The 70,718-nt window shown below is 49.0% G+C and overlaps 2 protein-coding genes across 2 annotated transcripts; one reads left to right on the top strand and one right to left on the bottom strand.

The window, feature by feature from the left end:
* The first annotated feature begins 7,481 nt into the window (after nt 1-7,481).
* Nucleotides 7,482-21,136, top strand: APBA3 (amyloid beta precursor protein binding family A member 3). Its single transcript, XM_056867642.1, has 11 exons — nt 7,482-7,771; nt 8,732-9,602; nt 10,614-10,653; nt 11,802-11,947; nt 12,525-12,611; nt 13,952-14,110; nt 15,204-15,392; nt 16,494-16,706; nt 18,389-18,508; nt 18,716-18,856; nt 21,053-21,136. Exons 1-11 carry the CDS (start codon nt 7,482-7,484, stop codon nt 21,122-21,124), a joined length of 2,328 nt encoding a protein of 775 aa, XP_056723620.1. The 3' UTR covers nt 21,125-21,136.
* Nucleotides 21,137-26,480: 5,344 nt separating this feature from the next.
* Nucleotides 26,481-58,668, bottom strand: TJP3 (tight junction protein 3). Its single transcript, XM_056867643.1, has 19 exons — nt 58,621-58,668; nt 56,532-56,656; nt 55,530-55,632; nt 53,085-53,571; nt 52,002-52,105; nt 48,866-49,028; nt 44,763-44,853; nt 42,781-42,848; nt 41,508-41,580; nt 41,246-41,402; nt 38,316-38,424; nt 37,665-37,884; nt 35,835-36,034; nt 35,053-35,148; nt 34,568-34,638; nt 33,663-33,974; nt 32,417-32,674; nt 28,566-28,618; nt 26,481-26,589 (listed from the first exon to the last, which is right to left on the bottom strand). Exons 1-19 carry the CDS (start codon nt 58,666-58,668, stop codon nt 26,481-26,483), a joined length of 2,847 nt encoding a protein of 948 aa, XP_056723621.1.
* Between the last annotated feature and the right edge of the window lie 12,050 nt (nt 58,669-70,718).

Consider the following 70,718-nt stretch of genomic DNA (forward strand, 5'->3'; position numbering starts at 1 on the left):
CCCAAACAAGACAACTGCAGCAGCACCATCCTGCCTGTGTTCCACAACACCTAGTATAGAATAGGCCTGCTCCTCTGATAACTCGAGAGAATAGAAGTCCCCCCTCCCCAAACACCCTCCTCTGCAGGCTCCACCCCAAAATCTCCAGGTATTTTCCAACCCGGAGCTGGCAACCCTAAGTACTACCCACCACACACACTGGATCTTCTATATATAGGTTATTCTATGTACATATTTTTCCTACGTTATGTGTATTTTAAAACATTTTGCCCGGGGAGCAGTTTTAACTTGAAAATCTGCAATCACTGCTTTATAGATGACATTTGGCTCTTCCCCCGCCCCCTTGCCCCTTGTATTTTTGCCCGAATGGGCTAGGTTCTGTTCTTAAAAATAGGCTCTGGGGCTCAAAGGTGTGAGAGAGGTAACAACCCCCGCTTTGTATGCCTGGATCTTGCTGAAGCAATGGAAATTATAAAACAATCATGGATTTTTAAAGGGAATGCAATACTTTCCTCCGAAGGCAACCTGATCGGTGCAGATGATCTCCCGAACCTTCCCGTATCTGACAAAGGCTCCGCTCTGGCAGGGTGTTGAGTTACTCTAGCGAGAGGAAGGCTTCAATTTGCCTAAAATGCAAGGCATCCTTTCGAGAGGCTGAGCTGAGCGAGCACAGGTAGGGATCTCTTTACGTTTGGTCCAATTTCTGCAGGGAAAGGCGCTGTCAAGTTTCTGGGTGACGCAGCATTCTTTCTCATGGAGACTCCCACTCTTTGGGGTAGATAGATGCTCCGTGCTTGCGTAGGGTTGCCAATTCTGGGTTGGGAAATTCCAGGAGATTTGGGGGAGGGAGCCTGGGGAGGGCAGGGGTTTGGGGAGGCAAGGGACTTCTGTGAGGAATAGTGCCATAGAGTCCATCCTCCAAAGCAGCCATTTTCTCCAGGGGAACTGATCTCTCCCATCTGGAGATCAGCCGGGAGTTCTCCAGGCCCTACCTGAAAGGGGAGGGGCTGTGGCTCAGTGGTAGAGCATCTGCTTGGCATGCAGAAGTTCGCAGGTTCAATTCCCGGTGTCTCCAGTTAAAGGGACTAGGCAAGTAGGTGATGTGAAAGACCTCCTCTTGAGACCCTGGAGAGGGGCTGTGGCTCAGTGGTAGAGCATCTGCTTGGTATGCAGAAGGTCGCAGGTTCAATTCCCGGCATCTCCAGTTAAAGGCACTAGGCAAGTGAAAGACCTCAGCCTGAGACCCTGGAGAGCCGCTGCCGGTCTGACTTGGATGGAACAAGGGTCTGATTCAGTATAAGGGCTGTAGCTGAGTGGTAGAGCATCTGCTTGGCACGCAGAAGGTCCTCCCAGGTTCAGTCTCCGGCATCTCCAGTTAAAGGGTCTAGGCAAGTAGGTGATGTGAAAGACCTCTGCCTGAGATCCTGGAGAGCCACTGCCGGTCAAAGTAGACAATACTGACTTTGATGTGCCAAGGGTCTGATTTGGTATAAGGAAGCTTCATGTGTTTGTGTGTACCTGTAGGTTGGCAATCCTAATTAAGGAAGGGCCTGCTGGATCAGACCCTCTACACTGTGCTGTTAGAGTGTCAGACTTCCTCCTCTCTCTCTCCCAGGTTCAATCCCCGGCACCTCCAGTTAAAGGGACCAGGCAAGTAGGTGATGTGAAAGACCCCTGCCTGAGACCCTGGAGAGCCGCTGCCGGTCTGAGTAGACAATACTGACTTTGATGGACCAAAGGTCTGATTCAGTATAAGGCAGCCTCATGTGTTCTCCTTGGAGGAAAGCCAGGATTTAAAAATTAGGGATTAATTTAGTCCAGCATCTGGTTTCCCTCAGTGGCCAACCAGATGGCACGGGAATGCTTTGTATATAACATTCTGGTCTAGGACCGTAATAAATATTTGCTTACTTACTTACTTACCGGAATGCTCACAAACAAGCCCTGAAGCCCAAAGCCTCCCAGGCAACTGGCATTCAAAGGTACACTGCCTATGACCATGGAGGTTCCATTTAGCCATCAATGACTGATAACTGTTGATGGACTTCTCTTCTCTTCCTCTGAATTTTGTCTTAACCCTCTTCTAAAGTCAAGGGAACTAGTTAGCCATCGCTATCTCCTGTGGCAGTGAGTTTCAGATGTTAATTATCCATGGGGGGGGAAGTCCTCATTTTGTGTGGCCTGAATCTGCTACTGTATCGGGCATCCCCAATTTTCAGTCTTTTGGAGATGGAGAAAAAGATCTCTCTATCCCCTTTCTCCACCCTGTGTATAATGTTGTATATCATAGGGTCACCAGGTTGGGAAATCCCTGGAGATTTGGGGGTGGAGCCTGGGGAGGGCGGGGTTTGGGGAGGGGAGGGACTTCAATGCCATAGAGTCCAATTGCCAAAGCGGCCATTTTCTCCAGGTGAACTCTATCGGCTGGCAATCAGTCATAATAGCAGGAGATCTCCAGCTAGTACCTGGGGGTTGGCCACCCTAGTTTAACGCCATAGAGTCCAATTGCCAAAGTGGCCATTTTCTCCAGGGGAACTGATCTCTATCAGCTGGCGATCAGTCATAATAGCAGGAGATCTCCAGCTAGTACCTGGAGGTTGGCCACCCTAGTTTAATGCCATAGAGTCCAATTGCCAAAGTGGCCATTTTCTCCAGGTGAACTGATCTCTAGCAGCTGGCGATCAGTCATAATAGCAGGAGATCTCCAGCTAGTACCTGGGGGTTGGCCACCCTACTTTAATGCCATAGAGTCCAATTGCCAAAGTGGCCATTTTCTCCAGGGGAACTGATCTCTAGCAGCTGGCGATCAATCATAATAGCAGGAGATCTCCAGCTAGTACCTGGGGGTTGGCCACCCTAGTTTAATGCCATAGAGTCCAATTCCCAAAGTGGCCATTTTCTCCAGGGGAACTGATCTCTAGCAGCTGGCGATCAGTCATAATAGCAGGAGATCTCCAGCTAGTACCTGGGGGTTGGCCCCCCTACTTTAATGCCATAGAGTCCAATTGCCAAAGTGGCCATTTTCTCCAAGTGAACTCTATCGGCTGGAGAACAGTTGTAATAGCAAGAGATCTCCAGCTAGCACCTGGAGGCTGGCAACCCTAGGAACTGATCTTTGCAGTTTGGAGATCAGTTCTAATTCTGCGAGATCTCCAGAGCCAACCTGAAGGTTGGCAACCTTAATTCTTGCCCCAGTTGTATTTTGTTTCTGAGCTAAAGAGCCCCAGATTCTTCAGCCTTCCTTTGTATGGAAGGCGGTCCGACCCCCAGATTAGTTGCCCTTTTCTGCCTCCTTCCGAGCTCTGGGATACATTTCTGGCACTGGGGGGAAACCAGCAAAAGGGGGCGGAAAGACTACATCTCCCACAATCCTTTGTGAGCACATGCTCAATTCCGTAGAACTGCAACAGGAAGGGCAAGGAGAGGGGGGGGAGAAGAAAAGTGTGGCAGGCAGGACTTTTTAGAAGTACACGAAAAGTGGCCCTGGTCCAGGATTAGCGAGCCCTCCCCCCCAAAAAAAGGCTTTGAAGAGACTGCAGCCCTCAAAGGGTTAAATCTCCTCTTGCACCTCCCCACCCCTCTTCCTTGAGAAACTTTTATTAAAAGTAAGTTTGTGCCTAAGTTGTTGATTTTTTTAAATGTTGCTTTAAAGGTCGTGGGGAAGGGGAGTAACTTTGGTGTTGAGACGCAGCTTCTTATTCTCAACTGCCTTTCTCCGAAAGTTTTATTATTTTTAAAGGTTTTTTTTACTTTTATTAAAAGTTAGTTTGTGCCTAAGTATTATTCTCAACTGCCTTTCTCAGAAAGTTTTATTATTTTTAAAGGTTTTTTTTACTTTTATTAAAAGTGAGTTTGTGCCTAAGTATTATTCTCAACTGCCTTTCTCAGAAAGTTTTATTATTTTTAAAGGTTTTTTTTACTTTTATTAAAAGTGAGTTTGTGCCTAAGTATTATTCTCAACTGTCTTTCTCAGAACGTTTTATTATTTTTTTTACTTTATTTTTACTTTTATTAACAGTAAGTTTGTGCCTAGGTTTTTAGAAAATGTGTCTTTCAATGTCGTGGGGCTGACTTCGGTGTTGAGATGCAGTCTATTATTCTCAGCTGCCTTTCTCAGAGCGCAGTTCTATCACGTTCATGGCATTTGCAGGGCGCTCCTGTGCGGGTCTGCTTGGAAGTAAGCCCCCGGGTGACTTACCGCTAAGTAAACTTGCATAGGATTGCAGATTGAATTCCAGATCAATATGTCTAGGATCCCATCTCGGGGCATTTCTGAGACAAGTGCTGAATTCCATGTGATTTTACTCCCCCGAGAGAAGAAAGCGTGCGGGTTGACAGCTTGGAATTGCACCTTGCACCTGGCATAACAATATCGTTTACTCTCCGGGTAGCTGAAGCGCTGTTCAGGCCCGGAATTGGAAAGCTTGGATTGTGTGTGTGTTCAGTGCCGCCAAGTTGCTTCCGACTCATGGCGACCCCATGAATCCATGTCCTCCAAAACGTCCCATCTTTGACAGCCTTGCTCAGGTCTTGCAAACTGAGGGCCGTGGCTTCCTGTATAGAGTCCATCCATCTCTTGTTGGGTCTTCCTCTTTTCCTGCTGCCCTCAACTTTTCCTAGCACGGTTGTCTTTTCCAGTGACTCTCGTCTTCTCATAATACGACAGCCTCAGTTGAGTCATTTTAGCTGCTAGGGTCAGTTCAGGCTTGATTTGCTCTAGAACCGACTGATTTGGTTTTTTGGCCGTCCAGGGTATCCGTAACACTCTCCTCCAACACCACATTTCAAAGGAATCTACTTTCTTCCTATCATTGTCCGGCTTTCACACCCATGCATAGTAACAGGGAATACGATGGCATGAATTAACTTGATCTTGGTTGCCGGTGACACATCCTTACACTCCAGAATCTTTTCTAGCTCCTTCGTGGCTGCCCTTCCCAGTCTCAACCTCCTTCTGGTTTCTTGGCTGCAGTCTCCCTTTTGGTTGAGGATGGAGCCAAGGAATAGAAAGTCTTCAACAACTTCAGTTTCCTCATTGTGAACCTTAAAGTTGAGTAATTTGCCTGTAGTCGTTACTTTTGTCTTCTGGATGTTCAGCTGTAGTCCGGCTTTGGCACTTTCTCCTTTAGCTTTCAGCAGTAGTCATTTCAAGTCTTCGCTGTTTTCTGCCAGTAAAGCTTGGTTTGGGCTGCTAAAATAGAGCTTGACACCAGTGAGAGTGAGTAGTGGTTAGAGCAGGGGGGGGTGTTGAACTCATTGTTACAAGGGCTGGATATCACATAAATGTCACTTGGTTGGGCCCCACTCAGATCGAGGGTGGTCAAGTTGGGAAATTCTGCAGATTTAGGGGGTGGAGCCTAAGGAGAATGAAGTTTGGGTGGGGAAGGACCTTGCTGGGGTATAATGCCATAGACTCCACCCTGCAAAGTGTCATTTTCTCCCGGGGAACTGATCTCTGGTCGCCTGGAGATCAGTTGTAATTCCAGATCTCCAGGCCCCACCTGGAGGAGTGGGGAGAGGGGGAGTTAAAGCCAGCGTGGTGTAGTGGTTAAGAGTGGTGGTTTGGAGCGGTGGACTCTGATCGGGAGAACCGGGTTTAATTCCCCACTCCTCCACATGAGCGGCGGACGCTAATCTGGTGAACCTGGTTGGTTTCCCTACTCCTGCACATGAAGCCTGCTGGGCCAGTCACAGCTCTCTCAGCCCCACCTACCTCACAGGGTGTCTGTTGTGGGGAGCGGAAGGGAAGGCGGTTGTAAGCCGGTTTGATTCTGCCTTAAGTGGTAGAGAAAGTCGGCATATAAAAAACCAACTCTTCTTCCTGCTGAATCTTTCTTGCTTGCCATCAGCATAAAATAGACTGAAGTTTTTGACCCTTGTCCATTGTGTGCCTTATTGACATTTGCTTTATTGCTTTCACGGGATGCTGAAGTCGAATCTGACAGATTACCTCCTGAAGGAGCCTTACCCGGAACGGGTTGGGGGTTACAAAAGTTATTCCATTCCATTTATTTACTAGCTCCTTTGACCAAAGGTCTTGAGCTTAACCATAACAATAATACATAATACAACAACACATAATCAATTTACAACACCCAATGTATACTTAAGGTTAAAACACAGTAGAAACAATTACTAAACATAGCATCACTAATACCATAGCAATATATTCCCCCTGAACCAGTCTCATTGAAATCACAAAATCTGTTTCAACATTCAACTCGTAGTTTACGTGCTTGTTTTGTTTTGACGTTTGAGCGACATCACCTCCGCCAAAAATCTTGCAACAGAACTAGTGATATCAGGATGAATATCTCCCATTATGTGGGATATCACCCAGGACTCCAAGGGAAGTTTGTATTTAGACAATATTGGGGTGATCCAACGCAACCGAGGAGCTGACCAGTGCTGACAAAACAATAAGAGATGGTGTAAAGTCCCAATATTAAAGGGTCATTTCCCTTGCACCCATTGTTTCTTTGCCTTCATTATTGAGAAACGGCCCCCTCGGCTCCCTTAAGGGGAATGCAAGAGGGTATGTGGCGAATCCCCCTCTCCCCTCCCCCCAGAGGTCATTTTAGCCTTTTGGCTTCTGATTTCACCAAGGCCTGCCCGTATCTTATGATTTCATACTCTTTTAACAAGTAAGTTTTATGAACATAAGAAAAGCCCTGCTGGATCAGACCGAGGCCCATCAAGTCCAGCAGTTCACACAGGGGCCAACCAGGTGCCTCTAGGAAGCCCCACAAACAACAAGAAGAGTTAGTTTTTATATGCCGACTTTTTATATGCCGACTTTCTCTTACCACTTTAGGAAGAATCAAGTCGGCTTACAATCACCTTCCCTTCCCCTCCCCACAACAGACACCCTGGGAGGTAGGTGGGGCTGTGAGAGCTCCAAGAGAGCTGTGACTAGCCCAAGGTCATCCAGCTGGCTTCATGTGTAGGAGTGGGGAAACCAACATGCTTCGCCAGATTAGAGTCTACCGCTCCAAACCACCGCTCTTAGCCACTACACCATGCTGCATCCTGCCTGTGTTCCACAGCACCAAATATAATATTCCTACTCCTATGATAACTGGAGAGAATAGGTGTACATCATGACCAGTATCCATTTTGACTAGTAGCCATGGATAGCCCTCTCCTCCATGAACATGTCCACTCCCCTCTTAAAGCCTTCTGAGTTGGCAGCCATCGCCATATCCTGGGCAGGGAGTTTCACAATTTCTGTGCCCAGTACCAAATTCTGTTCTCAGTTGTTCTTTATGTAGGTACCTGCTTTCTTCTGAGTAATCTGGAATGGCTGGCACTCCCATGAGACCAATCCATTTTATCCTCAGAACAACCCTGTGGGGTAGGCTGATTGCTTCTAAAGAGACCAGCGCCGACATTTTCTGCTCCAAGTCCGAAATAATCAAGTATTTTTATTTTCAAGTGTAGGGTTGTCCTTGTCTCCAACTGGCCGAAAGATCGGGACCGCCATGGACATCCAGACAGAGATGGTCTCAGGGCCTGAAGCGCCAACCAAGACCCTGGAGGCTCCTCCCATGGATTTAGAGGAGAACATGACTCCACCGCCCAACTCGGGAGAAGACGTTTACTCCGTCCCGCAACAGCTTGGAGGCCTGCCGGATGTTCCCGGGACCGGCAGTGGGGAATCCAGGCTCTGTGATCCCGAGACACAGAAAGATCCAGACAGCATGGAGGGGCCCAGCTGGTTCTCAGACCCCCAAAACGCCAGTCCCCAGAGAACTAAAGAAGAGGGCTCCAGGTAAATTCAAATAAATCACCTTTCCCTTAATGGTTTGTTCATTTTCTCTCTCTCTTCCCCCTCTCTCTAGGGTTGATGCCTGGAGATCTCCTGGAATTATAACTGATCTCCAAACGACAGGGATCAGTTCCCCTGGAGAAAATGGCAGCTTTGGAGGGTGGATTCTATGACATTATACCCCACTGTGTACTGCCTGGCTACCTCAATTGCTGCCATGCTACTGTGAGTAGCCAGGCAGACTGTAGTACAGACAAATAGGAATGGGTAGGACTATGAGGAGAAAGCAGGCCATTTCTGTCTCTGGCCCTGTAGAACGGTCTGAAACCCAAGCATCATCCCTCCCTGTCCAACCCCATGTTCCTCTGGGTAGAAAAGCTGAATTTATGATGTCTGTTAGCATTTTGATGCAGAACACGGGCCAGATAATTCCAACGAGAGGATTGTCCTGTTAAAAGAACAAGCGAACCGGGATGAATGGCTACCATATGGATCCGTGATTTGTGCTTGCAAAGACCAACTTGTGGGCCCTTAAACACAGATCTTGCGGCTTCTTGCGATTGGTTTTCCAAGTCTGTCTCTTTCAGTACTAACCCTATCTCTGTTGATTCCCCCCCCCACCCCCAATCTTTTGTGTTTGTGTAGAGGTTAAGAGCGGTGATGTGATTTGGAGCGGTGGACGCTAATCTGGAGAACCAGGTTTGATTCCCCACACCTCCACATGAGTGGCGGAGGCTAATCTGGTGAACTGGGTTAGTTTCCCCACTCCTCCACAAGAAGCCAGCTGGGTGACCTTGGGCCAGTCACAGTTCTCTCTGAACTCTCTCAGCCCCACCTACCTCACAGGGTGTCTGTTGTGGGGAGGGGAAGGGAAGGTGATTGTAAGCCAGTTTGATTGTTTCTTAAGTGCCAGAGAAAGTCGGCATATAAAAAACCAACTTTTCTTCTTCTTTGCTGCCACAGGAACATGGTGGGAGCGGTGGGAGAGCCTGCTGACGCTGTGGTCTTGGAGGACAGCACAAGCTGGGCCAGGAATACGGGCCAGGACTTGGAGGCGGGGGGTAGGCCTCAGGCCCCACCTGGTGCTGACCAGCTCATGGATTTAGAGGGCGGGGGGAGAGAAGACTGCCCAGAGGCTGACCAGAGCCAGCTCCAAGACCTGCTGGCCCAGCTCCAAAGACTCGGCCCCGGTTTCCATGACGGCTCGCCCAATTCAAAAGACGATCTGCCTACCTCGGACGGGGAGGAGGGCCAGGCTTTTGCAGACGAGAGGGGCCCGCTGCTCAGCCCTGCTGCCCGGACCGAGTGCAGGGGACTGCAGGGGGAATGCGCGCCCTGCCCGCTGCATCTTGCCATGAGGCGCAACTTGGGAGCAGCGTCCCACCGGTTCCTGCGACCCACCCGTGAGTGGCGGGGCCGGGGTAGCCATGGGCTGCTTTCGGTCGAGGCCAATCGGGAGGACCTCCTGAGCCTCTTGCGCTATGAAGAGGGACCCCCCGCCGAGCAGAATGACCACCAGACGCTGCTGGCATGCTCCAGCGTGGTGGCAGGGACGAGCTGCCAGGTGGCACGGGGCAAAGGAAAAACTGGTGCACAGGAGATGCCAGCGTGGCCTGACGGGCCTCCAGATCCAACCCTTCAGAGCTTGGACCAGCTGGGGACGAAAGGCTCCTGTCAGAGTTTTGCGAGTGGGGCTGCCGGTCCTGAAGACCCCAATATCTTGGGTTCGAGTCGGGGGGCCAACAGCCGCGAGGGCTCCCCGGAGCCAGGATGGAGAGTGGTGGCTGAAGGTTCCAGCCGCAGTGGAGAGCCGCCTCCCCCTGTAGACGAGGCTGTGAGTATCTTGCAACGTCTTCCAGCAGGCTGCCGTCTTTGTGTTGGCATCGGCCCTTAACAGGCACTGTGCTTTGCCGATCCCCTGCCCTGAGAGGCCTCCAGTCGCCAATAGGGTTGCCAGGTCCCTCTTTACCACCGGTGGGAGGCTTTTGGGGCGGAGCCTGAGGAGGGCGGGGTTTGGGACTTCAGTGCCCTAGAGTCCAATTGCCGAAGCGGGAACTGATCTTTGTCGGCTGGAGATCAGTTCTAATAGCAAGAGATCTCCAGCTAGTACCTGGAGGTTGGCAACCCTAGTCACCAAAGGGGAAGAAGTAGGGAAGGATCGATGTTCATACCAGCTAGGTTTCATTTGAGGAGGGGAGGGGGAAAGATTTGAAGGCAGGAAGGGTGTGGGGAGGCCCCATGCAGAGGTTCCATGAGGGGGGTTCTGATCCTAAGGAGCAGAACAGGTTACCTTAGCCGCAGCTAGGTTCTGTGCAATAGCTTTTAAAGTCCGCCTTTCAAAGGTTTCCTCAAGGATGGGTCTAATTTTTAATTAGGGGGATAACTAAAATCTAACTTGATGGATTTGTATTTTTGTGTTGCAAATTAATCACAATTGTGAACTGTGGACGATTTTATCAAGTATTCTTAGAATGGCAATGCTGTAATAAAAATCTGTTGACCCTAAGGAGCAGCAAGGGAGAACGAAAATCGCTTGAGGGAGCAGGGGCGCTAGGGGTGAAATACCTGGAGAGTTTGGGGGAGGAGCCTGAAGAGGGCGGGGTTTGGGGAGGGGTGGGACCTCGGCATGGTATAAAGCCATAGACTCCTCCCTCCCGTCCCACAGACTCCACTGTTCCCATCCCAATGGCATACTCTTGACTAATGATGTTGTTGAAACCCCCTTTGATTCACAATTTGGGGTGTCAGTCCCCTGCCCCACTCCTAAACTGAAGGCATGTCTCTCCCCAGTGTTGTTTGGCACCAACACTTTCTTTTTTCTTCTTCTTTCTTTCATTTTTATCAGAATAAAGCTGATCTGTCTTCCTTCCCGGCTTACAAGGAAGGTGAGTGAGGAATTTTGTTTCCCAGGGGCAGGAGCTGAGTGCAAGCAAGGGAACTCGGGGAGTGACGTCTAGCCAGTGTGAAGCCAGCAGCCAATTTGGAAAAAGGAGATTTTGCGTTCCTTCTCACCTACCCCCCCCCCACGGTTCTTTTAGAGCTCTCTAAGCCTCTCCTACCTCACAGGGTGTCTGTTGTGCGAAGAGGAAGGGAAGGTGTTTTTCTCCCTCTCCCATAATACTAGAACATGGGATCATCTGCTGAAGCTGGAGGGTGAGAGATTCAAGACAGATAAAAGGAAGTATTTCTTCACACAAACGCTTAGTTATGTTGTGGAACTCCCTGCCCCAAAATGTGGTGATGGCTGCCAACTTGGAAGGCTTTAAGAGGGGAGTGGACATGTGCATGGAGGAAAGGGGTATTCATTGCTATTAGTTAAACTGGTTACTAGTCATGATGCATACCTATTTTCTCCAGGATCAGAGGAGCATGCCTGTTATCTTAGGCGCTGTGGAACACAGGCAGGACAATGCTGCTGCAGTCGTCTTGTTTGTGGGGCTTCCTGGAGGCCCCTGGTTGGCCACTGCGTGAACAGACTGCTGGACTTGATGGGCCTTGGTCAGATCCAGCATGGACTTTCTTATGTTCTTCTGGAGGATGGGGCTACCAATGGCTACTAGTCAAAATGAATACTAGCCATGATGCATCCCTATGCTCTCCAGGATCAGAGGAGCAGGCCTATTATATTAGGTGCTGTGGAACGCAGGCAGGATAAATCTGCTGCAGTTGCCTTGTTTGGGGGCTTCCTAGAGGCACCTGGTTGGCCACTGTGGGAACAGACTGCTGGACTTGATGGGCCTGGGTCTGATCCAGCAGGGCTTTTCTTATGTTCTTATGTGTTTGTAAGCTGCTTTGAGACTCCTTATAAGGTAGAGAAAAGCGGGGTATAAAAACCAACTCTTCTTCTACTCAGAGAGAATGGCTTACCCAAAAATCTGTTTGCCTTTCTTCCCCCCCCCCCAATAAAATGTGTATTGTGCCTTTCTGCCCCCTTCCTTTTTAAAGTTGAGTGGGGTTGGGCCAAAATGGCGGATGCCCCGAGCACCTGCTTTTGTTACTGCGTTACTAAAACAGGCCTGCGCGGCTTTCTCAGTACCAGGTCCCTGTGAGCCTGAGGATCTACTCGATGGAGTCATCTTTGGGGCCAAGTACCTGGGCTCCACCCAGCTGATCTCAGAGAGGACCCCTCCCACCAATATCCGAATGGCCCAGGCCCAGGAAGCTGTGGACAGGATAAAGGTAAGGCCGGCAGCAGGGGGAATACTTTGCTCAAAGGGGCATCTCTCCCTTGGCTCCACTGCACAGCCAAGCACACCACTGATGTACTCTGGAACGCACTGTAGATTTTGTCTGCGAAAGATGGTTGCCAGCGTGGTGTAGTGGTTAAGAGCAGTGGTTTGGAGCGGTGGAGTCTGATCTGGAGAATTGGGTTTGATTCCCCACTCCTCCACATGAGCGGCGGCGGCTAATCTGGTGAACCAGGTTGGTTTCCCCACTCCTACACATGAAGCCAGCTGGGTGACCTTGGGCTAGTCACAGCTTTCTTAGAACTCTCTCGGCCCCACCTACCTCACAGGGTGTCTATTGTGGGGAGGGGGCAGTGATTGTAAACCAGTTTGATTCTCCCTTAAGTGGTAGAGAAAGTCGGCATATAAAAAACCAACTCTTCTTCTTCTAGAGTCACAGAAATCCAGGGAGTCAGATCTCACAGATTCATTCCGCTTTCCTCTATTGCAAGCAGCCTTCCTGGGGTCCGGCTCAAACCCTGTCACCTGTACCTGATCCATTTCTGAGTAATTTTCTGTTCTGCCAACAGGCTCCAGACGGAGAATCTCAGCCCATGACGGAAGTGGACCTCTTTGTCTCCACGCAGAGGATTAAAGTTCTCACGGCTGACTCTCAGGTGCGTCTCCGGCAGTTCCCTTGCCTTCCCGCAAAACAGAACGTTGCTTCCCGAAGACTTACTAGGGTTACCAGGTCCCTCTTTGCCACCGGTGGGAGGTTTTTAGAGTGGAGCCCGAGGAGGGTGGGGTTTGGGGAGGGACTTCAGTGCCATGGGGCCCGCCTTCCAAAGTGGCCATTTTTCTCCAGGGGAACTGATCACCTGTCGCCTGGAGATCAGTTGTAGTAGTGGGAGATCTGTTGTAATAGCAAGAGATCTCCAGCTAGTACCTGGTTGGCAACCCTAGTGCCACCTCTTGATTGGAGGGATCAGTTGGAATTTTGAAAATGTAATTTGTTATATACAGCGTTGTTTAAACTTTTTGAAAGGCACCGGCCATGTCTTTTAAAAATTAAACAGCCACATGTACAAAATTACATTTGCAAACTTCAGTACCAGACACTACAAAACCCAACCACATTCGGTGAAGGCGTACAACAAAGATCCATCCCAAAGAGACCATGTCCCTAGTATCTTTTGGGTTGCCAGCTGCAGGCTGGAAAATACCTGGAGATTTTGGGAGTGGAGCCTGAGGAAGGTGGGGCTTGGAGAGGAGAGGGACTTCAATGCCATAGAGTCTATTTGCCAAAGCGGCCATTTTCTCCAGGGGAACTGATCTCTGTCGCCTGGAGATCAGTTGTAATAGTGGGAGATCCCCAGCTAGTACCTGGAGGTTGGCAACCATAAGACTTAGGCCTCCTCCAAGCCTTCCACACTGACCTTCAACCTAACCAGGAAGCAGCATTTTTGTTCAAGTAGTTAATTTATTTGTATAAGGCTGGTAACATGCATGGCACAGTACAAGAAGGTGGGTTCCTGGCCCAAGGAACTTACGATCTAAAATTTGAGAAAAGGGAGGGAGGATAGTGTGTGCCTTCCAAATATTTAGGTTGAGTTTCAGTAAGGGAAAATAGAATAAAGGGTTGTGGCAAAGATGGGTTTTGAGGAGGGATTTGAAGGAAAGGACGGAGGTAGCTGGGAGGTGGTGATGGCTGCCAACTTGGAAGGCTTTAAGAGGGGAGTGGACATGTTCATGGAGGGCTATCCATGGCTACTAGTCCAAATGGATACTAGTCATGATGCATCCCTGTTATCTCCAGGATCAGAGGAGCAGGCCTATTATATTAGATGCCGGGGAACGTAGGCAGGATATTGCTGCTGCAGTGGTCTTGTTTGAGGGCTTCCTAGAGGCACCTGGTTAGCTGCCGTGTGAACAGACTGCTGGACTTGAGGGGCCGTGGTCTGATCCAGCAGGGCCTTTCTTAAGTTCTTTATGTTCTTTCTTTCCCCTTTCCCCACAGGAAGCCATGATGGACCACCCCCTCGCCACCATCTCATACATAGCCGACATTGGCAATATCGTGGTGCTCATGGCCCGGAGGAAGCTACCTCGCCAGGCAGACACTTCTGCGGAGAAGCAGCTCTACAAAATGATCTGCCATGTCTTCCACTCAACTGATGTGAGCTTTGGGGTGGGTGGGGGAACAGTGAGCTAAGTGGGTTATGTGTTCATGCACGCAGAGGCCCACACAGTGTTTGTAAAGACCATTCCATGGAGAATAGAGTTAGACAGGGGACTTTGCAAGGATGGTTTGGTTCCTCTGTTCCCAAACCTGGGATCTGGAAATAAATCTCCTGCCAATAGTTTGACCAAGACTGGGTTTGGACTCTTACACACACATTATAACATGCCAATAAAAGCAACAGGCTTCATTGAAAAGATTAAAGAATAGGTTCAGGATTAAGCATAAGGCAAGAATAAGCAGGTGCAATAAAAATAACAAAAATGGCTTCCTAACATACGCTTACAAGTGTGAAGGCAGGCAAGCGACAACATCTTCCGTTCAGCATAGGTAACACAGCAGCAGGTAGGAGATGCAGCTAGATGGTTCCTGGCCTGTCGCTGGGAACCCACAAGGACTTGTGGGAGGCCTCCCATTTCCCCCTCTCCCAATATTTTCTCCCTCCCTTTCCTGAACGTGCCCCATGGCCTCTCCCCTTTTTCCTGTTCCTTCTCTCCTTCCCACCCCAAAACGTACATTCATCTGCCCCTTCTTGTTCAGGGTGTGAGGGTCTCTTCTAGGGCCATAAACCCATTCTGAAACTGTCTCTAATTTTTGTGTCTTTCTGTCCCATCTCTTCCATCTTTCTGTCCTGTTCTCTCCGGTATCAGAGGAGCATGCCTATTATATTAGGTGCTGTGGAACGCATTCAGGACAATGCTGCTGCAGTCGTCTTGTCTGTGGGCTTCCTAGAGGCACCTGGTTGGGCGCTGTGTGAACAGACTGCTTGGCTTGATGGGCCTTGGTCTGATCCAGCATGGCCTTATCAATGGCTACTAGCCAAAATGGATACTAGTCATGATGCATACCTATTCTTTCCAGGATCAGCCTATTATATTAGGTGCTTTGGAATGCAGGCAGGACAATGCTGCTGCAGTGGTCTTGTTTGAGGGCTTCCTAGAGGCACCTGGTTGGCCACGGTGTGAACAGACTGCTGGACTTGATAAACCTCGGTCTAATCTAGCATTGCTTTTCTGATGTTCTTATGCAGGCCCAGTTGATAGCCCAGGCAATTGGCCAGGCCTTCAGCGTGGCATACCAGCAGTTCCTGCGTTCGAGCGGCATCGACCCCAGCCAGGTTGGCCCTCGCCGGTATGACGATGACGATGTACAGGCCACAGGGGAGGACCTGTTCAACGGGGATTTGGCTCACTTCTCCAAGCAAGAGAACTGTAAGGAAGTAAGAACGGGCGAGATATGTTCTCCTGGGGCTGGAGGGCGAGATAGGGGCACTGAGACTGACCACGCTGCTGGATGGATCTTTGACACTCTTGTCGGACCCGGTCTGGGGAGTGTGTGTGTGTGTGTTAAGTGCCGTCAAGTCGCTTCCGACTCATGGCGACCCTATGAATGAAAGTCCTCCAAAATGTCCTATCTTTGACTGGGTTCTCCTGGGTCTGGGGAGATCCAGGGTTAAATCTCCACTCAACCTCTGAATCTTTTCCTGACCTGCCTGGTGTAGTGGTCAGGAGCAGCGGACTCTAACCTGGAGAACTGGGTTCGATTCCCCACTCCTCCACTGGATTCCCCACTCCCCCACTTCCCCACTCCTCCTCTGGGTGACCTTGGGCTAGTCACAGTTCTCTCTGAACTCTCTCAGCCCCCACCTACCTTGCAAGGGCACCGCTGAACATTCGATCAAATGACATGTATTGTTTACCCCCTTCATTTAGTCACAATAGAAAGAGGTCCCCCGCCTACTAAGGATGCATCTATTAAAATCACAGCATGGTGGAGCGCAGCAGTCTGTTAAATAACCACTCGGTTGGTCAAAACATGAACATTTTTGAAAAATGAGAAAGTCCTATTTTTTAACATTGTTAACATTGAGAACACTGAGTTATATTTTTTGACCGGTGACCAAGAAGAGGAAGAGGAGGAGTTGGTTTTTATATGCCGACTTTCTCTACCACTTAAGGAAGAATCAAGCCAGCTTACAATCACCTTCCCTTCCCCTCCCCACAACAGACACCCTGTGAGGGAGGTGGGGCTGAGAGAGCTGTGACTAGCCCAAGGTCACCCAGCTGGCTTCATGTGGAGGAGTGGGGACACAAATCCAGTTCACCAGATTAGCATCCACCACTCTCGTGGAGGAGTGGGGAATCAAACCTGGTTCTCCAGATTAGAGTCCACCACTCCTAACCACTGCACCACACTGGCTTCCATATAGCTAGACCCCCCCTCCCAGCACCCCGTCTTAGAAGAGGTCATTTCCTTAAACTCATGTTTTGGTCTTTCTCTCTGCGGCCTACCTTTCACGCTTGCACTGTTGCCCTCGCAGGTCTTCATCCGTAAACAGAAGGGGGAGATCTTGGGGATCGTGATTGTCGAGTCGGGTTGGGGTTCCATCCTGCCCACGGTGGTCATCGCCAACCTGATGCACCGGGGAGCAGCGGAGATGTCCGGGAGCCTGAGCATCGGGGATCGCATCATGTCCGTCAACGGGACCAGCCTGGTGGGGTTGCCGCTTGCTACGTGCCAGAACATCATACGGGTGAGGGGCTTGTGCCCAGAAAGGGTCTCACAGCTTTAGAGCAGAGTCCAAATCTTACTATTTATTGCCTGTGTGAATCAGCATGTGTGACGCAGAATTCAGCATCCGAACAGCCTTGCCCTGCTTCTCTTTCTTTCTGGGATCTGAGGGCACAACTGTAAACTTGGAAGGCCTGGTGAAATCTCAGAAGAGGGAGTTGTGGCTCAGTGGGAGGGGCTGTGGCTCAGTGCCAGAGCATCTGCATGGCATGCAGAAGGTCCCAGATTCAATCCCCGGCATCTCCAGTTAAAGGGACCAGGCAAGCAGGTGATGTGGAAGTCCTCAGCCTGAGACCCTGGAGATTCATGGAGAGGGGCTGTGGCTCCATGGTAGAGCATCTGCTTGGCACACAGAAGGTCCCAGGTTCAATCCCTGGCATCTCCAGCTAAAGGGACCAGGCAAGTAGGTGATGTGAAAGACCTCTAGCCTGAGACCCTGGAGAGCTGCTGCCAGTCTGTGTAGACAATACTGACTTTGATGGACCGGGTCTGATTCAGGATAAGGCAGCTTCATGTGTTCATGTGAGCTGAACAGGATTTTTGTTTGTGGGGCAGGACTTCAGGACCAGGCCAAGTTATCCTTTCCAATTAGTAGAGACAGAAGCCATGAAACAAAAAGTGCATCATTAAAAGCAAAGTTTAGCATTTCTTATACTCTTCCAATAAACATTACACACCATCCTATAGAATTGTTTTTAGGTCTTTAACAGATTTAATTTGATTTATTTGATTTTTAGGCTGTCCTCCCCGACCAGGTGAGGCTCAGGGTGGCTTACAGACCTTTAAAGCAATTTCAACAACATGGTGTAGTGGTCAAGAGCGGTGGTTTGGAGCGGTGGACTCTTATCTAGAGAACCAGGTTCGATTCTCCACCCCTCCCCATGAGCTGCAGAGGCTAATTTGGTGAACCGGGCTGGTTTCTCCACTCCTACTCATGAAGCCAGTTGGGTGACTGGGCTAGTCACACTCTCTCAGCCCCACCTACCTCACAGGGTGTCTGTTGTGGGGAGGGGAAGGGAAGGCGATTGTAAACCTGTTTGATTCTTCCTTAAGTGGTAGAGAAAGTTGGCATATAAAAACCAACTTCTCTTCTCCTTCTCCTCCTTCTCCTTTTCCTCCTCTTTCTTCTTTTCCTCCCCCTCCTCCTCCTCTTCCTTCTTTTCCTCCCCCTCCTCCTCCTCTTCCTTCTTTTTCTTCTCCTTCTAATTAAGAAGAAGAGTTGGTTTTTATATACCGACTTTCTCTACCACTTAAGGGAGACTCAAATTGGCTTACAATCTCCTTCCCTTCCCCTCCACACAACAGACACCCTGTGAGGTAGGTGGGGCTGAGAGAGCTGTGACTAGCCCAAGGTCACCCAGCTGGCTTCGGGTGTAGGAGTGGGGAAACAAATCCGGTTCACCAGATTAGCCTCTACTGCTAATGTGGAGGAGTGGGGAATCGAACCCGGTTCTCCAGATCACCGGTCTTGACCACTACACCACGCTGGCACAATTTCTGTACACTTAATAAGATGTTGGTTATGCTTGCAGATGAGGTGGTAGGTAAACTGGAGGAGATATTTTGGCCCCCGGCGTCATCTTTCCTGGTGAAGTGCACAAGTGTAGCCTTTCTAAGCCGTCTCTAATCATGTCTCCCTCCCAGGATTTGAAAAACCAGACCGAAGTGACCGTGAAAGTTGTGCACTGTCCCCCAGTAACCATGGCCATTGTCCGGCGGCCTGACACAAAATACCCTCTGGGATTCTGCGTGGAAAACGGCATTGTGAGTATTGGGGGGCTCAAGTGAGTAAGCCAAGGTGTCTTCTGATTACGGAAGGTTAGGGGGGGAAAGCAAACTCTGTGACACCCATTAAGGCTGTATATTACACCACACTGGCTGTCTATTGGGAGTAAGTCTATGGGGAGGTCTCCCAACACATTCCTGCCACCAGGTGCTATATTGTGGTTCTCTCCCCCACCCACCGTCCAGATCTGCAGCCTCATGCGTGGCGGGATCGCAGAGCGGGGCGGCATCCGGGTCGGGCACCGCATCATCGAGATCAACGGGCAGAGCGTGGTGGCTATGCCACACGAGAAGATCATCCAGATCCTCACGCAGGCCGTCAGCGAGGTGAGCGTGTTTTCACGGCTTCCGGACACAAGTGAAGGCAGAAGTTGCCTCTTATTTAGCCAGACCACTGGCCACCCAAACCAGTTTTGTCCAGAGTCGTCCCATCAGCTTGCTACAAAAGATCCTTTTAGGCGGAAATGCCCGGGATTGAACCGGGGACCTTTTGCAACCAAAGCAGGTGTTCTGCCTTTGAGCCACTGCCACAACATAATTTTATAGACCTCTATTACGTCTCCTCTTAACCGCCTTCCTTCCAAGCTAAACAGCCCTAAGCGTTATAACCGCTCCTCACAGGGCATGGCTTCAACGTGGCTTCTCTCTCGACACCACCCCTGTAGACAAGGGTGGGCTCTCTGCATCCTTTGACAATACGACCTTGTAAATTTCATTAATAGACCACTGAGCACCCAGCATGCTCCGGGAGGCATGGAAAGGAAGGGGGCTAAGCCTGCTCAAGCGCCTGAGACAGCATTAAATCCGGGGGGGGGGGATTTCCCTACAATTCATTTTGCCCACCACTCTTTGCAGCCTCTCCCTCCCTCCCCAGCTTGCTATAATCCAGGGGTGTCAAACATAAGGCCCGTGGGCCGGATCCGGCCCCTTGAGAGCTCCTGTATAGAGTCCATCCATCTCTTGTTGGGTCTTCCTCTTTTCCTGCTGCCTTCGACTTTTCCTAGCACAATTGTCTTTTCCAGTGACTCTCGTCTTCTCATAAAGACTGCATTAACAGAAGTATAGTGTCCAGATCACGCGAAGTGATGGTATCGCTTTACTCTGGTCTGGTTAGACCTCAACTAGAGTACTGTGTTCAGTTTTGGGCACCACAATTTAAGAAAGATGTAGACAAGCTGGAACGTGTCCAGAGAAGGGCAACAAAGATGGTGGGTCTGGAGACCAAGTCCTATGAGGAAAGATTGAAGGAGCTGGGTATGTTTAGCCTGAAGAGGAGAAGACTGAGAGGGGATATGATAACCATGTTCAAGTACTTGAAGGGCTGTCATATAGAGGAGGGTGCCGAGTTGTTTTCTGTTGCTCAAGAAGGTCGGACCAGAACCAACAGGTTGTAATTAAATCCAAAGAGTTTCCGTCTAGACATTGGGAAGAATTTTCTAACAGAGCGGTTCCTCAGTGGAACAAGCTTCCTCGGGAGGTGGTAAGCTCTCCTTCTCTAGAGGTTTTTAAGAAGAGGTTAGATGGCCATCTGTCAGCAATGCTGATTCTGTGACCTTCGGCAGATGATGAGAGGGAGGGCATCTTGGCCATCTTCTGGTCACTAGGGGTGTGGAGAGGGGAGGTAGTTGTGAATTTCCTGCATTGTGCCGGGGGTTGGACTTGATGGCCCTGGTGGTCCCTTCCAACTCTATGATTCTATGATTCTATAATGTGACCAAAATACGACAGCCTCAGTTTAGTCATTTTAGCTACTAGGGTCAGTTCAGGCTTGATTTGATCTATAACCCACTGATTTGTTTTTTGGCAGTCCACGGTATCCGTAACACTCTGCTCCAACACCACATTTCAAAGGAATCTACTTTCTTCCTATCAGCTTTCTTCATTGTCCAGCTTTCACACCCATGCATAGTAATAGGGAACACGATGGCCTGAATTAAATTGATCTTGGTTGCCGGTGACACATCCTTACACTTCAGAATCTTTTCTATCTCTTTCATGGCTGCCCTTCCCAGTCTCAATCTCCTTCTGATTTCTTGGCTGCAGTCTCCCTTTTGGCTGAGGATGGAGCCAAGGAATAGAAAGTCTTCAATAATTTCAATTTCCTCATTGTCAACCTTAAAGTTGAATAATTCTCCTGTAGTCATTACTTCTTGATGTTCAGCTGTAGTCCTGCTTTGGCACTTTCTCTTTTAACTTTCAGCAGTAGTCGTCTCAAGTCTTCGCAAGGTTTTTCTGTCATGCCCCGTCACAAAATAGTGATTTGATCTAGAACCCACTGATTTGGTTTTTTGGCAGTCCAGCGTATCCGTAACCCTCTCCTCCAACACCACATTTCAAAGACATCTGCTTTCTTCCTATCAGCTTCCTTCACTGTCCAGCTTTCACACCCATACATAGTTATAGGGAACACGATGGCCTGTATTAACTTAATCTTGGTGGACAGCGTCACATCCTTACACTTCAGAATCTTTTCTAGCTCCTTCATAGCTGACCTAATCATTGTACCGGTTCCATTTTTTCCAGGTGCACATCAAGACCATGCCAGCATCAACCTACCGGCTCCTGACCGGCCAGGAGCAGCCGGTATTCCTCTGAAAGGAGACGTCTCGGGTGTTTCTCGTGTTCACTTCACACAGTGTCCCCTCCCCCCGTGTTCCCGCACACAAATCCAGCCTCTGCAATGGAGTCCCCTCCCCCAATCCTACCTGCCTTTTTGAGTTCTCCGAGGGGCAGACGGCGTTTGTCTTTCACCCATTAAAAAAGAAGAGTTGGTTTTTATATGCCGACTTCCTCTACCACTTAAGGGAGACTCTAACCGGCTTACAATCACCTTCCCTTCCACTCCCCACAACAGACACCCTGTGAGGGAGGTGGGGCTGAGAGAGCTGTGACTAGCCCAAGGTCACCCAGCTGGCTTCATGTGCAGGAGTGGGGAAGCAGCTGGCCCCAAAAGCACATGGGGGTAGATGGGATTGTATCCACTTCAGGCTGCAGTTGAGCGGGGACGGGTGGATCACACTTGGTTAACGTTACCCCCTAGTATTTTGTTTAATTTGGGTGAAAAGTTCTCTCCCTTTGTACAGTCATGGAGTGTGTTTTTTTTTTTTTAACATGCACTCCACATGGCACTCCACTTGCTGCTGGCGGAAGTGGTACAGTCTACCACCGCACGCTGAGAAATGAGAGGGCGGAGCGTCAAGACGGTAGGGCAGACCGTACTGCTTCAAGCTTCAGCCAAATATCCCAGCTTCAGGATGGTTTTTTTTTTTAGGCAAAAGGACATTCAAAGCCACCTTGAAAGTTTGCCGGATACACAAGATTTGGAGTAGGAGTGTGGGGTGGGGGGAGATACTGCTTTGGGAAAGTCCCTTCTCTTCCTGCCCCCCCATCTTCTTTTTTCTCGTGGCATCCCACAGGGTGGGCAGATGGTCAGGCCTTCCCTCCCTTCGCTGAAGCCAGAACGCACACACTGCCTTGGTAGGAGATCCTCAACACTCAGCTCTCGCTCTGGAAAGTTAAGGCACAACTCACGGCCTATGGTTGCCAACCTCCAGGTACTAGCAGGAGATCTCCTGCAATTACAACGGGTCTCCAGCCAATAGAGATCAGTTCCCCTGGAGAAAATGGCCGCTTTGACCATTGGACTCTATGGCACTGAAGTCCCTCCCCAAACCCCGCCCTCCTCAGGCTCCCCCCAAAAAACCTCCTGTCGGTGGCGAAGAGGAACCTGGCAACCCTACCTAGGATGATCCTGTTTCGGTTGTGTTTTTAAAGCAGGTCATGAAAGACTAGGGTTGCCAGGTCCCTCTTCGCCCCCATGGGGGAGAGACGTTTTTGGGGTGGAGCCTGAGGAGGGTGGGGTTTGGGGAGGGACTCCAATGCCATAGAGTCCAATTGCCAAAGCGGCCACTTTCTCCAGGGGAATGGATCTCTTATCGGGCTGGAGATCAGTTGCCATAGCGGGAGATCTCCAGCTACTACCTGGAGGTTGGCAACCCTATACACGACCTTCCCTTACATGCACGCAAGACCAGTCAAGGAGGTCCTGGCCCCGTTAGGAAAGAGGCGCTCCCTCTTTCCCTGTGCTGACAGTTTGCAAACGATGCCTCCAAGCCCTGCAGCGCCCAAATGCGCGCTCTGCAGATTGTCTGTAAATCCTGACTGTTGAAGAGACGGATTGCTGCTTCCCTGCCTTAGAAGCCTGCCTTTCTTCTCCAGGAGAAGGCGAGGCATCGCGCGTACGCAGGCCTGCCTACCTCTCTCGCAAATCCAAGGGAATCCTACTAGTTTGCGATTCTTAATGCAATCTGAGAATAAAGGGCCTTTGAAAACTGGGTCCTGTGGAACTTGGGTGTGTTGTTATGGACAGGTAAGAATTTTCGAGGTTCTGATGAACGGAGAAGGTACTTCCGTTCCTCAGCTATTTGTAGGGTGGCCGGGTCCCTCTTCGCCACCGGCGGGAGGTTTTTGGGGCAGAGTCTGTGGAGGGGAGGGTTTGGAGAGGGGGGGAACTTCAGTGCCTTAGAGTCCAATTGCCAAAATGGCCATTTTCTCCAGGGGAACTGATCTCTATTGGCTGGAGATCAGTTGTAATAGCAGGAGATCTCCAGCTAGTACCTGTAGGTTGGCAACCCTAGCTATTGGCAAGTGCATCAAATTGCTTTTTGAACCAGAGCAATACATAATCTGGAAGGTCCAGAGTTTCCAGGCCTCTGCCTCGAGGGTTGGTTGGTTGGTTTGGAAAGGGCATGCTTCTAGCCCTTAGGGATTGATAGCAAATGGGTAGTGTTGCCAGGTCCCTCTTCGCCACCAGGATGTGGTTTTTGGGGTGGAGCCTGAGGTGGGCAGGGTTTGGGGAGCGGCTTCAATGCCATAGAGTCCAATTGCCAAAGCGGCCATTTTCTCCAGGGGAACTGATCTCTATTGGCTGGAGATTGGTTGTAATAGCAGGAGATCTCCAGCTAGTACCTGGAGGTTGGCAACCCTACAAATGGGTAACGTAGAGGAATGGGGGGGTCCCATGTGTTTGCAAAATATATTCGGGTTGCACAGTTTAGGGGGTCACTTTGGCACAGAAAATACCAAGAGGGCAGCATCCTATTGGTTCTTACCAGTGCCGCCAAGACTAGCCCTTAAAGCTGAAAGGCATGCCCAGGTTGTCCTCCCATCTCAAAAAGGGTGGGGGGAGAAGAAGAGGAGGAGGAGCTGGTTTTCATATGCCAGCTTTCACTACCACTTAAGGCTCAAACCGGCCTACAATCACCTTCCCTTCCCCTCCTCACAATAGACACTCTGTGAGGTAGGTGAGGCTGAGAGAGCTCTAAGAGAGCTGTGACTAGCCCAAGGTCACCCAACCGGCTTCATGTGTAGGAGTGGAGAAACCAATCCAGTTCACCAGATTAGCCTCCGCCGCTCATGTAGAGGAGTGAGGAATCAAACCCAGTTCTCCAGATCAGAGTCCACCGCTCTTAACCACTACACCACACTGGCTCTCCAAATTAACCCTAATCCTGCAATTCTATTATGCAAACGTGGATTATTTCCCCCTCTTTCTTTGCTGAGTCGATTACGTGCCCGCTGCTCAAGGGAGACAGTTCGGCAGGGCTCAGAAACCAGCCCCTGGGATTGTCGTTCAGCAATTTTTCAGACTTCTGAGGTTTCGACAGCCTTAGAAATGCACACACTTTGAAGTGTACCTTTGGAACTCAACAAGGTCACCTCTACCAGGTGAGCAGCATTCTAAAAACGCTCAGAGCAATTAGTAGGTACGCTCCCAGTAATACTCGCTGAGCTGCTCTGTATTATCCCCGTGCACACAAAACACACACCTTTTGCAGATAAGGAGATAAGAAGAGTTGGTTTTTATATGCCGACTTTCTCTACCACTTAAGGAAGAATGAAACTGGCTTACAATCGCCTTCCCTTCCCCACAACAGACACCCTGGGAGGTCGGTGGGGCTGAGAGAGCTCCAAGAGAGCTGTGACTAGCCCAAGGTCACCCAGCTGGCTTCATGTGGAAAAGCGGGGAAACCAGACTGGTTCTCCAGAGCAGAGTCCGCTGCGCATGTGGAGGAGTGGGGAATCAAACCCGGTTCTCCAGATCAGAGACCCCCACTCCAAACCACCGCTCTTGACAACTGCACCACACTTGCTTGTCCAAATCCACCTCGTAAACTGAGGCAGGACTTGAGCAACAGACCTTTCGGCTGCGCAAGTTCACAAGCTTGAATTTTTTCAATGGAATTGAATGCTCAGGAAGCGGATTCTTGCGCTCAGTAGTTGTTCTGGGCTGCTATTGAATCTTAGGCACGTCTACCCACAGTTCCTGCTCCCCATGAGCTACCAGGAACAAAACAAGCATTTACTAAATATTCCCAATTTGGAAAAGGTGCTGTGGAACACAGGCAGGAGAATCCTGCTGCAGTCGTCTTGTTTATGGGGCTTCCCAGAGGCATCTGGTTGGCCCCTGTGTGTGAACAGACTGCTGGACTTGATGGGCCTTGGTCTGATCCAGCAGGGCTTTCCTTACGTTCTTATGGAGGACGGGGCTATCAGTGGCTACTAGTCAAAATGAATACTACTTATGATGCATACCTATTCTCTCCAGGATCAGAGGAGCGTGCCCATTATCTTAGGTGCTGTGGACCACAGGCAGGATGGTGCTGCTGCAGTCGTCTTGCTTGTGGGCTTCCTGGAGGCACCTGGTTGGCCCCTGTGTGAACAGACTGCTGGACTTGATGGGCCTGGGTCTGATCCAGCAGGGCTTTCCTTACGTTCTTATGGAGGACGGGGCTATCAGTGGCTACTAGTCAAAATGAATACTACTTATGATGCATACCTATTCTCTCCAGGATCAGAGGAGCGTGCCCATTATCTTAGGTGCTGTGGACCACAGGCAGGACGGTGCTGCTGCAGCCGTCTTGTTTGTGGGGCTTTCTGGAGGCACCTGGTTGGCCGCTGTGTGAACCGACTGCTGGACTTGATGGACCTGGGTCTGATCCAGCAGGGCTTTCCTTATGTTCTTATGACCCCCTCACACACACAACCAAGATCTTCCTATTGGCCAGCAACTTGCCTGTATTTCCTTCTCTCTGCTGCTGCTCCAAAGGAGAAAAGGCATGATGTATCTGAGAAGATTTCTTTATTACAAAGCATACATTGTGCCTCACAAGTAGAGGGTTTTGCTGGGCTGGCCGGAGGCAAGACAGCCTCCAGGTGAACAGGTGTGAGCTAGTGACCGAAAAGGAAGTTTGTAAAAACCAGCCCAAACTTGGCAGGGGTGGTGGTGTTAAAAACGATCCATGCGAAATGGTGGATCGCTCTGTTAAAAAGGTAAAGGTAGTAGTTGTGGTTCTTTCATTTTCACACGCCAAGGGAGGACTCTTATTTGGACAGCCCCGGCTTCGCTTGTGCGGCCCAAGGATGGACCCAGCAAGGGAGCGAGGGGTGTCCGGAAACCACGGACGGCGCACGCAGCTCCCCGAGAGAATGGGGCGCGAGGGCAGCGCCAGGCAGCAGGCGGAGCGGGACCGTTGTCATGCCGTGGAGAGGGTTTGGCGCCTTCCCTGCGTGCCAGGCTCCGGAGGAAATCAGGGAAGGCCGGCCAGATTTTCCAGCTGGGAAGCCGGAGGTGTGGACTGACCTAATTTCTGTGGGGCTGATAAAAGGAGGCCTTGCTTGGGTTACCCTGGAGGCTGGGAGGGGAAGATCTGGCACCAGCCGAAGGGAAGGCACTCCCTCCTTTACTCCTGCGCTCGAAAAAGTTCCCTTGGCAAGAATCTCAAAAAGGCACAGGGCTGAGAAAGGAGAGCTCTCGTGCTTCTCGGCGGCAAAAGAGCCTTGCTCCCTCCCAGATCTCTTTTCCCCCCTGTATAGGATGCATGAGTCTTTGAAGTTGCACCCAATGTGGCAGGGGGGGGGGGAGAGATGTAGTCGGAATGGGGGGTGGGGGTCACAGGTCGGTGGCTGGCCCCCAGTCGTAACCGTAGTCCTGGTCCGACTCGGAGTCGTAGACGTGCGCCTGCGTGAACTTCTTCCGGAGGGCTTCGTGCTCATATTCCCTGGCAAGGAGACAGAAAGGTTGCGAATTCTGCAAGGCGGTTGTGCTTGTCACTTTCTTGCATGCACAGAAGAAGAAGAAGAGTTGGTCTTTAGACCCTGGTTTTCTCTACCTTTAAGGAGTCTCAAAGTGGCTTACACTCACCTTCCCCTCCTCTCCCCACAACAGACACCTTGTGAGGCAGGCAGGGCTGAGAAAGTTCAGAGAGAACTGTGACTAGCCCAAGGTCACCCAGCGGGCTTCATGTGGAGGAGTGGGGAATCGAACCCGGTTCTCCTGATTAGAGTCCGCCGCTCAAGTGGAGGAGTGGGGAATCGAACCCGGTTCTCCAGGTTAGAGTCCGCCACTCATGTGGAGGAGTGGGGAACCGAACCCGGTTCTCCAGATTAGAGTCCACCATTCATGTGGAGGAGTGGGGAATCGAACCCGGTTCTCCAGGTTAGAGTCCGCCACTCATGTGGAGGAGTGGGGAACCGAACCCGGTTCTCCAGATTAGAGTCCACCATTCATGTGGAGGAGTGGGGAATCGAACCCGGTTCTCCAGATTAGAATCCGCCACTCTTAACCACTACACCACGCTGGCTCTCCAAGAATCCCAAAGCTATCCCTGGTTTATTTAAAGAATCTGAACATTAGCTCAGTTTTACAAATAACCCTAGGTATTGGTAGCCCTAGTGGTTGGATTTAATCACTACTCCAGAGAGCTCAGGAGTTGTTTTTTTTGGGGGGGGGTCCCGCTACAACACATCCTCACAACCACCCTGCAAGGTAAAGCTACAAAATAGGGAGGACCAAGGTGGGGGGCGGGTTTGAATAGCAGTGCTTGCAAAGCCCAACACTCAGGCCCAACACTAAAGAGGAGGGGCCATGGCTTAGTGGTAGAGCCTCTGCTTGGCATGCAGAAGGTCCCAGGTTCCATCCCCGGCATCTCCAGTTAAAGGGACCAGGCAAGTAGGTGATGTGAGAGACCCCTGCCTGAGACCCTGGAGAGCGGCTGCCGGTCTGAGTAGACAATACTGACTTTGATGGACCAAAGGTCTGGTTCAGTAGAAGGCAGTTTCATGTGTTCAAAATATAACATAGCAACCCTTTTGAGAAGGGGCTGTGGCTCAGTGGTAGAGCATCTGCTTGGCATGCAGAAGGTCCCAGGTTCAATCCCCGGCTTCTCCAGTTAAAGGGACCAGGCAAGTAGGTGATGTGAAAGACCCCTGCCTGAGACCCTGGAGAGCCGCTGCCGGTCTGAGCAGACAATACTAACTTTGACGGACCAAGGGCCTGATTCAGTATAAAGCAGCTTCATGTGTTCACGTTTGTGAGCATAAGAGAAGCACTTTCTAGAACAGGTCAAAAAATGACAATATTTTGAGAACTAAACCTGGGCAGCACCTTGGTCAATCTGAGCAGCCCTGCAAATAACCACCTGCCTGCAGAGAGATTTGCATGGGGAATTGCCTCCCCCACCAAGCCGTTGATAGTATGCCTTGGCGGTGGGTGAGGGGGTTAGTATCGTCTGCCCATCTTTGCAAGGCTGATACTGCATGGGCAGCTGGTCTCTACCACTTGGCGAGTCTGTTGCAAGGATAAAACCCCACCCCACCTATGTCACCCTGAGGAAGGGGAGGGAAATGCAAGGGGAAATCTGGTGGAACCTAACATGTTCCTGCTATTCTTTTCCATCCAAAACAGCCCAGTGCAGCAGTTTTAAGTGTTTGACCAGGCAGGCTTCAAACCTTCATTTGCCATGAAACCCAACGGGTGATTCCCAGCTCAGTGGCCTACCTCGTAGGGTTGTTGTGAGGGGAAAAATAGTGGAAAGGAGAACTGCGCGTGCTGCCCGGGACCCCTTTGGAGGAAGGGCAGGACACAAAAAGTAACAAAGGCAAAGGAAAACCCTCCTGCTCCAAAGGAGGCCATCCTTCTCTCCTGCAGAAAAACAGGGAAGATTTCCCACTTGGAAGGGAGGCTAGTGACCCCTACCTGGTAGAATAGTCCTGTCTCCATTGACCTTCGGGCTGTTGGTCACCATCATGCTGAGAAAGAGAGAGAGAAAGCATAATTTATGTCATTTTCCTGGGATATTAGCTGTGATACATACCTATTCTCTCCAGGATCAGAGGAGCAGACCTGTTAAATGAGGTGCTGTGGAACACAGGCAGGATGTTGCTGCTGCAGCCGTCTTGTTTGTGGGCTTCCTAGCGGCACCTGGTTGGCCACTGTGTGAACAGACTGCTGGACTTGATGGGCCTTGGTCGGATCCAGCATGGCTTTTCTTATGTTCTTATGAAGGACGGAGCTATCCATGGCTACTAGTCAAAATGAATACTAGTCATGATGCATATCCATCCTCTCCAGGATCAGAGGAGCACGCCTATTATCTTAGGTGCTGTGGAGCACAGGCAAGATAATGCTGCTGCAGTTGTCTTGCTTGTTGGCTTCCTGGAGGCACCTGGTCGGCCGCTTTGTGAACAGACTGCTGGACTTGACGGGCCGTGGTCTGATTCAGCAGGGCCTTTCTTATGGCGGACGGGGCTATCCATGGCTACTAGTCAAAATGGATACTAATCATGATGCATACCTGTTCTCTCTAGCATCAGAGGAGCAGGTCTATTATATTAGGTGGTGGGGAATGCAGGCAGGATAATACTGCTGCAGTTATCTTGCTTGTGGGCTTCCTAGAGGCACCTGGGTGGCCACTGTGTGAACAGACTGCTGGACTTGATGGGCCTGGGTCTGGTCCAGCAGGGCCTTTCTTATGTTCCAAGCAGCACAGCAAATTTATGTCATTTTCCTTCCAAGTAACTCAGCTAAAGTTAGCCAAGACCTAAGTGCCCGTTGAAGCGAAAGAAACAGACTTCTACCAATTGGGTTCTCCGTTGTATGTCCCGTGCGTATTTACTCATAAAACAATTCCCCCTTGTGTTCACTTGGGCTTACTCCCAGATAAATGTGCAAAGGACTGCAGCCTTATTCATGGTTTAAGGAAACACCTCTCCATGTGACGACGGTTCTGTTTTCGAACACTTCCGTATGTAAAAATGTCATTTCCTTATTGCAAACATTTTATCCCACTTTGTCTCCCTCTCAAAAAAATAAAAAAGGAAGCCCTGCAAGTAAAGTCAAAGTGCAAAAGCAAAGAAAAAAAGATTCTAGCCCAGTACCCACCTCCTTGCAGTTCTAGTTTTCTACTTGCGGGGTTGCTTGATCCCCTATCTCTTGCATTTGCATAACCTAGTCAAGACTCCTTCAACTTTATTCTGCTGCATGTCTAGACTAACGGCCAAATTTTAACTGGCTTTTACCGCTCTGCATGTTCTGAGAGATGCCAGCCTCCAGGTGGGACCTGGGGACCCCCCCCCAGAATTACGGCTCATCTCCAGACTACAGAGATCAGTTTCCCCTGGAGAAAATGGCTGCTTTGGAGGGCGGGCTCTGTGGCATTCTGCCCCACTGAGGTCCCTGTCCTCGCCAGGCTCCATCCCCAAATCTCCAGGAGTTTCCCAACCTGGATCTGGCAACCCTACCCCCACCCCTGGCTAGGGGGGACCTGGAAACCCCACATGTCACCATCTAGAGCATTAAAAACAACACAGCGTTTTATGCTTTTTAGTACTGCAGTTTTTGACAGCTGCACATTGACAAGCCGACTCATGCCTTGCAGATGCCCCGACGGGGCGGACGGAGCCCCCCACTTTCCCCAACAGGGTGGACGTAGCCCCGCACTTTCCCCTCGTCTCGTATGCAGGGCCGCTTTGACGGCGTGCCTTCGCCGCTTAATTGAAAACTTCATTTCTGCGGCTATTTCAAAGCCATGTTCAGTTTCTATGGTTAGGAAAACAGCACTGGAGATAAAGTGTACAAAGGTAACAAAGTCCTTATATTGTGCTTATATGACAATAACATACAAAAGTGGAATACATAAACACTAACACATCACAAATATATACAATATATACAATACATGCTTGATGCAGTCTCTGTGCAACAGAATAATGCAATTTTCTTGGTATATATTTGTAGCCAATATGTCTTTAAATGGTCCAAAAGGTACACAATCAAACAATCCCAAAAGTTCATGTATTGGGAGTAGATGGGGGACGGCCGTTTCAAGGTCTTTTCTTCAGCCCCAAATTCATTCCTATAGCAAATATAATATTTACTGAAGAAATAATCATAATACCATGGGCAACCAAGATAGCTTATTTAGATGTAATTCGTACTTACAAAGCTATGTTTCCAAGTAATTTTTATCTAGTACACCATAGTACACTTTGTTACCTTTGTTAACTTTGTACACTTTATCTCCAGTGCTGTTTTCCTAACCATATTGGTATAGGCACGGAGGTGCCCTCCATTTCGGATTGTAACTAATGTTCAGTTTCTAGGCAGAACTTGGGAACCTGCCTGTAGGGAAAGGGATGGAAGTAGGTTGAAATATTTGTCATTACTGAAAAAATAGCTCTCAGGCTGGTGACCCCAGCGCTAGGCTCTGCTGATTTTTGCTTCAACAGACTAACTCGGGAGATCCCTCTGGAACGATTGCGGGTTGCTTTTGGGGAAGGGGAGGTTGCTCCTATTGCAATCCCAGCAGCCGGAGGAATTGCTGAAGGCCAGGAAAGCAAATCGTTCTTTGAGCGATGTTGACATTAAAAAAGTCCCGGATGGTCCAAATGGGGGCGGGGGGGGGGGGGGAGGACCGACATAAATTATGCATGTTCAGCAAACTTGCATCATTGCGAGGAGCTGATTCGCAGGGCTGTGGAAAGTTGGTGTGATAAAGTTCTACGAAGGATAGAAAACGCCAAGCGCTGCTGGAGAGATTAGGCTTGAGCTGGAGAACACAGCCCCCAACCACAATCCAGCAATCCTCAATATGGTGCCCAGGGGTAGGGGTGGCACAGTGCCCACCGATGTGGTTCCTGGCACCCACTTGCTTCTTGCACCTTGGGGATAAAATCCAAGGAATCTCAAATGGAAGAGAAAAGGACCGGATGCTTCTGGTAGGGTTGCCAGCTCCGGGCTGGGAAATACCTGGAGATTTTGATGGTAGAGCCTGAGGAGGGCAGGGTTTGGGGAGGGCAGGGACTTCAATAGGGAATAATGTAGGTACTAGCAGGAGATCTCCTGCTATTGCAACTGATCTCCAGCCGATAGAGATCAGTACCCCTGGAGAAAAGGCCGCTTTGGCCATTGGACTCTTTGGCATTGAAGTCCCTCCCCTCCCCAAATCCTGCCCTCCTCAGGCTCCGCCCCAAAAACTTCCCGCTGGTGGCGAAGAGGGACCTGGCAACCCTAGCTGGAGGTCATCATCATTATCACATTTATATAGAGCATTAGCCAGAACACTTCAGCCATGTTACCAATCTTAAAAGAAATAAAATAATCTCTTTGTCTGGAGAATATCAAAAATTTAAAATATCAAATTAAACAATTTAAAAATTAAAACGCCAAATTTACCAGTTCAAATTAACCAATACCATTCTTAAGGTTATTGGTGCTTTCCAAACGGATCTTAATAGCCGCACCGCAACATTTGGCAGCTTGAGAAAGATAGAAAGAGTCCCCCTTCCCATAGAAGAAATTTCATTTCCTCTTCCTCCGTGCTGAGTTCCCTTGAATTAATAATGGGGAAAATCAACTTCTGCTGGATACCTTCATAGCAGCTGCACCTGAACAAAACATGGCTAGTATTTTCAATTTCCCCTTCTCCGCAAGGACATTCCCGCAAGCCTACACTACCCTCTCCCAGCATTTTAAAAGAGGCCACACATCCAGCAAGGTTGGTGACTTATGCATGGTACACAGTTGAACAGGTTTTTGCTTCTCCTTACCCGGTCGATGGGGTACGCCAGAGCCGCGGCCACCCGCTCGCTCAAGTCCAGCTCGTGGCTTTGCTCGGCGGGCTCCGAAGAGCGAGCCAGGGCCTGCTCCTCGTAGGGTTCGTCGAGCTCCTGGTCGGTGTACGCCTCGCCCTCCGCGTCCGTTTCATCGTAATCGCTGTTGGCCCGGCTGTCGCAGGTGAGGTAGCCGGAATTGCCAGTGGGGGGTTGGCTTAAAGTGTCTAGGCTTTCCTCGGCCGGGATGTCCACCTGCAGAAACAAGAAAGGGGGTTAGGATGGAAGAAGTTTCCGATTGCGCCGAGCAGCAAAATGATCACAAAATGGGGACTTTTGTAGGCTGCCTTTTAGGAACAAACGAGACCTATTCAGTTCTTTATTATTACAGTCCACGACCAGTAGGTATATAAAGGAAACATTAATTACAAAAAAAATAAAATTTATATACAAATGATCTTTATAAGCACAGGATAGTCCTAATAGATACCAGCTAAAACTACACATGTCTGTCAGCAATTTAACACTTCGACATTCTCCTGGGCAAGTACTAGAGATTAAGTCATTTCAGGAACTAAAATCGCCGCCGCTCTTCAGGATTAAAGGCCCTTCTCAATTTTTCTGTGATTGTGGAAGCTCACAAACAAGACGACTGCAGCAACCTTATCCTGCCTGTGTTTCAAAGACCCTAAGGTAATAGGCATTCTCCTCTGATCTTGGAGAGAACAGGAGTGCATCACGACTAGTGTGCATTTTGACCAGTAGCCATGGATAGCCCTCTCCTCCATGAACACCCCTCCCCTCTTAAAGCCTTCCAAGTTGGCAGCCATAAGAAAAGCCCAGCTGGATCAGACCCAGGCCCATCAAGTCCAGCAGTCTGTTCACACAGTGGCCAACCAGGTGCCTCTAGGAAGCCCACAAACAAGACGGCTGCAGCAGCATTGTCCTGCCTGTGTTCCACAGCACCTAATACAATAGGCATGCTCCTCTGATAACTGGAGAGAACAGGTATGCATCATGACTAGTAGCCATTTTGACTAGCAGCCATGGATAGCCCCGTCCTCCATAAGAAAAGCCCTGCTGGATCAGACCAAGGTCCATCAAGTCCAGCAGTCTGCTCACACAGGGGCCAACCAGGTTCCTCTAGTAAGGCCTATAGTTGTATCCCATGAAGCTTGAGTTTATTTTCCTGTGAACCAGTCTTTTGCTGTTCAGGGGCCGAAGTGGGGAAAGAAACACACACCTGGTCTTCAGTCGTCCAGATGGGCCGCCCTTGCTGCACGCGGATTATATCCTTCAGGCTCTGGTACCAGCTGTTCGAACTCCCCGCGAGGCTGATGGTGGCCGTGAAGAGGTGGCTCCAGTGCTTGCGCATCTTGGAGGCCTGGGCATAGAGGCGCCGAGAGCTTTTCTTGGAGTCGGGCGCCAGCCACTGCCGCATGGCTTTCACCCCCTGACGGCTCTCCGGCTCGCAGAAGACCACGATCGGGAAGTACTGCACGTAGTTGAGGCGCTCCACGGCTGGGGGAGTTATGTCCAGCAAGGCGTGCTTCTCCTGCAAGGGGAAACGCGAGGCACGTTCACAAATAACCAAGGCACGCTCTCCCGGAGCTAGAACCATGAACACATGAAGCTGCCTGATACTGAATCAGACAATAAGAACATAAGAAAGGCCCTGGTGGATCAGACCAAGAAGGCCCATCAAGTCCAGCCGCCTGTTCACACAGTGGCCAACCAAATGCCTCTAGGAAGCCCACAAGCAAGAAGACTGCAGCAGCATTGTCCTGCCTGTGTTCCACGGCACCCAATATAATAAGCATGCTCCTCTGATCCTGGAGAGAAAAGGTGTGCATCATGACTAGTAGCCATGGGTAGCCCCTCTCCTCCATGAACATGTCCACTCCCCTCTTAAAGCCTTCCAAGTTAACATAAGAACATAAGAAAGGCCCTACTGGATCAAACCCAGGCCCATCAAGTCTAGCAGTCTGTTCCCACAGTGACCAACCAGGTGCCTCTAGGAAGCCCACAAACAAGACGGCTGCAGCAGCACCGTCCTGCCTGTGTTCCACAGCACCCAATATAGTAGGCATGCTCCTCAGATACTGGATACCTTCTGCCACACGCATTTAAAGAAGGCGAGTCTCTCACCTGTTCTGCGATCTGCCGCACCGAGTCCAGCTTGATGACTTTGGCAGACCCTCCTTCTCTGGTGACGCTCTCTAACAAGAGGGAGAGAAAAGGGAACTCTTTAGCATGTCCAAACTTGCAGTTTGGGAACTCTGCCATCTGTCAGCAATGCTGATTCTGTGAACTTAGGCAGAACATGTGGGCAGGATGCGTCAGTGCTTGGCTCTCGTGGCCCTTTCTTACATGCCCATCACCACTTTGGGGTCAGGAAGCAATTTTCCTCCAGGCCAGATTGGCCAGGGATCCTGGAGGGTTTTTTTTTTTGCCATCTTCTGGATATGAAGAAGGGGTCACTGGGGGTGTGGGGGGTAGTCGTGAATTTCCTGCATTGTGCAGGGGGTTGGACTAGATGACCCTGGGGGGTCCCTTCCAACTCTGTGATTTCTTGGGGAAAGGGGGAGGAGGGGAAGGCATTGACGATTCGCTTGGGTCAAGCGAACACCCACCGGCGATCTCAAACTGATCCGGCATCTCAGTGCTCAACTTCTGCATGGCGATGTCAGCAATGGGTCCCAAAACCACCACTGGCCGCTTAAAGGTTGCTGCGGGGAAAGAGAAGAGGGACACATGGAGGGGTCAAGGGGGAAGTGCTGTGAACCTTTGGGCTCCTTAAAAAAAAAGATTTAAGTTTCTAGTCCATATGAAGGGCAAGGCAGAGGATGCCCAGCAGGCATCTTGCCTCTTTCCCCCCAACTAAAAGGGGAGCAGCTATAACCTCCTGTTCTCTTGCCTGGAGGTGGCATTGTCTATTTGCCTCTGTGCCAACTTTCACAAAGGAATTTTAAGAAACACGTATTTTGCTACATAAGTCATATGAACATAAGAACATAAGAAAGGCACTGCTGGATCAGAACAAGGCCCATCAAGTCCAGCTGTCTGTTCACACAGCGGCCAACCAGGTGCCTCTAGGAAGCCCACAATGAAGACGACTGCAGCAGCATTCTCCTGCATAAAATTGGACCCCCTGTCCCAGAGTTCACCAAACTTTGGTGTCCATCTAAAGAGAGTCCCTTGCAGCCAAGCTACAAATATGGGGACTCTATCTCCAAAAATGCCCCCAAGGGACTCTGGGGGGAAAAAAACCCGTAGATCTATAATGGGCCCAAATCTTTTTGGTAAACCTGGAAATAAAGCCAAAATACAAATTTACCGGTATGAGTATTTGGCTTATTCTGGGTTTACCCATAAAAATCGGGCCCAATGAACCCAAACCCGAAATTTGCCCCACCTTCCTTGAGCACGACCCTCTCGTATGGCGGGTAGTGGCCTTGCTTGGTGAGAGCAGAGAGGTCCTCCCGGCTCTTGCGTAGGTTCTTCTTGGCCCCTCGCAAGCCCCGTAGCTTCCAGAACTCAGCCCGGGCCCCCGAGGAACTGAAGGGGCTCGACGTGGCTTTCAGGACGTTCTCCAGACTGGCAATCTGCTCCGCTCTGGAACGCAAGCCGAGAGGTGTGAATTGGGATATAGGGAGAACCCAACGTTGAGGGCCACCAGGCATATCAAACAGAGAACAAAACAGAGAGTCAGAACTCAGGGCCAAACAAAATCTCACCCAAGTCTGAAGAGGGCTGGGAAAGTACAAGTACAGAAGAGGGCTGGTTTTGAAGTACAAAGGGCTTGAAGAGGCTCTGGGATTATGTATCAAGGGCCAGGCACAGGAAAGGATAGAAACAGAGTTCTTGGGGAGTGAAGCTTCCGTTAAAAGAAAATTAGAAAGCAAGGCACAAGCCCCCCACCCCACCCCGCATCGTGTCTGCAAAGGCAAACCCACAATACACAAGAGCCGTTTTGCAACCTCCTAAATCTGAACATGGCCCAGTAGAAAACATGCCGCTCGCCCAAATTAAAAAAAAATGTTATGTATAATTCTGTAACCGGGAACAGAAACAAAGCCGACAGGCTTGAAACCCAGGTAGGGTTGCCAACCTCGTAGTGGGCTCAGAGATCTCCCAGAGTTACAACTGATCTCCATGCTGTGGAGATTGGTTTCTCATGGAGAAAATGGCCGCTTTGGAAGCTGGACTCTATGGCTTTATACCCCCCCTCACCTCTAAGGTCCCTCCCCAAACTTTGCGCTCCACAGGTTCTAACCCCAAATCTCCAGGAATTCCCAACCTGGAGTGGCAACCCTAAATCCAGTAGTCCCTTAGAGAAGAGGGGGCTGCACCAAAACAAAACAGAGACCAAAAGCAATGAATGGTGAAAGGGAATAAAATTTAATGAATAAAGTACCCCTACGTGTTTCGCAAAAGAGCTTCATAATTAAGAACATAAGGAAAGGCATGCTGGATCCGACCCAGGCCCATCAAGTCCAGCAGTCTGTTCACACAGTGGCCAACCAGGTGCCTCTAGGAAGCCACAAACAAGACGACTGCAGCAGCACCATCCTGCCTGTGTTCCACAGCACCTCATATAATAGGCATGCTCCTCTGATACTAGAGAGAACAGATATGCATCATGACTAGTAGCCATGGATAGCCCTACCCTCCATGAACATGTCCATTCCCCTCTTCAAGCCTTCAAGGAAGGGTGGGGACATAAGAACATAAGAAAGGCCATGCTGGATCAGAGCGAGGTCCATCAAGTCCAGGAGTCTGTCCACACTACGGCCAACCAGGTACCTCCAGGAAGCCCACAAACAAGACGGCTGCAGCAGCACCATCCTGCCTGTGTTCCACAGCACCTAATATAATAGGCCTGCTCCTCTGAACCTGGAGAGAATAGGGATACATCATGACTAGTATCCATTTTGACTAGTAGCCACGGATAGCCCCTTCATAAACATGTTCATTCCCCTCTTAAAGCCTTTCAATTGTTTTATTCCTTGCATGGGATGCTTGAGCAGAGAAAGATCCCCCTGAAGACACTCGTGCAAAACCCGCAGGGGGTATCTTATTTATTCATTTTTATTCCCTTGTGCCATTCGTTGCTTTTTGTCTCAGTCCCTTGCAGGATGCAGGCATTCCCCGCAAAAAGTGTCAAGGCGACTAGTGTCGGCTCCCTTCTCTTAACCTGGCATTGTAAGCAAAGATGCCGGGAGCCCTCCCCCCTTACCCATACCTGTTCTTATTTGGGATGATGCCCTTCTCAAGCTCCTGAAGCTCCTTCCCCATCCGCACAGCCAGCCAGCTCCCCATTTTACCCCGGTACAGAGTGTCCAGCACGTGGAAGACCTCGCCACGAGTGAAGCTAAGCCCGGAAGGGGCGTCCTTCTCAAAGTCGAAGTGGGTGCGGATGTAGAAGGAATCCCCCACGTTGGACTTGATCATCTTCCTGTAGACTAGGGAAGGAGACGGCATTCGAAGGCTCAAAGCACACAAACCACTGGAAATACCACCCCTTTATACTTTCCCTCGCACCCGGTAAGGTGAAACTGTGCCATGTTCCCGTCGCCAAAGGAGGGAAGGTCTGAGCTTTTCGTTTCCAAGAGTGTCTTTTCAGCAGTGGCCCCAGAATAGCCCCCGCATACACATACACACACACAAACACAACATTCCTCTGGTGTTCAGAGACTAGCGGGCGTTCACACACACACAAACACAACACACCTATTCCTCTGGTATTCAGAGACTAGCGGGCGTTCAGGAACGCTCGTCAAACTAAGAAAATATTGGATATTGATATATGATTAAATGCAAAATTAATTACCCTAGCAGGATTTAGGAATTTCTGTCCCAGGATCTAGAGATGTCTAACATATGAGTCACTCACTGTCTTGCTTATTCTGAATGTGTAGAACCACCTCTTCGCCCGGCATCAGCTCCAGGAGGTACTGCACGGCCTCCTCTCGCGTTAGGTTGTGGAACACTCTGTCATTTACCTGTCCGGAAACAAAAGGAGAACAGATGAGAGGAAGCAGAGAATCGTCCAAAGAAATCTCACACCTCCAAGTCTCTATACTCACTAATGATTGTTTTAAATGCTTCAATTGTTGTTTTTATGTCTTTGTATGTTGTTGTTGCTGTGTTTAATTCTGGTTTTAAATGTTTTACTGATGTGTTTTTGTTTCTCGGTCGGTTTTAAAATATGATTTTACCATGTACGTGTTAACGGTTAGCTGCCTTGGCGGCTCTTGTGAAGGCAGAAAGGCAGGATATAAACGTAAAATAAACAAATTAAACAAAAATAATAGCACTCGTTCCCCCCTTAATGGAGGTGTGATAGAATAGCCTTGCTAATATGTGAGCTCCACTCCTTTCAGCCTTCTGGGACGTCTAGGCACCAGGTGACACTTCACTGTCCAACCGTAGTTGTGATTCTCTGGCTTGCTTCCCTCTTTGGTATGCTGCCACCAACTAGTTGTTTTAACAATGACCCACCAAGAGGGCCAATACTCCCAGCTTCCCTACCACGTTGCCATTCTAAGGCTCTGTCTAGCGTCCCCCTCTCCCACTACCCAGGGGCAGGTTGCCACAGAGATGTGCTCTTGCACACTCCTGGGGAATTAGCGGACTAACAACCAACCACCTCCCTTCCCCTGGTGCCCGTTTTTAATAGTGTTCGAATGGTGGAGGTCTATGTGGTACAGGGAACAACTACCAGCATTTAAAATTATTAATAATTTTTTATACATTTTTTTTAATTTTTCAAACTAAACATACAGACATACAAACATAAACAGATGATTACATTATATTGGAACTTACGTTATAATTATAATTCGATTATTACCTTCTTTAACTAACACTTTTCTATATTCTAGTCATATTTTCGTACCTGATTAATACCTTTATGGCTTAAATTCTTAAGTTCCATTTCTATCCTTAGTTGTTAGCTGTATAGTTAAAGAATACATTCCATTTTTCAAAGAACCCAGAGATTAATCTATTATGTACTAAAGACATCAGTTTGGCCATATTTGCATACTCTGTTAATTTATTTAACCATTCAGTTACATCTGGGTGCTCCTCTGCTTTCCATTTTCTGACATATACACGGAAACTCTCTTCACACCAACAGACCGAGCAAGAGAAACAAAAGAAAGGCATATACATACAGTTTGCCTGTCCCTCACTCTGTGCATGCCCTAGCTGCTCTTATTCTAAGGCAGGCTCTCTAATTTAGAAATTACACTGTTCTAAAAGCTTCCCATTACCCTGGAGTCTTTGTCTTGGCAGACAGCCTTTTATCTACTCCACAGAGCACAGGTGTGAGGGCGCCTTCCTCCAAACAGAAGCAGCCAAAATGGACCCCTCTCCCACCATGCCAAGGGATTTTTATTTCGTCTCTCAGACCCTTGGTAGGTCAAAAGTTCTTTTCCTGGGGTTGCCAGGAAGGTATTATCTAGCCCCCCCCCCCGCCTTCCTAGTTTCTGTCATCTTCTGGGTGTCAGATTCCAGCAAAGGTGCCTTGAGCCAGGAGTGCTCATATATAAAACCACAGTCCATGGCCCTGGGCCCTAGAAGCTGACAGGTGGTTTTGTTTTGAAAGAAATGCACCCATTCATTTCCGGTGGAAATTATGAGCTTGTTAACTTTCCAACGGTCTGTACCAAAAACATAACCAAGCATCACATGAGGCTTTGCTGATTGCCAGAAAATTAACGGCTGAAGGGGTTTTGTGAAGTTACAGCCACAAGGTATGAATTATGAACATTAGCTGGCACAACTTCCACCAAATCATGCTGGATTGGGGAGTGGAACTCAATTGTTACAAGGGCCGGATATGACATAAATGTCACTTGGTCGGGTTGGGCCATAACTCATCAGCCCAGATTGGGAGGTGGCAGCCTCGGCTGGCTTGCGAGCTGGATAAGAGCTGTCAAGGAGCCAGAGCCAGCCTGCGGGCATTATGCTACACCCCTATGCTAGATGAACAGAGCTTCCATGTTCAGAGGTAATCTACATCTAAATATCATACAAAAAGTATGATAAGCTGCTCCCTGTTTGTGGACTTCCCAGAAGCGAGTGGCCAGCCCCAGTTAGAAGGAGGAAGTTGGGCTAGGCGTTTTGGCCTGATCCAACTAAGAGAGTTCTGCGATTCTGGGGTGCATCAACAGAGGCATAACATCCAAATCGCAAGATGTCATAGTTCCGCTGTACACTGCATTGGTCAGGCCGCACCTGGAGTACTGTGTGCAGTTCTGGAGGCCTCACTTCAAAAAGGATGTGGACAGAATGGAGCTGGTGCAGAGGAGAGCAACGAGGAGGGTCAGGGGCCTGGAGACCAAGCCCTGCGAGGAAAGGCTGAGGGAGTTGGGAAGAGGAGGTTGAGGGGGTACACGATTGTTCTCTTTAAGTTATTTGAAGGGCTGTCCCTTAGAGGAGGGCAGGGAGCTGTTCCTGTTGTCAGCAGAGGATCAGACTTGCAATAATGGGTTTAAATTGTGGGCGGAGAGGTACCGGCTGGATATTAGGAAAAAATTTTTTACGGTAAGAGTTGTTGGACAGTGGAATTGGCTGCCTAGGGAGGAGGTGAGCTCCCCCTCCCTGGCAGTCTTTAAGCAGAGGCTGGACAAGCACTTGTCAGGGATGCTCTAGGCTGATCCTGCATTGAGCAGTGGGTTGGACTAGATGGCCTCTATAGCCCCTTCCAACTCTATGATTCTATTCCTTCCCAAGGTTGCTGCCAGCCATGTTTCCTAAAAGGGACATCTGTTCATTTCACAAACCCTGCAAACTGGTCCTCGGGCGCAGACACACCTGGAGAATCTGGTCCCCTTCCGTGATGCCTTGGGTCTCAGCTGGGCTTCCCTCCTGCACACCTGTCACAAAGATGCCCACGTCATTGCCCCCAGCAAGACGCAACCCGATGCTCTTGGCCTTGATGAAGCTCACCAGCTTGGCATCTGGGCTGTACCTGCAAACACAAAGGAAGGCACCTCACCATCTCAGCGCATGCCCTGCCCTCGGAAGCCACCGGCCAACATACTGAACGGTGGCAAAAAACCAAAGAGGCTCTTACCCATCAATGATGCCTTGGGAAGGGTGGGTACCAGAGCGGGCATCGTTGTTGTTCACAGGGGTTTCCTGGGGGTCTGAAGATGGAGAGAGGAAATGAAATGCCTGACCCCAAGGGACCTGCGTCCAGCGGCAGGTTGGAATGATAGAGGCAGCTGTCATTGGCTCAGTGTATACCAGGCTGCCAAAGATCACACAGACCGGCCCGTAGCCATCTCCTGGGGTGCCGCTGCCCAGTTCCAAATGGAGAACATAAGAAAGGTCGTGCTGGACCAGACCAAGGTTCATCAAGTCCAGCAGTCTGTTCACACAGTGGCCAACCAGGAGCCTCTAGGAAGCCCACAAACAAGACAACTGCAGCAACATTATCCTGCCTGGGTTCCACAGCACCTCATAGAATAGGCCTGCTCCTCTGATCCTGGAGAGAATAGGGATGCATCATGACTGCTATCAAGTTTTAGTAGGAGCAATGAATAGGCCTCTCCTCCATAAGAAACGCCCTGCTGGATCAGACCCAGGCCCATCAAGTCCAGCAGTCTGTTCACACAGTGGCCAACCAGGTGCCTCTAGGAAGCCCACAAGCAAGACGACTGCAGCAACACCATCCTGCCTGTGTTCCACAGCACCTAATATATTAGGCATGCTCCTCTGATCCTGGAGAGAATAGTTATAAGAACATAAGAACTTAAGAAACACCCTGCTGGATCAGATCCAGGTCCATCAAGTCCAGCAGTCTGTTCACACAGTGGCCAACCAGGTGCCTCTAGGAAGCCCACAAACAAGACCACTGCAGCAGCATTTTCCTGCCTGGGTTCCACAGCACCTAATAGAATGGGCATGCTCACTTGATCCTGGAGAGAATAGGTATGCATCATGACTAGTATCCATTTTGTCCAGTAGCCTCTCCTCTATGAACATGTCCACTCCCCTCTTAAAGCCTTCCAAGTTGGTAGCCATCATAAGAACATGAGGAAAGCCCTGCTGGATCAGACCCAGGCCCATCAAGTCCAGCAGTCTGTTCACACAGTGGCCAACCAGGTGCCTCTAGAAAGCCCACAAACAAAACGACTGTAGCAGCAGCATCCTATCTGTGTTCCACAGCACCTGCTCCTCTGATTTTAAAGCTTCTTTGAGCTTTATGGTTTTTGAGTTTACTGGCCTAACCCAGTGATTCAGTTCCTCTACTGGTGCACGCCCTGGCCTCAGTCATCATAGGCACCGTTCACCTTCTTCAGACCTGGCAATGGGGCAAAGGAGCTTGAGAATGCCAGACTCACCGACAACTGGGGTTATGGTCAACTCCTCCGCTGGGACCACCTCTTCCCTGCTGGAATTTTTTCTTGACCTGGAAGGGAGGGGGGAAACCAAATCTAGTAGTCACTGGGTTGGGGGGGGGGTCTGGTTTAGTATAGAGCAGTTTCATATCATAGAATCATAAGAGTTGGAAGGGGCCACCAGGGTCATCTAGTCCTACCCCCTGCACATTGTAGAAATTCACAACTACCTCCCCCCACACACACCCAGTGACCCCTACTCCATGCCCAGAAGATGGCCAAGATGCCCTCCCTCGCATGATCTGCCTAAGGTCATAGAATCAGCATTGCTGACAGATGGCCACCTAGCCTCTGCTTAAAAACCTCCAGGGAAGGAGAGCTCATCACCTCCCGAGGAAGCCTGTTCCACTGAGGAACCGCTCTAATTGTTAGAAAATTCTTCCTATTGTCTAGACGGAAACTCTTTTGATTTAATTTCAACCCGTTGATTCTGGTCCGACCTTCTGGGGCAACAGAAAACAACTCGGCACCCTCCTCTATATGACAGCCCTTCAAGTACTTGAAGATGGTTATCATATCCCCTCTCAGTCTTCTCCTCTCCAGGCTAAACATACCCAGCTCCTTCAACCTTTCCTCATAGGACCGGGTCTCCAGACCCCTCACCATCTTTGTTGCCCTCCTCTGGACACATTCAAAGGACTCTTGGCCTGTGGCTCTTAGCTAAGGTTGCCAACTCCGGGCTGGGAATTACCTGGAGATTTTCAGGGTGGAGCCTGAAGAGGGTGGGGTTTGGGAGGGGACTTCAATGGGGTAGAATGCCATAGAGTCCACCTTCCAAAGCGGCCATTTTCTCCAGGTGAACTGATCTCTGTCACCTGGAGATCAGTTGTAATAGCGGAAGATCTCCAGCTAATGATGAGGATGATCAGGGGCCTGGAGACCAAGCCGTGCAAGGAAAGGCTGAGGGAGCTGGGAATGTCCAGTCTGGAGAAGAGGAGGTTGAGGAGGGACAGGATTGCTCTCTTTAGGAATTTGAAGGGCTGTCGCTTAGAGGAGGGCAGGGAGCTGTTCCCGTTGGCAGCAGAGGATAGGACCTGCACTAACAGGTTTAAAATACAGTCAGAGAGGTACCGGCTGGATATTACAAAAACATTTTTACAGTAAGTTGTTTGACAGTGGAATCAGCTGCCTAGGGAGGTGGTGAGATCCCCCTCACTGGCAGTCTTTAAGCAGAGGCTGGACAAACAGTTGTCAGGGATGCTCTAGGCTGATCCCGCATTGAGCAGGGGGTTGGACTAGATGGCCTCTATGGCCCCTTCCAGCTCTATGATTCTATGACTTGTTAGTCCAAAGTTATGTAGAATCTATATGCATTCTAGATTTAATTGCCCTTTTTCAATGGTTTTGCTGGGCTGTATGCTAAAGATCCCTTTTTCAGACCGGTTGTGTCCCTGTCCTCTTCAGTCATTAGACTCCTTGGTACAAATCCTTTTGCACTGTCCTTATGCATACCAACTTAGGCTAAAATGGATTATACCATGTTTTAACAAATGGTCCACATCTTCTCGAGCAACTTTGGGGCAAAAGGTTCAGTTCCTCTTAGAGGACTCTGACCCTCAGCATGCTTATTTTGTTGCTTGTTTTTTGGAGGCTGCAGAGAAGAGACGAAGGGAGATGTTTTTAGAGATAGGCCCTATTTACGTTTTTGGTTTTATTGTTCAAGACTTTGGTCTAAGAACAGGGGAAAGAAAGATTCTATGACTGTGTGCCATAGCCTCCATCGATGGTTCGCCCAATTCAGCTGTCGGTGCTATGCCCAAGACACATCTCGGAGTAGCCAGTAAGCGTCGGGAAAAGTTACGCTGAATGCAGTCCGCCCCCCTCAGAGACAGCACCAATCCAAATTTCCACACTGCACAAAAACTGATTTGAGACCTTGGCGTGATGTAGCTTTAAAGCCAAGGGGGGTAGAAACAGTCACTTACAGGAAAGAATTCCTCTGCAGAGAACCAGGAGGCGGTGGGGGTCGCCCCGCTGGGGGAGGCATCGAGCCATCCGAGTCCAGGTCGGAGATGTCTGGAATAACAGACAGGAGAGGCAGGGGAGTCATTCCTCAACTCCAACACCCGCTGCCTGTACTTATAGCTGCTTGGAGAGCCCCTTCTACTTTGCCAGAATTTCAGCCCCAACTTTGCAAAGAATTCAGCATCTACTGCTAGATTCTGGGCTTGCACTGCCAGCAACGGACTACACCGCGCTAGAAAACACTGGTAGGTGTATTTCCAAGCCCCGCCAAACCAGAGTACCCCGTAAAACGCTATTTAAGAACATAAGAAAAGCCATGCTGGATCAGAGCGAGGTCCATCAAGTCCAGCAGTCTGTCCACACAGTGGCCAACCAGGTGCCTCTAGGAAGCCCACAAGCAAGACGGCTGCAGCAGCATTATCTTGTCTGCGTTCCACAGCACCTAATATAACAGGCATGCTCCTCGGATACTATAGAGCAGTGGTTCCCAAACTTTTCGGGCCACCCCCCCACCCTTGGTTCCACAAACTCAACCCCAGCGCCCTCCACCCTATCCTATAAAAAGCATTATTCAAAATAGGGGTTTGCATGACGCACTAAAGAAGATAACAACAATAACATTTCAAAACAGTACCAATTAGTTGTACGTCTATTCAAAATCAAATTAAAACTTTTTAGTTGAAATGTATTCAACAAAACTGAGGGACTTGATTCAGTGGTACCAACTCTTCAAAGTCTGGAAAAAAATTCTGATCGTTTTCCCCAATTTGCCAGCATGGTGCCATAGCTTGACCTATTGTGAATGAGTGAACAACACAGTTGAAGGGGACCACCTCTAGTGCCCCCCTAGGTGGTACTGCCCACTTTGGGAACCACCGCTGTAGAGAATAGGTATGCATCATGACCAGTATCCATTTTGACTAGCAGCCATGGATAGCCCTCTCCTCCAGGAACATGTCCACTCCCCTCTTAAGGACTTCCAAGACGTCAGCCATCACCACGTTTGAAAACAACACACACACATGAAGTTACAACGAGCTACCCAAAGCCAGGAGTCAGAAACCTGGCCTTGCAAATGCATACAACCTGGAAGGAGACCATGAAGCCCGGGGAAAATCAGCTCCCCCTCTCAAAAGCAAGTTTCTAGACCTCACTGTCAAAATGTTAAAAATGTAAGAGGGCTATGGAGGCAGATAAAATGACACTACAGAAGAATATAGATGCAAATATATTTATACATAGGTCTACAATGTACACATTATATTTAAACATAGGTCTTCAATTTACACACATTTCTCAACTAAGAATTTGTAGTGTATTTTAAAACGGTTGTAAATACGTATGTATGATACTTGTATGATGCTTCTCCATATGCTAACTTGGAACACAGACAGTGAAAAAGGAAGGCAGACTCTCACTCACATTCTTCTGGTCTCCCCCAAATTCTGGGGATGTAAATTTCCTAAAGTACAAACTATGCAGCCTCAGAGGAGGTCTTCCTCCTGGGTTTCCGCATGCGGAAAACTGCTGACCTGGACTTGCCCCCTAACTGCAAGCTGGCAGGCCCACAGCAGCAACTCATTCAGAGATGCAACGGGCAGCCTCATCATTCAGTGACACCCAGTGCAGATGGCAGGACAGAATTAGTGGCTCCCAGTGGCGCCTGAGCGCAAGGAAATCAGGGAGAGATACAGGTCGTTTATGAATGGGAGTTTTACCTGGGCCTCGATGCTCGCTCGTCCCACACTTTTCCGGTGCGAATGTTAAAAATGCTATGCACCAGCTCAAGTCTGGAAGCGTGAGCCCCGCCCCTTGAAAACACTGCTTAGTAAGCTTACTGAGCTTACTGCGAGAAAAACGTTCAGTTCCCCTCTCCCCACCCCCTGCGGAAACCAAAGTGCCCTGTTAAAAAGCATTTCACAAGGAACTCTTTTAAAGGAACGGAATGACAGGAGGGGAACCTGTCGTTTTAAAACCCATTTTTTATGTGACAAATCTACTCAGAAAGAACTCTGGCTGGGAGACGAACGATGAGGAAGCATTTGAGTCCCTGCCCCTCAAAATGCTGCTTTGTAACTAGCTGTAGTGCTCACTGTAAAAAAAAGTCATCCCCCTAACTCCCCTGTCTCGCACTTTGGCTTATGCATGGAGAGGAGGACAACTTGACCCGGGCTGATCTCAGGACAGATCGAAGAATCAGGATTAAACAGCATTGGGAAGACCGGGGATTGGCTAGGGCTGGGAGCGAGGCCATCTCTGAGGGATGGAAAACATGCATAGTTCCAAGAAACAACTGAGTCAGTCCAGGAGTGGACGTGAGTCCAAGTACCCATGCATAAAGGAGCACAGCGAGTAGCCTCTTATACTGCATCATCTGGGAATAAGGGAACACTCTGACAGCTCCGCTTAGTTATGGTACCTGTTGTTATGGTTTGGGTTCCGGGACCCATGGAAAAGGGTTTATTTTCCCAAGTGGAGGGGGAGTCATGAAAAACGGGAACTTGGTTCAGCTGGAAACCCACCATTTGGCATACCTGCCAACAGGGGCTGATGGGTGAGCATTGTAAAACTCAAGAGCTACGTGCCGTGTGAGAGGGCTCGTTGGCAGACAGGAGAGCAGCCCCATGTGGGCAAGGATTCCCACTCTGGATTGGGGAGGGAGGTTTTCACCTCAGCAGGAACGGTTAAAAGGCGAATCGTTCCTTTGTTCCGGATTCAGATAAGTGGAAACCCATCCCTGAGATGCGGGAATGGGGGGAGGGATGTTTGCTCCATCTTAAGGTAACTAGCATCATGTAAGACAGCCGTGTTAGTTTGTCCATAGCAGTAGAAAAGAGCAAGAGTCCAGTACACATGAACGCATAAAGCTGCCTTCTACTGAATCAAAGCCTTGGTCCATCAAAGTCAGTATTGTCTGCTCAGACCGGCAGCGGCTCTCCAGGGTCTCAGGCAGAGGTCTATTCACATCGCCTACCTGCCGAGCCCCTTTAACTGGAGATGCCGGGGATTGAACCTGGGGCCTTCTGCATGCCAAGTAGCTGCTCGACCACTGAGCCCCAAAAATTTGTTTCTGCCCGGGATCGAACTGGGGACCTTTTGCATGTGAGACGAACGTGACTACTGCTACACTACGGAAACTTATACACCTTAAAGACTAACAAAATTTCTGGCAGGGTATGAGCTTTCGTGAGTCACAGCTTACTTCTTTAGATCTGATCTGTGATTCACCAAAGCTCATACCCTGACAGACATCTTGCTAGCCTTTAAGGCGCTACTGGACTCTTGCTCTTGTCTATAGCATCATATAGCTTAGTTTGATATATTTTCCTTTTATTTTCCTTAGGTCCTTTTATTTTCCGTAGGTCTATCTTCCACAACTGTGCTCTAGTTTAATCTTTAGTAATAAAGCGTCTTTCCTGTTTAAGAAAGAAGACTGTGCCTGAAATTTCACCCACACATGAAGACCGCTCATACATGCTAAAGGACCTGCACCCAAGGGGGAGGGGGAGAAGAAAGAAGAAAGAGGAGAAGAAGGAGGAGAAGGAGAGGAGTAGTAGTTGGTTTTCATATGCCAACTTTCTCTACCACAAGGAAGAATCAAACCAGCTTACAATCCCCTTCCCTTCCCCACAACAGACGCCCTGTGAGGTCGGTGGGGCTGAGAGAGTTCGGAGAGAACTGTGACTAGCCCAAGGTCACCCAGCAGCCTGCATGCGGAGGAGTGGGGAAACCAATCGGGTTCACCAGACTAGAGTCTGCCACTCCTGTGGAGGAGTGGGGAATCGAACCCACTTCTCCAGATTAGGAAAGAAGGTAATCGGAAGCTCTGCCCTTTGTACTTGCTCAGAGGCCGTCTTCACCAGGGTTCCCCAAGGCACTGGTTTACTGAGAGGCTGGGTTTTATATCTTGGGGTGGGGTGGCATGAAGAGGAAACACACTTTTTACATGCCGGCAAGCTCAGCATGCATGTGAGAATACGCAGACCCAGGATGGGAATGTGACACGGGGAGCCTCAGAATTGCCATCGCGATTCCCCTTCCAGTCTTCTCCTCTCCCCCTCACCGTCCAGCCGGGAGCTGTCACTGTCGCTGTCTCTCACTTGGGGGATGTTGACCAGAAACTGACGGTTATCCCGCAAGACGTGCAAGGTCAGCCTCCCTTCCGACCTCTCGATCAGCTGCCGCGTCTCCTCCAGAGACATGTTCTCGCTGGCCACACCGTTGATCTGGAAGGGAGAAGCACCACGCCCATTAGATCCACACGCTTTTTGTGGTTTCGCTAGGAATGCGGGGCGCTTGGGATAAAAAACCCCAGAAGATGCTCGTTCAACTTGTTTCAGAAGAAGAAGAAGAGTTGGTTTTTATATGCCGACTTTCTCTACCACTTAAGGGAGACTCAAACCGGCTTACAATCACCTTCCCCACAACAGGTACCCCTGAGAGGTAGGTGGGGCTGAGAGAGCTCTTAATAGAACTGTGACTAGCCCAAGGTCTCCAATTCACCTCTCCCTGCACCCCAAGAAATGCAAACAATTCAAATCCGGCCTTTATTTAAAACCAGCGGTCATCTGAAGAGATGCACCTTTTCTCAAGTTTCTGTTAGCATTTATATCCCTGGAAAAGTTGACTTTTCAGCTTGCACAAGGCTCCAGAGCAGTGGTTCCCAACCTTTTTTTGACCAGGGACCACTAGGACTTTTTTGTTCGGTGCAGGGACCCCAAGGTTCAAAATAAAAATTTCGAGAATTTGAAAATAAACTTTAATCATAACTGTTAGTTAAACATTAAACTTAGAATAATATTTGAATATATATTTTTATAATAGAGAACGTTTAATTGCAAATATTAATTTATTATGGGTTTATAACTTTGTTTCGCGGACCTTAATTTAGTTCTCGCGGACCCCTGGGGGTCCACGGACCCCTGGTTGGGAACCAGTGCTCCAGAGTGAACAGCCCTCAGAAAAGGGTTCGCTCTCAGTGCTAGAACATGAATTGCAGGCCTGTAAGTACTTCCTAACTGGAACAAGGCAAGCCCAGAGACACAACAGGCCCCCCCTTCCAAGGATGGACAATTTAGCAGACTAACACTGCAATCCTATGTAGAGTTATTCCAGTCGAAGCCCACTGAAATGAATGGGCTTAGACTGGAGTAACTCTAAGAACATAAGAACATAAGAACGGCCCTGCTGGATCAGACCCAGGCCCATCAAGTCCAGCAGTCCGTTCACACAACGGCCAACCAGGTGCCTCTAGGAAGCCCACAAACAAGACGACTGCAGCACCATCCTGCCTGTGTTCCTCCACACCCAAAATAATAGGCCTGCTCCTCTGATACTAGAGAGAATAGGTATGCAGCATGACCAGTATCCATTCTAACTAATAGCCATGAATACCCCTCTCCTCCATGAATATGTCCACTCCCCTCTTAAAGCCCTCCAAGCTGGCAGCCATCACCACATCCTGGGGCAGGGAGTTCCACAATTTATCTATGTGTTGTGTGAAAAAATACTTCCTTTTATCTGTTTTGAATCTCTCGCCCTCCAGCTTTAGCAGATGACCCCGTGTTCTAGTATTATGGGAGAGGGAGAAAAACCTCTCCCAGTCCACTCTCTCCAAACCATGCATAATTTTATAGACCTCTATCATGTCTCCCCTCAGCCGCCTTCTTTCCAAGCTAAACACCCCTAAGCGTCCTAACCGCTCCCCATAGGACAGTTGCTCTAGTCCCTTAATCATTTTGGTTGCTCTTTTCTGCACTCTCCTTAGGATTGTATTGTAAATAGGAAAGAGGTATAGTTTTCTGTTCATTCGGATCCAGCTACGTTATTTTGCTTCATTCAAAGTGCATACTAACATTTTGCTTTGCTTCAGTTCCGTTTTCATATTTCCGGTTGGTTCTACAACCCAAATCCTACGCCATTCTTTATCGAATGTCCTATCCTGTTGATTTCACTGACTCATTCTATGAAATCCACTGTGAGCCCCGGTAAGAAAGGCAGACTATAAATGATGTAAATAAATAAATAAATAGAGCAGCAACTCATGCAGAGAGGCAATGGGAAACCTCCTCAATGGTTGGGTTACTTGGCACTTGCAGGAGCTCCTGTTTATTATTATTATTAATAATGCTGATGATGATAATTAAAAATAATATTTTTATCCTGCCCCTTCCCGGCCAGGGTCAGGTTCAGGGCAGCTCACATCAATATAATAGCAACAATATTCCAGTTTAAAACAATCACAATTAATGTATTTCTCTAAACACATCCTGGCACAGAGTTCAGGAGTTATTAGAGTTTCAGGGCCAAACAAGATGGGAGCCAGGAACAACATGAGAGCGGTGGTTTGGAGCGGTGGACTCTGATCTGGAGATCCGGGTTGGATCCCCCACTCCTCCACATGAGCGGCGGAGGCTAATCTGGTGAACCGGGTTGGATTCCCCACTCCTCCACATGAGGATTGTGGCGCAGGGGGAAGGATGGGTTTAAATAAACATTTATTAATCACCTTTCTTTCCTACAGAGCTTGGCGGCTTAAAATATAGACAAAATACATAAAATAGAAATTATAAAATACTTAAAAACCATTTAAAAATCACAGTTTAGGACTGCTAACAACTTAATCAAACTTAGTCCTAAATAAAACTTTCTTTAGCTACCTCTTAACAATCAAGACAGAGGGGGATAGGTGCACCTTACTGGGAGCTTGTTCCATAATGGTGGGGCTACCACTGAAAAGGCCCTCTCTCGTGTACCCTCCAGACAAGCTTCTTTGGTCAATGCAACAGTCAAGAGAGCCTCTCCCTGTGATCTTAATTCCTGGGACAGGAACATATGGAACAAGACGGTTCTTCAGACACCCAGTCCCAAGGCATGTAGAGTTTACCTGCATGTGCATTCCCCCAATGGGGCAAGCCATGCCCATTTGGGGCTGTTTCATGTCAGGAAAATGGCACCGGGTGGGGGGGAAGGCTGAAGCCCCCTCCACCCTCTGTGCCTTGGCCCCGATCTGAATCGGGCCCCTGTGGTGATTCTAGATTGAGTGCCCACAGGGAATTTGCAGCTAGCGTCTTCCTGCGAGTTCCTACCCCTACGGCAATCACATGGTAAGTGTAATGTGTAGCTTGTCCCTGCGGTTTTTCACAGAATTCGCACAAACGACACGCCCGCTGTTGACGGCATCCCTCTCCCCTACGCACCTTTAGTATGAGGTCCCCCTCTTGCAGGGTAGCATCCTTCGCCGCCAGTCCGGTGTCCGTGATGTGTCTGATGAAAATCTGGCTCCCGAGCTTCAAGCCGTATTCTGCGTTTCAGGGTCAGAGGAAGGCGAGAAAAGGAGACAAACAGGATGTCAGGGGAACGCATTTGGGATCTCCATCTGTCAGGTTCGTAAGGCATTTATATGGCAAAGCATGCAAGCTTTCAAGGTCTGCAGAACCCATAAACAAAGCTGACGAAGGGAGCCTTGACTCTCGAAAGCTCATACTCTGGTTAGACCTCACCTAGAGTACTGTGTTCAGTTTTGGGCACTGCAGTTTAAGAAGGATGTAGACAAGCTGGAACGTGTCCAGAGGAGGGCAACAAAGATGGTGAGGGGTCTGGAGACTGTCCTATGAGGAAAGGTTGAAGGAGCTGGGGATGTTTAGCCTGAAGAGGAGAAGACTGAGAGGTGATATGATAACCATCTTCAAGTACTTGAAGGGCTGTCATAGAGAGGAGGGTGCAGAGTTGTTTTCTGTTGCCCTAGAAGGTGGGACCAGAACCAATGAGTTGAAATTAAATCAGAAGAGTTTCTGTCTAGACATTAGGAAGAATTTTCTAACTGTCAGAGCGGTTCCTCAGTGGAAGAGGCTTCCTCGGGAGGTGGTTAGCGCTCCTTCCCTGGAGGTTTCAAAGCAGAGGTTAGATGGCCATCTGTCAGCAATGCTGATTCTATGACCTTAAGCAGAAGATGAGAGGGAGGGCAACTTGGCCATCTTCTAGGCATGGAGTAGGGATCACCGGGGGTGTGAAGGGCAGGTAGTTTGGAATTTCCTGCATTGTGCAGGGGGTTGGACTAGATGACCCTGGTGGTACCTTCCAACTCTATGATTCATACCCCGAAAGACTTGTTGGCCTCTAAGGTGGTAATGGATTTGAATCTAGTTGTTCCGCTGCAGACCAACACAACAACCCTGTGAAATAGATATACTCTCGTGCATCTGTTGTGTTAAAAATCTAACGTTCAAGGGATGGGGGCATCATACGGAGGCAGCGGCCGGGGGGGAGGGTCTGCTGCGTACCTTCACTCTCTTTGCTCTTCACTAGGGTCGAACGGACGGGCTTCATAGGAAAGTCTTGCTTCGGCAACCTCTTGAACCCAGACACCAACGCCAGCCCGCTCGTGCTCCCGCTGTGGCCATTGGCGAAAGGCTGCCGGTCGGAATCGCTGTCTTGGCTCCGTCTCCGGTGGCCACTATCCTGGCTTCGCCTCCTGCTCCGGATCGGCTGCCTGCGGGGAGCGTCGTCCTCGTCGCGGTAGCGGCCAGAGCTCCGCTCGCTGGAGGAGTCTCCCTCGTAGCCTCGGTTGTGATCCACTTCCGCCTGGCGCCGGCTGTAGCCGGGATGTCTATCGGCATCGGGCGGCAAGGACTTGTCCACCTGATAAGTGTACTCCTCATCCGAGTCGTAGTGTCCGGCGTTGGCGGATCGTGAAGCCGAACCAGAAGGTGGTAGGCTCTTGGGTTGGCTGGTGACCGGGAGATGGATTTTCCTGGGTCTTTTCACTGTCTGCCCGTAGGAAAGAGAGGGAAAACTCTTACTTGGGGCTGTCGTTGGCCAGTGAAGGAACTGCGCTGTCCACTATATCGAGAGGTTCGTTCTAAGTTTATCTCTCCCTGGCTCGGTTGGCATTTCAGCCATACAGGTCAGGAGTATACTAAGATGTTGCTCATAGACAAAAACCCACAGGTGACAGTAAGAACGGCCAAGTTTTATGCAGCGGCCTGTAGAATCCGTCAGACGCTGCTGAGAACACCGGAAGGTCAATAATGTTAAAGAGTAGTGTCTATAGTTTGCAAAGAGCGCAAACAACTTTTTTATTTGTATAAACTTGTGGGTAGAGATTAATACTAAGGGTTTCAGTGCTAAATTGTGAACAGCTGTGCTAGTCTTTGACTGTTTTTAATAAAGATTGATTGATTGATTGATTGAGCCAGTGAAGGAATCCCTCCCCAATGAAAGCAAGCTGGATTCCGACAAGGGACAGAATCACGCAACATGAGGTTACTTCCATAAGCTACAAAATTTGCATTTACTTTGTTTTTTTAAATAATTTTTTATTAAAGAAAAATATAACATACATACTATCCATACATCCAGTGTATTAAATCTTCCATACTATTAGCTTATCAGTAGATATCTTATGAGAGCGATCTACTGTTAAGCTAATAGTCGACACCCTTTGGAAGATTTAATACACTGGATGTATGGATAGCATGTATGTTATATTTTTTATATATTATCTTATAAGATAGCTGCTGTTATTGAAAGCCAATGTTCTTAATTGCTTTTTACTATTCAATATAATAAATAATTGCTTATTTATATTAAAGACTAAGCCTGGCATAATATAAATAAGCAATGATTTATTATGCTGAATAGTAAAAAGCAATTAAGAACATAAGAGCCCCGTGGCGCAGAGTGGTAAGCTGCAGTACTGCAGTCAAAAGCTCTGCTCACGACCTGAGTTCGATCCTGACGGAAGTCGGGTTCAGGTAGCCAGTTCAAGGTTGACTCAGCCTTCCATCCTTCCGAGGTCGGTAAAATGAGTACCCAGCTTGCTGGGGGTAAAGGGAAGACGACTGGGGAAGGCACTGGCAAACTACCCCTTAAAGAAAGTCTGCCTAGTAAACGTCGGGATGTGACGTCACCCCATGGGTCAGGAATGACTTGGTGCTTGCACAGGGAACCTTTACCTTTTTACTTACTTTCATAAGCTACAAAATTTGCATTTATTTTGTTTTTTAAAAAATAAATTTTTATTAAAGAAAAGAAAAATATAACATACAAACTATCCACACATCCAGTGTATTAAATCTTCCAAAGGGCATTGAATATTAGCATATCAGTAGATTGCTCTCATAAGATAAGATAGCTGCTATTATTGAGAGCCAATGTTCTTAATTGCTTTTTACTATTCAATATAATGAATCATTGCTTATTTATATTAAAGAAGAAACCTGGCATACGTAATTAATCAAATTATTCATTGCTAATTCCCGTTTCTGTTAACTCGCCTCTAAGCTCATCCCTGCATGTTATTACCTACTCTGTCAGAATTAATATTCCAGTTCGGTATATTCTACTCCTAACAGTTAAAAGTTCTGTTGAGCGTCATCAATATAAAGTTTCCCTTTTTTTCTGAAATTCTCCCATAGGTCTTCTATTTTATAAGATGGGATAATAAAAATTTGCATTTATTTTGTTGACCCCCCCAAAAAAAGTGGCCAGAATTGCCGCTTGCCCCGCAGCAGTTGGAATGTTCACAGACATTCCTTAACATCACATCTCAGCCAACAGGACCCAGACAGTAATGATACATCCCACGGCATCCTCTGAATTTCCACTGCCCCACAAATTTAGCGTTGTCAGGTGCCGTGACACCCACGGTCCCCACGTTGGGGACCCCACCTGTAAAGATTACACCACACAGGCTCTCAAAAGCCATTCCCGTTACCTGCACTTACAATATTGGCCACTTTGCCGCAGCTTTTCAAGGTCTGTATGGCAAAAGACGACGAGACGTTCTCCATGGAGAGGCCGTTCACCATGGCGATCTTGTCACGGTTCCTGCAGTTCAGGGCAGAGACCGAGGAGGAAGGAGAATCATAGAGTTGGAAGGGACCACCAGGGTCATCTAGTCCAACCTCCCCTACACAATGCAGGAAATTCTTAACTACCTCCCCCACACACACCCCAGTGATCCCTGCTCTTTACTCAGAAGATGGCCAAGATACCCTCCCTTTCATGATCTGCCTAAGGTCATAGGATCAGCATTGCTGACAGATGGCCATCTAGCCCCTTCTTAAAAACCTCCAGGGAAGGAGAGCTCACCACCTCCCGAGGAAGCCTCTTCCACTGAGGAACCGCTCTAACTGTTAGAAAGTTCTTGCTAATGTTTAGATGGAAACTCTTTTGATTTAATTTCATCTTGTTGGTTCTGGTCCGTCCTTCTGGGGCAACAGAAAACAACTCGGCACCCTCCTCTATACGACAGCCCTTCAAGTACTTGAAGAGGGTTGTTATATCACCTCTCAGTCTTCTCCTCTCCAGGCTAAACATCCCCAGCTCCTTCAACCTTTCCTCGTAGGACTTGGACTCCAGACCCCTCACCATCTTGGTTGCCCTCCTCTGGACACGTTCCAGCTTGTCTACATCCTTCTTAAATTGCGGTGCTTAAAACTGAACGCAAAACTCTAAGTGAGGTCTAACCAGAGCAGAGGAAAGCGATACCATCACTTTGCGTGATCTGGACACGATACTTCTGTTGATACAGCCGAAGAGAAGAACGTTGGAGACGGGGGCAGCCTCCTCCCACTTCCCAACAAAAGAAATAATTTCCTTGCAATCCCTCCTCCCAAGCCATCGGCTCAATTCCTTTGGCCCGCCCACCCCGCTCCCCCAAGAACGTGAAGATCCCCCCAAGAACGCCCGTGTCTCTGGTCGGGTGCCCCGGCTCAGCCACTTACAGGAGTCGACCGTCGGCCGGTCCCCCCGGCACTACGTCGGAGATGATAATTGAGGTGTCTCCATCGATGCCGCTGGGACGGTCCCGGCCGCCCGAGATGGCAATGCCAAAGCCCTTCCGGGCATCCTGCAGGGGAACAAAACAACTCAGTGTCAGTCCCATGCAAAGACTACAAAAGTCAAGGGATACACTGCTGGCCAGCTCCCCCACATCCAAAAAAACCAATCCTGGTCAAAATGTATTTTGCAGGAGGCATTTTCAGGGTAAAGAGCGCTGCAGGAAATAGGGTTTCCAGCCTCCAGGTGGTTAACAAAAATATGACACCTCTGTCTTATGTAGGCTATAACAAAAAATCCAACAGATGGGCATACAATGACCACAATTCAATGTTAAATATACATTAGACCTCACTATAGCACAATGACATATACAATGACTAGAGAAGGAGGCTGAGGGGAGACATGATAGAGGTCTATAAAAATTATGAATGGTTTGGAGAGAGTGGACAGGGAGAAGCTTTTCTCCCTCTCCCATAATACTAGAACACGGGGGCATCTGCTCAAGCTGGAGGGCGAGAGATTCAAAACAGATAAAAGGAAGTATTTTTTCACACAACGCATAGTTAAGTTGTGGAACTCCCTGCCCCAGGATGTGGTGGTGGCTGCCAGCTTGGAGGGCTTTAAGAGGAGAGTGGACATATTCATGGAGGAGAGTTAGTTAGAATGGATACTAGTCATGATGCATCCCTATTCTCTCTAGTATCAGAGGAGCATGCCAATTGTTTTGGGTGCGATGGAGCGCAGGCAGGATAAATGCTGCTGCAGTTGTCTGTTTGTGGGCTTCCTGGAGGCACCTGGTTGGCCGCTGTGTGAACAGACTGCTGGACTTGATGGGCCTGGGTCTGATCCAGCAGGGCCTTTCTTATGTTCTTATGTTCTTAATTTAACCGTTCATATCAGAGAACCTCTTTCACATGCACAAATAGCGTTCTCTAATATTCCATTACAAAAGTGTACCAATATGTACAAAAGAAAGGAATTCAGTCCTTTATTCCATGGGGGGTGCGCTGACGTATTTCAGAAGGAAGATGGTTTTCTCAAGTTATTCCGTTTCGAAGCCCTTCATCAGTTCCCCTTCATAAGGATCCCCTTAATTGATACAACTCATTCCTCAAACTGCAGTGTACTGCATCCTTTACACTTGCTCCATTCCTCTCAGGGATACTGGAGATCTCCTGCTATTACAACTGATCTCCAGCCAGTAGAGATCAGTTCACCTGGAGAAAACGGCCGCTTTGGCAATCGGACTCTATGGCATTGAAGTCCCTCCCCTCCCCAAAAGCCACCGTCCTCAGGTTCTGCCCGACTGCCTAGCAGTCTAAATTTCTCCCCAGGACCACACAACTAAATTTCTTAACACGGCTGGTGCTGATCTGACAGCAACCATAAAATTCCTCCTTCACTGCTACCTGCCGGCAGGTGATGTCTGTAACCTTCGCATCAGGAAGGCAATTCAACAGCCGGTCGAAATGCCCGTCAGAGAATCCAAGGAGGATTTATTTTGTTTTACTGATGTCATAGAATCATAGAGTTGGAAGGGACCACCAGGGTCATCGAGTCCAACCCCCTGCACAATGCAGGAAATTCACAACCACCTCCCCCCCCCGACACCCCCAGTGACCCCTACTCCATGCCCAGAAGATGGCCAAGATGCCCTCCCTCTCACCATCTGCCCAAGATCATAGAATCAGCACTGCTGACAGATGGCCATCTAGCCTCTGCTTAAAAATATCCAGGAAAGGAGAGCCCACCACCTCCCGAGGAAGCCTGTTCCACCGAGGAACCGCTCTAACTGTTAGAAAGTTCTTCCTAATGTCTAGACGGAAACTCTTTTAATTTCAACCCGTTGGTTCTGGTCCGACCCTGCCCTCTGGTTTCTGCCCTCTGGTTCTGGTTTCATACCCTGCCCTCGATCTCTGACCGAAGCAGGGTTCAGGGCAGCTATCCACGTAGTAGAAAACATTTTAAATTTAAAATAATAATAATAACAATAATAATAATAATAATAATAATAATAATAATAATACTCACTCGGCTGAGGGTCACCGTGTACTGTTCCCAGATCACCATTTCTTCCATATCTGCGACCTAAGATGGCCAAAAAGGGAGGAAACATCAAAACCAGATAAAAGCGATACAATTGTCTCTCCTGCGGTAACATTACCAACAAACTCAAATCAGTACACTCAAATCAGCATGTGAAATTCTCTTATTAGTCCAATTTGAGTCCAGTAGCATCTTAAAGGCCAACAACGTTTCCGGGTTTTAAGCTTTTGAGGGTCAGCTTGACGCACAACGTTCCCCTAATACATGACAAATGTAAACATTTCCTCCCAACACAACCGTCATTATTATTAGTAGTACATTGCATTTGTAGACATAATGCAACTGCACACCTAATAGACTACAGTACAGTGTAAAAATAACTTTTATATCCACTGGGCAACCCAAACATTTGTGAGACTTGCTTTAGTGCGATATTCACTTTATTGACAGGGTTGCCAGGTCCTTCTTTGCCGCCGGCGGGAGGTTTTTGGAGCGGAGGCTGAGGAGGGCGGGGTTTGGGGAGGGGAGGGACTTCAAGGCCATAGAGTCCAATGGCCAAAGCGGCCATTTCCTCCAGGGGAACTGATCTCTACCGGCGGGAGATCCGTTGAAATGGCAGGAGATCTCCAGCCACTGCCTGGAGGTTAGAAAAGCTAAGCATCAATTATGCCAAAACTTCAAAATAAAAATATTTATTAAAAAAAAAAAGTGTATTAACAATCAACCTACAAATATAAATAGCGTGAATACATAGACGTAGAATAACATGTACATAACCATAAAGGGAAACAAACATGTTCTTTCTTCAAGAGAAAGTGCTCTTGGAATACCTCTGCTACATAAGAGTAGATTCCTATATCCTCAAATGGTTATTATTTTTCTGAATCCCAAAGTAATATCTGGGAATAATACCTTTCTCTTGAAGAAAGAACATACGTTTTTGTTTCCCTTTATGGTTATGTACACGTTATTCTATGTCTGTGTACTCACACTATTTATATTTCTACGTTGATTGTTAATACTTTTGAAGTTTTGGCATAATTGCTGCTCAGCTTTTCTAACACACGCTGCCGCAAGCGAACGTGCTTGGGTTGCGGACACCACCTGGAGGTTGGCAACCCTATTTATTGAGGTGGTCCGAAACCGAACCTAAAATATCTCCAAGGTGTGCTTGTACGAACCAGGGCTGAACCTACCTAGCTTCTGAGATCAGGCTCACCTCGGCCATTTTATGGCGTTTTGCCTCCTGAAGCGGCTTTCAAGTTGGAATTCCTACGTAGATCAGACACAGGTGATACGGCCTCAGTAGGTACCGGGAACGGCCGGCTCGCGACAGAAAGTAATTGTTCGGCTATTAAGTACAGGTTTCACCTCACTTGGCCGATCACCACTGGGGAGTGTCCACGTGGACACTCCAATTTGATCTCGCCGCCTCAACCGAGCCTTTTCCCATTTGTACTCTGCAGCGTAGGAGAACGCACCTGTTTACATACGAACATAAGGAAGGCCATGATGGATCAGACCCAGGCCCATCAAGTCCAGCAGTCTGTTCACACCGTGGCCAACCAAGAAGCCCACAAGCAAGACGACTGCAGTAGCATTTATCCTGCCTGCGTTCCACAGCACCTAAGATAATAGGTCTGCTCCTCTGATCCTGGAGAGAATAGGGATGCATCATGACCAGTATCCATTTTGACCAGTAGCCATGGATAGCCCCGTCCTCCATAAGAACACAAGGAAAGCCCTGCTGGATCAGTCACCTGTTTACATACGAACATAAGAACGGCCATGATGGATCAGACCCAGGCCCATCAAGTCCAGCAGTCTGTTCACACAGCGGCCAACCGGGTGCCTCCAGGAAGCCCCACAAGCAAGAAAACTGCAGCAGCATTGTCCTGCCTGCGTTCCAAAGCACCTAATATAATAGGTCTGGATTTCTGTTTCCTGGATTACCCGGCCTTCCAGCCTCGCTCGGTGATAACAAGTCCCTGTCTTCCAAGGTGGATAAAAAAATCAATGTTTTTTTTTTAAATTGGAAAATCAATTGTTTTCATTTAAATCAGATTTTTTAAAATAAAATGCTTTTTGAGGAAAAATCGATTTAAAGATAGTTTTCTATTTAAGATACATTATGATTTAAAGGTTATGAAATAAGGATTAGTTTTTGATTATGTAGCACGAGGTTGTATATTCATGCAACGTTTAATTTTTTTGGTAAATAAGTTCCATTAACCCATTCACAATATCATGCTTTTCCAAAGGTTTCTGTAAGATTATTTTGGGCAATTTTTCTATCTAGAAGATATTATCACAGATGCTTGGTTTTGCAGTTCTCAAAACTGTGAATTGGTGTCTGCAGAGATAACATGCCTCTGCTTCACAGCGAAAATGTTATAAACTAAAAGTACAGGGTTGAGAAAAAGACCTTAATCCCATTGCTCCTTTTCAAATCTTTCTACACAGAATCAACCCCTTACCTCTTAAGTGCTAAATTTCAAGAAGTTCAATGAATAGAAAGAAGATTGTTCGGAGTGGAATAGATCTGCACAGGGAGCTACGAGTGCAGAGGGAGGGGCAAGCAGTAAAAATAAAAGTGAAACCTTTCGAGCCGAATACCCCACAAGTCTTTATGTGGAAAACCATGATTTAAATCTAGTCTTACTGACTAGTTATTTAAATTGATTTGATTTAAATCAAAACCACTCTACTGTCTTCTGTTTGGCTTCCGTTTTGACATTCCTGCCAACTGAAGGTGACAATTCATGCATCTGATAAAGAGGGCACAAAACGTTCTGCAAAAACCACCCTCTACTCCCGAAATCTCCAGGAATTTCCCAACCAAGAGCTGGGAACCCCAGAGTTACAGGATTCTGCTGTTTTGCCTGCAACCAGTTAACAGACATTTTAAAAATGCATTCCACAAATCTCCCCAAAATAGGGGCAGAAATAAAGTAGTGCAGAGGCACCGGAGTGGGGGGGAATCATGCCCGCCCTTGGTAAAGGGGAACCGTAGGGAGCATATTCCAAGGTTATAGGCTCTGACCCCCAGAATCAAGGTGTATTGGCCACATAAGGGTGCAAATAGAAACCAGTTGCATGCACCAAAGATTGGTGATGGTAGACAGAACGTCTCGTCAAGTTGCAGCCGACTTATGGCAACCCCCTCATGGGATTTTTAAGGAAAGAGACATTCAGAGGTGGTTTGCCATTGCCTGCCTCTGCGTAGTGACCCTAGAGATCCCTGGTGGTCTCCCATCCAAGTACTAACCAGGGCTGAAACTGCTTAGCTTCCGAAATCTGACGAGATCCAGCTACCCTGGTGGTCTCCCATCCTAGTACTCACCAGGGCTGAACCTGCATAGCTTCCGAGATCTGACGAGATCCAGCTACCCTGGTGGTCTCCCATCGAACAACTAACCAGGGCTGAACCTGCTTAGCTTCCGAGATCTGACGAGATCCGGCTACCCTAGTGGTCTCCCATCCAAGTACTAACCAGGGTTGAACCTGCTTAGCTTCTGAGATCTGGCAAGATCCAGCTACCCTGGTGGTCTCCCATCCAAGTACTAACCAGGGCTGAACCTGCTTAGCTTCCGAGATCTGACAAGATCCAGCTACCCTGGTGGTCTCCCATTGAAGTACTAACCAGGGCTGAACCTGCTTAGCTTCCGGGATCTGATGAGATCCAACTAGCCTGGCCCATCAGGGCATCCCAAAGATTAGACTAGGTTCTTTCAGGCATAGTTCATGGGCATGGCCTGAGACCAGGGGGTTGGAGACACCCAACCTGTAGGATCAGGACGTTTCTGGCCTCCGGGAAAAGTGCTGGTAAAACAGCAACTCCCAGACAGGACAATCGCCAAGAGCGCCTGTTTCACCAGAGTGACCAACCCGCATTCCTGGGAAATGTCCAAGAGGAGGAATCCAGAGAAGCCTGGTTCTTTCCCCACCCTCCCAGAACCCAGCCTGTTTCACAGCAGGGTGCTGAGGTCCAAACAGAGTTTATTTATTTTCAGGCTCGTATCCCACCCTCTCTCCCAGCTGAAGCTGGGCTCAGGGCAGCTAACATCAGATGAACACATGAAGCTGCCTTCCACTGAATCAGACCCTTGGTCCACCAAAGTCTGTATTGTCTTCTCAGACCGGCAGCAGCTCTCCAGGGTCTCAGGCAGGGGTCTTTTACATCACCTACTTGCCCAGTCCCTTTAACTGGAGATGCCGGGGACTGAACCTGGGACCTTCTTGCCTCTTAAACGTAACACGAAGGGCAGGAAACCTCTCGACACAGCTGAGGCACACACGCCCCATCTCGGCCTCTACCTACCAGGAAGCAGGTGTACCTGTTGGATTGCTTCCTGCCGTGCCGCTGTTGTGACATCAGAGCATTGACAGGGAGTGAGATAGCAAGGGAACACTAAAAAACAAACAAACCCCAGGATTCAGAAGGTCTAAACTCTGAACAGCCATTCAATTCATAGAAGCATAGAGTCGGAAGGGTCCGTAGAGGCCATCTAGTCCAACCCCCTGCTCAATGCAGAATCAGCCTAGAGCATTCCTGACAAGTTTGCTTCTGCTTAAAGACTGCCAGTGAGGGGGAGCTCACCACCTCCCTAGGGAGCCGATGCCACTGTCGAACAACTCTTACTGGAAAAAATTTCCCCCTAATATCCAGCCAGTACCCTTCCTCCCACAATTTATACCAATTATTGCAAGCCCTCTCCTCTGCTGCCAACAGGAACAGCACCCTGCCCTCCTCTAAGTGACAGCCCTTTAAATACTCAAAAGAGAGCAATCCTGTCCCTCAGCCTTTCCTCGTAGGGCTTGGTCTCCAGGCCCCAGATCATCCTCGTTGCCCTCCTCTCCGTTCTCAGTCACACATGAACACATGAAGCTGCCTTACACTGAACCAGGCGCTGGGTCCATCCAAGTCAGTGTTGTCTACTCAGACCGGTAGCGGCTCTCCATGGTCTCAGGCGGGGGTCTTTCACATCACCTACTTGCCTAGTCCCTTTAAGTAGAGATGCCGGGGATTGAACCTGGGACCTTCTGCATGCCAAGCAGATGCTCTGCCACTGAGCCACGGCACAACCCCTCCCTTACTCAGTCCTCTCAATTCTCAACCCACGCTTCCCACTAGAAGTCATGCACAGGAAAGAAAACGCTCTCTGCACACGGTCAGAGGCACCCTCATTGCTTCCCACACTCCAGGGTAAGCCACAGCTCTCCAACGGGGGGCTGAGTCGAGTCCCACTGAGCTGAAAGTTCAAATTTGGGAAAGGCCCGAGGTTCTACGAACGGAGGGCTCCTGAGCATGGGCAGAGGGCTATCACGTCTCCAGGGCTGCTGGCAAAACAGGCTTAACTGCACCCCTGCTTGAATTGCAAAGGCGTTGGGGAGGGGGAGGGAGAAGAATGCTCCTCGGCCAAACCCCAATCACGTGCGCAGTGATAAGTGCATTCCTGGGCACTGAAAAGAACCACAAGTTAGGCAAACACACACCCACACACACACACACTTGCCTGGAATCTCACAGCCATGTTGTTCCACCACAGCCCAGCCTGCGCCGCATTCTCGGGTCCAGGAACTGGTATCGAGGTCCCCTCCCACCGTCCCACCCAGAATCGAGAGGCACAACTTCTCCCCGCTGGGCCTTGGCACAGGGAGAGAGAGGCTGGCTTTCTACCTGCGGGGCTCCCGCCTCTCCTCCGGCAGCGCTGCCTCTTTCCCAACCGGGAGGAAGGAGGACTTCCTCTTCCCCCTTCATCCCCAGGGCTCCACCTCCTGTCACCCTCAGGTGAAACTCAGAGGGACACACCTATTCCAGGTGGGGCCGGCACAAAGCGGCCAGAGAGGCCCAAAACCTGCCAGGAAATCAGGCAGGGCAACACGCCGGGCTGGGGTTGCCAACCTCCAGGTGAGGCTTGCAGCCCTACCTCCAGACCACCGAGGCCAGCTCCTGGGGTTGCCAACCTCCAGGTGAGTAGCTGGAGACCTCCTGCTATTACAACAGATCTCCAGGCGACAGAGATCAGTTCCCCTGGAGAAAGTGGCCGCTTTGGAAGGTGGGCTCTATGGGGGTTATACCCCACTGAAGGCATTCTACCCCTCCTCAGACCATGCCCCGCCCCGCAAAATCTCCAGGAATTTCCCATCCTGGGGCTGGCAACCCAACCAGTTCCCCTGAAGGAAATGGCAGCTTCAGAGGGCAAATTCTTGGGAATACCATAGATTCCAGGTGAAATCCCTCCCAAATTCCCCTGCTCCCCCCCAAATCTCCCCAGCCAATTTCCAAGGCCTCAGTGGTCTGTGCCTGCCAAGGGAACACGCACCAGTGAAAGGCTTAGGGATGCCAGCTCCGGGTTGGGAAATACCTGGAGGTTTGGGGGTGAGGCCTGAGAAGGGCGGGGTTTGGGGAGGGGAGGGACTTCAGTGCCACAAGAGTCCAATTGCCAGAGCTGCCATTTTCTCCAGGTGAACTGATCTCTATCGGCTGGAGATGAGTTGGAATAGCAGGAGATCTCCACCTAATACCTGGAGGTTGGCACTGGCAGCCCTAAGCAGAGTGGTCAGCTGCAGTACCGCAGTCAAAAGCTCTGCTCCCGACCTGAGTTCGGACCCGACGGATGTCGGTTTGAGGTAGCCGGCTCAAGGTCGACTCAGCCTTCCACCCTTCCGAGGTTGGTCAAATGAGGACCCAGCTTGCTGGGGGTAAAGGGAAGACGACTGGGGAAGGCAATGGCAAACCACCCCCTAAACATAGTCTGCCTAGTAAATGTCAGGATGTGACGTCACCCCATCGGTCAGGAATGACCCGGTGCTTGCACAGGGGACTACCTTTACCTACTGTTTTTACGCTGTTGACGCTCGCCGAAAGCTCCCGGGAGGTGCTGGTAGACAGCTGGCAATCTTACCGCTTCACAGGCTGGAGACCGCAGCAAACACCTTAAACCGAAGCGACTACCTGTCTTTTGCTTTGCAGACTGCACTTGCAGCGAATATTGGCACACAGAGCCAAAGGGGAAATGTATCATTTGGAGTTACCCAACGCACGGTGCCAAGGTCAGGAGCCAGTCAGACGGCAAGCCAGGAAAACCCTGCCTGGAGCTCTGAAGTCCACCTGCGGAGTGCAGCCAAAGCAAGATTTTGTAGGGGGGCTATCTTTTTGCACTGCTCGCTCAAAGCTCTCCTCCTTGGCAAAGCCATAGGCAACAACCTCTGTTCCACCTTACCTCCTGTCCGACCCTATAAGAGGATAAGGCGACAGGTCCTCTTATGCATTAAAAATTGGCTGTGTGTGTTAATGAATTGGCTTTGCCTGTGTCTTCTATAAAGTTTGTATCTTTAGTACTCAGCATTAAATTTTATGGTACACATAGCCCAGCCTGACCAAGAGACATTTATGTCATATCCGGCCCTCGTAACACATGCGTTTGACACCTCTGTCTTATATTCTTAAGAGGGGCTTCAATAAAATACCAGGACGCGGCAGCCAGGCCCCGGAGGGGGAGGCGGGGCTCGGGCTTGGCAGATCCCACACCTTGCAAAATAAGGTTGCCAACTCCGGGTTTGGAAATACCTGGAGATTTGAGGATGGAGACTGGGGTTGAGGGAGGGAAGGGACCTCGGTAGGGTATAATGCCATTCAATCCACCTTCCAAAGCCGCCGTACTCTCCAGGGGAAGTGGAATAAACGTTTCAAATTAATTAATAAAAAACGGTGCAGTGGTTAAGAGCAGTGGTTTGGAGTGGTGTCTGTTGTGGGGAGGGGAAGGGAAGGCGATTGTAAGCCGGTTTGATTCTTCCTTAAGTGGTAGAAAAAGTTGGCATTTAAAAACCTCCTCTTCCACTTCCTCCTCTTTGCAATTCATGCAGTCTGGACATCAGTTGGAATTCTGGGGGATCTCCAGCCCCCACTTGGAGGCTGGCAACCCTATGCAAAGATCACCTCCTGACCTAGAGAGCACATCCAAATATTGACAGAAGGCAGACGTCCCAGAGGGCGCAACCGAACTGGTATAAACACAAGCGGGTAGGAACCATGATCCCAGGTCTGCAGCCAAGGGGTAAAGGGGCATTTCCTTCGTCACCCCCACCCAACTGGTTTTACTGGAAAATGAACTGCCGCACTCTTCTGCTCAGCTGCTGAGCTTTCCCAAGCGGAAGGACGGTCCTTTTCAGTGGCTCTCTGCCCTATGTAACAAAGGAAAAGAAACTAGAAAGACATCAGCTACTCGGTGCATGCAAGGAAGATCTTACATCCAGCGACCTAGCTGCAGCGAGGCTTGCCAGCGTCCAGGTGGGGCCTGGAGATCTCCCAGAATTATAACTGATCTCTAGAGTTGGCAACCCTAGCAGTCCCAGATCCATTCGAATATGGGCAGGGGAGAGAAATTAAAGGTGTGAATACTACCGGAGGTGAGGATAGGGTTGCCAGGTCTCTCTTCACCACCGGCGGGAGGTTTTTGGGGCAGAGCCTGAGGAGGGTGGGGTTTGGGGAGGGACTTCAATGCCATAGAGTCCAATGGCCAAAGCAGCTATTTTCTCCAGGTAAACTGATCTCTATCAGCTGGAGATCAGTTGTAATGACGGGCAATTTCCAGCCACCATCTGGAGGTTGGCAACCCTAGGCCCCCTTGAGTAAAAACAAACAAACAACACAGCTCCACCCTGTTGCCTTTTACTGCTGGAACCCAAGGCTTGAAGGCTGACAATACTGTGTGGAGGACCTTTTATTTCTTATAGCAACAGGCCCTGCTTCTATAAATCTGGAGAGCTTTAACACTTCAACAATTTTTGTCTTATGGTGGATTTTCCGACACACTGCATATAATTGTTATCCAGGGCATCTGTTCAGGATCCCTTGCAATACAGGCTTTCTTCTTAGACAACAGTCTTTTTATTTATTTATTTGAATTTTGAGTGTTTTATGATTAGCTGCTCCAACAGCTACACTGCAAGGGGAGGGGGGGTTTAAATACGTCAATAAATCTCAACTCTGGACGAGCAATTCTTCTGGCTCTTTAGCACACAGGAGCAATGTCTCAGTGGAACAGGCTTCCTCGGGAGGTGGCGGGCTCTCCTTCTTTGGAGGTTTTGGAGCAGAGGCTAGATGGCCATCTGTCAGCAATGCTGATCATGTGAACTTAGGCAGATCATGAGAGGGAGGGCAGGAAGGGTTGTGTCAGTGTTTGGCTCTCGCCCTTTCTTGCTTGCCCAGGGTAATGCAGATCGCCACTTTGGGGTCAGGAAGCAATTTCCCTCCAGGCCAGATTGGCTAGGGATCCTGGAGGGGTTTTGTTGCCATCTTCTGGGCATGGAGCAGGGGTTGCACTGGGTGTGTGTGGGGGAGATAGCTGTAAATTTCCTGCATTGTGCAGGGGGTACACTAGATGACCCTGGTGGTCCCTTCCAACTCTATGATTCCATGATAGTTAGGGTTGCCAGGTCCCTCTTTGCCACCAGCTGGAGGTTTTTGGGGTAGAGCCTGAGAAGGGTGGGGTTTGGGGAGGGACTTCAATGCCATAGAGTCCAATGGCCAAAGCAGCCATTTTCTCCAGGTGAACTGATCTCTATCGGCTGGGGATCTGTTGCAATAGAGGGAGATCTCCACCTAGTACCTGGAGGTTGGCAACCCTAATGATAGTGATGTGTAAAGTCATGCTGTTTCATTTAAACCAGTGGTTCCCAAAGGGGGCAGTACCACCCCCTGGGGGGGGCGGTGGGATTACCTAGGAGGGCACAAAGGGGGCAGCAGGGGGGCACTAGAGGTGGGGCCCCTTCAACTGTGTTGTTCACTAATTTACAATAGATCAAGCTACGGCACCATGCTGGCAAATTTGGAGGAAACTATCGGTATTTTCCCCCATTCTTTGAAGAGCCGGTACCCCTGGATCAAGTCCCTCAGTTGTGTTGAATAAATTTCAACTAAAAAGTTTTAATTTGATTCTGAATAGATGCGCAATTAATTGTTACTGCTTTGAATTTTTATTGTTATTATCTTCTTTAGTGCGTCATGCAAACCCCTATTTCGAATAATGCTTTTTATAGGGTAGGGTAGGGGGCGCTGGGGTTGAGTGTGTGGGACCAAGAGGGCGGTGGCCCAAAAAGTTTGGGAACCGCTGATTTAAACAAACAAACAAACAAACAAACAAACAAACAAACACCCCCCTCCGCAGATTTCTCCTTCCTGCTAAATTTCTGGCAACCAGCTCAAACCTGTGGCTTCGGTAGGGGGCAGAAATGACAGCAACCAGTCTCAAGGACTCAAATAAAACCCCAACTCCCCACCCTGCCACCCTGCAAAGCAAACTTCAGCCCCACCCCAATGAATCCTGAACAAATCCAGCTTCTGGGCAAACTTGCTCTGAATTCCTCTCCCCACTCCCACCCCCAAAACTTCCTTAAGTATTAAGAAAGCCGGAGAGCCCCCCCCCCAAAACCCTACTCCCACCCACACGGGCGTCCAAAAACCACCAGGCAGGACTGGATTCCGACACGTGCAACCAAGCAGGAAGTACAGTTCCTACTGTGCCGGAAGGCGTATTTAAAAATTAATGTATTAAAATAATTAGAGCACTGGAAAAAGAAAAAACTAAAAAAACACAACAGCAGCAGCAGAGAGCCTACTTATTAAAGATTAAAATTACTTTGAAACAAACGTACTTTTACTATGGATAGATGGTGTTTACGGATGAAGAAATCCCACGAAACACAACCCGGGAACTTGTCTTCTGAACTTCACCTGAAGAACTAACTACCTGACCGCTACGCCTTTTCGGGGGGGGGGGGGGAAGGACCCGCGCTGGAGCCAGTAGCGCATCTAAGAACTGTGCTTATAGTAACACAACACTGATCCCTTTAGCGAACCAGATTTTAATTTATAGAGGAATTTCCAACAGTTAGAATCTATTTCTTCTTGTCCCTGTGTGATATGGTACTTTATTCTGTAGTCTTCTGCGCCTAACCTGACGAATTAACTACCTGACAATATTTCCACTTGTAGAGAAATTTGAAGAAGACCCCAAAGTTGTATAATTGACATTGTCTGTTTCTTAATGGATGTTCATTCACAAACTATGTTGGACACTGAAACCCTGATGAATTAACTACCTGACAATATTTCCACTTGTAGAGAAATTTGAAGAAGACCCAAAAGTTGTATAATGGGCATTGTCTATTTCTTAATGGATGTTCATTCACAAACTATGTTGAAGAAGACCCAAAAGTTGTATAATGGGAATTGTCTATTTCTTAATGGATGTTCATTCACAAACTATGTTGAAGAAGACCCAAAAGTTGTATAATGGGCATTGTCTATTTCTTAATGGATGTTCATTCACAAACTATGTTGAAGAAGACCCAAAAGTTGTATAATGGGCATTGTCTATTTCTTAATGGATGTTCATTCACAAACTATGTTGAAGAAGACCCAAAAGTTGTATAATGGGCATTGTCTATTTCTTAATGGATGTTCATTCACAAACTATGTTGGGCTTTGAAACCCTGATGAATCCACCGGTAGAGACATTTGAAGACGACCAAAAAGTTGTATAATTGACTTCAAGAAACACACAATGGATGTTCATTCACAAACTATGCTGGACACTGAAAACGGTGAAACTACGAGAATCAACAGTATTTCTGAACAATATATATATATATTAGGAAAAATGAGTTTATATTAGAAACCTATATACGGCATCAAATTATTGCTGCCTAAGGATTATATGCACATATAGGAGAGGTACTACTTTCTGTTTCATGCCTGTAGCCTACAGGCCACGGCATGTTGCTTTGCGCTCCGGCCAGGGAAAAACCTGCTCGCTCCCCCTAGGGCAGGATCGTGGCCCTCCGGACCGGGGTGGGGTGGGGTGGGGTGGGGGGAGGCCTTTTTGCAGGACCTGGCCGGGAGGGGGGGAAGCCCAGATCCAGCCTTTTTTGGGGGTGGGGAGAATTAGGTGGCCTTCCTTTCCAGCTCCCCCCTCCCCGAGGACCTGCAAGAAAGGGCCACGGGAAAGGGTCTCCTCGGGAGTCAGGGGCACCCCCCCGCGCTGGGAAACCCGACCCTCCTGCCTCTCCCCCGCCCG

Source organism: Euleptes europaea, chromosome 2 (assembly GCF_029931775.1).
Source record: "Euleptes europaea isolate rEulEur1 chromosome 2, rEulEur1.hap1, whole genome shotgun sequence".
NCBI classification, from domain to species: domain Eukaryota; kingdom Metazoa; phylum Chordata; class Lepidosauria; order Squamata; family Sphaerodactylidae; genus Euleptes; species Euleptes europaea.

Bases quoted from the DNA above. Each gene is read 5' to 3' on its own strand.
- APBA3 (XM_056867642.1), top strand. From the start codon at position 7,482: ATGGACATCCAGACAGAGATGGTCTCAGGGCCTGAAGCGCCAACCAAG. The intron at 10,654-11,801 runs GTGAGTGAGGAA...CGGCTTTCTCAG, and splicing joins CTTCCCGGCTTACAAGGAAG to TACCAGGTCCCTGTGAGCCT. The intron at 11,948-12,524 runs GTAAGGCCGGCA...TTCTGCCAACAG, and splicing joins AAGCTGTGGACAGGATAAAG to GCTCCAGACGGAGAATCTCA.
- TJP3 (XM_056867643.1), bottom strand. From the start codon at position 58,668: ATGGAAGAAATGGTGATCTGGGAACAGTACACGGTGACCCTCAGCCGA. The intron at 56,657-58,620 runs GTGAGTATTATT...GTTCCCCTGCAG, and splicing joins ACACGGTGACCCTCAGCCGA to GATGCCCGGAAGGGCTTTGG. The intron at 38,425-41,245 runs GTGTGTCTGCGC...GTTTCCGGACAG, and splicing joins AAGGGGACCAGATTCTCCAG to GTAAATGACAGAGTGTTCCA.